The 72,089-nt window shown below is 34.5% G+C and overlaps 2 protein-coding genes across 5 annotated transcripts; one reads left to right on the top strand and one right to left on the bottom strand.

Annotated features, from left to right (window-relative positions):
* Positions 1 to 17,310: 17,310 nt before the first annotated feature.
* Positions 17,311 to 27,835, top strand: LOC141720112 (uncharacterized). Of its 2 annotated transcripts, none has more exons than XM_074522469.1 (11): positions 17,311 to 17,677; positions 17,760 to 17,798; positions 18,118 to 18,209; positions 20,386 to 20,635; positions 20,772 to 20,891; positions 20,964 to 21,039; positions 22,776 to 22,984; positions 23,287 to 23,395; positions 23,989 to 24,081; positions 24,719 to 24,879; positions 27,053 to 27,386. In XM_074522469.1, the coding sequence occupies exons 1-11, from the start codon at positions 17,510 to 17,512 to the stop codon at positions 27,239 to 27,241; spliced, it is 1,506 nt and encodes a 501-aa protein (XP_074378570.1). In that variant the 5' UTR covers positions 17,311 to 17,509; the 3' UTR covers positions 27,242 to 27,386. The 2 variants fall into 2 exon arrangements, with proteins under 2 accessions (XP_074378570.1, XP_074378569.1); XM_074522468.1 differs by having other exon boundaries at positions 17,314 to 17,677; positions 27,072 to 27,835.
* Positions 27,836 to 28,184: 349 nt separating this feature from the next.
* On the bottom strand, positions 28,185 to 39,412 carry LOC141720111 (uncharacterized). Of its 3 annotated transcripts, none has more exons than XM_074522466.1 (13): positions 39,154 to 39,411; positions 38,712 to 39,001; positions 37,983 to 38,185; positions 37,705 to 37,902; positions 37,137 to 37,208; positions 36,420 to 36,515; positions 35,947 to 36,026; positions 35,677 to 35,752; positions 35,249 to 35,462; positions 30,467 to 30,663; positions 29,579 to 29,681; positions 29,277 to 29,366; positions 28,185 to 29,112 (listed from the first exon to the last, which is right to left on the bottom strand). In XM_074522466.1, exons 2-13 carry the CDS (start codon positions 38,974 to 38,976, stop codon positions 28,355 to 28,357), a joined length of 2,352 nt encoding a protein of 783 aa, XP_074378567.1. In that variant the 5' UTR covers positions 38,977 to 39,001; positions 39,154 to 39,411; the 3' UTR covers positions 28,185 to 28,354. The 3 variants fall into 3 exon arrangements, with proteins under 3 accessions (XP_074378567.1, XP_074378568.1, XP_074378566.1); XM_074522467.1 differs by having other exon boundaries at positions 39,215 to 39,411; XM_074522465.1 differs by having other exon boundaries at positions 38,712 to 39,412.
* Between the last annotated feature and the right edge of the window lie 32,677 nt (positions 39,413 to 72,089).

The following is a 72,089-nucleotide window of genomic DNA, read 5'->3' as shown; positions in this document are numbered from 1 at the left end:
AGAGTTCCAGTTTATAACTGTATAAAAATAAATATCGCTGCAAGGTGATCTCATATATCTAACCTTGTCTCAACGTTTTTTTTTTTGAAAGTCTTTGATATGCATAAGATAATCATTTACTAGATATAAGTTTAAAAGATAAAGTTACAAGATACTCCAATATACTTATATCTTTTCCGAATACTACTTGAACTACCACCGTTCAAGTTATAATTAGTTTCAAAAGTTCATCACACTGATGAGACTACAAGATAAGACTTGAATAGATTCAATCTTTGAAATATTTTGAAGGAAATGAAGTTATGATACACTTCATTAAGTTCTGATATATATATATATATATCCACATATACATCTTCTTCATACATTTCCTGAAAACCTCTATCATGTAAGGTATGAACAGAGTTTGTAACATCCAATGAATTTTTTTTGAAAGGAAAAAGAATTGTGGCATAAACCCGATATCTTGCTGATCAGGCAAAGATACCAATAAGTAACCTTTTCTACTAGTAGATGGACGAATTCCCCACTGGTCATCACCCTGGCCGCATAGGACCTTATGTTGGACTGCCACTCAGCCACTTATGCATTTGATGGACTCCCACTGAGCCACTTACACTATCATGGACGCCCACTGAGCCCATGTTGCTTATGCCGACTCGATAGATGGACTTACTTCCCGAACGTTGGGTAAGTAATCAATTCATTTACCAAAACTACAACCTTGTTGCGAATATAAAATACACCATAGAGCCGGATCCCTCAGGTTTTGAGCGAGTATTTAAATCCCCTTTAAAAGGAAGATCTTAAATATAAAAAAATGAGTTTTGGGATCCGCTCTAACTTTTAAAAATCATTTTGAAGACTCGAAAACACTTTAAAGAGTGTTTGGAGTAATGCTGATTTAATAAAATAAATCAGTCCCAATATATTTAGAAAAAATCTGAATATTATTATTTAAATAATATTCCCATAAAGAATAATTGAGGTAGAAGTTGGAAAACTTATACTTGAAATGAATAGTAAATAATCAAAGATATCCTTATACGAAAGTAATATCTTTGTTTGAATAATCAAAAGTAAGTTTGATTATCGAACATTATTCTTTAATAAAATAAAGAATATTATTAAATAATAAGCGGAGTCATAATACCACGAATGAATATTATAAATAATATTCAATTAATACAATAAAAGGAGTCATAAGTCCTCGGATGAATATTCAAAATAATATTCAATTAATACAATAAAAGGAGTCATAAGTCCTCGGATGAATATTCAAAATAATATTCAATAAATAAAAGAAAGTTAAAGTTATCGAATAAACATTATTCGATTAATAGTTTTGAAAACTATAACCATATATATATAAAATATATATATTATACTCGGGAACATCGACTCCCGATTTAGAAATATGTTCACCTTTTGATCCCCTATACTAAGGGTAAACTCAAATACCGCTTATCTCTAGCATAGGTATTATGCAACTATAAGCATTTGAACCAACAGATATATAAATCAAGAATATGAAACAGGCATGCATATATACCATATCACATGCTACAATATATCGCAAGAATTTGCTAATAACCAATATGCATTTATCGCAAGATCATGCATATACACATATACATCACAACAACAGTTATACGGGTAGAAAACTTGCCTGAGCGACCGAGGGTTATTAATGGCTTGGGACGAGTATGGTAACCTATAAACAACATGTGAGTTGGAATTAAACCAAAGTCACTTGTAAATCTATACTTTAACCAAATTAGACTCTAACGCTCGCTTTGCACTTACTGATTCTCTTAAGTCACTCGAGTACCCTCAGCTCCACCATTTTTAATAATTTAACCATTACGAGTTTTAAGGCGATTCCTTCGCGAGTGTCTTACCAACTGCCTAACACACTTAACATAATTGTTTCATACACTAATTAACCCTTTTTAGGTCTTTAACCTATGTTTCAAAGTAAGGCGAGGGGTAATGTTTCGTTCGCGAAACGTCGTTACTTAAAACGGCCATTTCTCCTAAACCGTACATCGGAATCAAATGAACCACATATCAAAACGAAGCTCATAACATGAAATATCTAAACATGGCAATGGTCAAAACCTAGCAGGGAGTTCTCGGGTCCTAATGTTATGAACAAAATCAGTCTAAAGTAAATCGGACATTACGACGGCTATGTTTACGCGATTTCCCAAATTTAAACCATTCCAAATCCACCACAATTCAATCCCAATTCACAACCCAATCAAAACTCCATCCAAACTACATTACAACAGCCCCAAATCAACTCATTATAATCAATTCACTTAATCCTAAAACTTGAATTTAAACTATACTACAATCTTTAACCAAATTATAAGATTTCAACATTCCAATCTCCACCATTCCAACCCAACTCTAAACCAACCATCATTAAGCTACTCTAATATCATATCAACCAAAATCATCCTAATATACAAAGTAAAGCTAGGGTTTGGAGATGATATACCTTCCTTGAAGTGGTGTGAGTAGCTAGGAAGCCTTAGGAAGCCTTGAGGAGTCTTAGGAATGCTTGGATCTTAAGGGAAAAGCAAGAAAAATCAAGTTAAAAACCTTGAAATTACTATTCATTGTCTTCTTCATTGATTTATTGGAGAAGATAGAGAATGAATGGGATGCTTAAACTCATAATATAGCCATAACTATGCATAAGGAATACTAGGGAATTATCTTACCAATTTAGGAAGCTTGAATCTTGGATTTTGAAAATTCTTTCCTTTGAAAATGCAAAAAGCCGAGAGCTATGTTCTTGGTGATGAGAAATAGAATTTTGTTTTGGTGGAAAATGATTTGTTTTGGCTTGGTGGAAGTAGTTTTGTTTTTGTTTTGGTTAATTACCTTTTTTAGCCTTAAACTTTGTGTGGTTCTAATTCAACCACATTTCCTTCCTCCCTTTGTCATGCTTATGTCATCATGTGGTGTCATCATTCCCTCTTTGTCCTCTTCTCATTGGTTGGATGACATCATCCCCTCTAATCTCCTTGATTAACTTCTTAATTGCTTGCCTAATGACCGCTGATCTGTTATACGGTTCGCTTAACTTTCATTTTCGTTTATCGTTTGGGGGATCATACCCGGGATCTTATTACCTAGGTTCCCTTAACCTTTCTCAATACATTATATTCCTTTTTTTTTGATCCTCCATTAAAATCCTTGAAATTTTAAATCCTTTTTATCCTGTTACCTTATACTCAATTCTTTCCGTATCTAGTGGATTTCCGGGAAAAATCAAAGTGTTCGGAATTGGATTCTGACGATCTTTACATACACTTATATACCATATAGAGTACTAATAAAATCTCAGAATATCAATAACAGAACCCCTACATAGTGTGGCATGAAAAGTTTTCTTATTCAGCATAATCTGCTAAATCACTATTCATAAGGGTTTCAAAAATTTCCAAAAATTGGGGTTATTACATTGTAATTGTGTAGTATATAAACACATGCATAGGGTTTACACTATAAGTGTTATCATTATCGAAGTTATTATTCTTTGTAACCCTAACAGCTCTCATGATAATTTGTTCATCACTGATAGAGGACAGTTCCATATTGTAACAGAGTTTATTGTGTTAAATAAAATTTGTTTTCTGTTACTTGAGTTCTTATATTCGATTTGATTATAGTAAACACTGTATTCAACCCCCTTCTACAGTGTGTGCGACCTAACATTAATGATTTGTTAAATGCTGACAATAAGAAACAAGTGCTGAGACCCTTACAGATTCCTCAGTCAGTAAAACAGATCTTGGTAAATGTTGATCCACAAGCATATACATCTGTCTATCCTGATGTCCAACCCACCAACTCATCAAAACCAACCCAATCTTCATCCGCACCTACCACAACTACACAACCACCTCAAACTTCTCAACCTCAACCAACTCAACCCTCCATCAGGACATATTACAAACCAACACAATCATCTCAACCTCAACCTTCAGCACATCCAGTGAAGCCTTCATCTTCAAAACCAAAGTGGACTAAGATAGTACCTCAATCTCAACAGAAGAGAAGGAGAATTGTTCTGAGAGATGAGTCAGATAATGAGGAACATGTTCTAATATCAGATACTGTTGTTGAAAAAGCTGAGAAGATCTCTTCTCAGAAAGATACTGAAACTGGGAGTTCTAGGCCTCTCAAAAGGCTTAGAAAGCTAAATTCTGATGATGAAGCTCCCAAAGTCTCACCTTCAGCCAAGAGACTTAAAAAGCAAAGAGCCGGGAGGGCTATAAGTGAATCATCACACTCTGAAGAAGTTCTGGAAGAAGCAGCTAAGGAAGGGGTCAGGAATCTCTGATCCCAGCGGAACCTATAGTAATTGAATTACCTCCCACAGCTGAATCAGACTTTACTCAAGCTCAAAAGTCTCTTATTCAAGAGCAAGAAGATATTCCAGAGCAAGTTTTGACACCTCCTGTGTCTCCTATAATTGATCCTGTACATGCTAAAGACCCAGGTACAAGTGTTGAAGTAGACATACATAACTTGGTTGTGCCTGAGGTTCTGTACTTGGAAGCTCCACCAACTCAACTCACTCCACCAACAACACCAATTTTGGATGCTGATTTAAATATAGACATTCCAACAACACTAGTTCTGAATCTAGATGATGAAGATCAGATTGAAGGTAGGCATCAAAATTTGGATGTTGATCAGAACTTAGTTACAGATCAGAATTTAGAGGATGATGTTGAAGCCTCTATAGCCTCACATACTGTTATTTTATCAGAGGATAATGATACTGCAGGCTCTGTAAGTTGTGATGCTGACAATGCTGAATCTACTGGTGAAGCTGCTACTAATCTAGATGCTGATGCAGTTGGTCCTTCAGGACATGCACCTCAAAAAACAGTTAATAAAGATGATTTGATCAAGAAGTTTGTTAGAGAGGATGCACCAGTACCTTGGAGTGAAACTCCTAGAGGAAAGGAGTGGACTAAGGAATGGAACACAGTTAGTTTTGTTCCTACTGAAAAAATTCTTGCTGAGCACCTGGCTAAGGCTGATGAAATGCTGATAAATGATGATTTCAAGGCACAGCTGAGAGTTACTGCAATGAGTACTAGGCACCTTCAAGGTCAACACTCAATAACTCATGACAAGGTGAACAAAATTCAAGAATCACTGATCCAGCAAGATATGAATATCAAATTGGAAAAGAACAGATTTTTTAAGCCAGCCTTTGACCGAATTGGGTATATTGAAAAGACTCGGGAGAAGCAACAAGATCAGATTTCTGAAATTCTAAAGAATCAAGCTTCTCAGCAAACTCAACTCAATGAGATCCAATCCTCAGTGGAATTGCTTGTCTCTCTTCTTCTACCTGCTGATGCCAAAAAGGGGGAGAAAGTGATTAAGTCCAAATGCAAATCTAGTCAAGTACTGAAGGGTAAGGATGATGGAAATGATGACCAGGAAAACTCTGAAACGGGTATAGGTCATGGTCAAGGCAAATGTTTTTCATCAAGCAAAGCTGGAACTAGAAGTCAAAGAACAAGTTCTGATACTGGGAGAAGAATAAATTCTGATACTGGTAAAAGGATAAGTTCTAGTGAACATCTGGAACTTAATGAAGCGATTTCCAAAAGGCTATTCCTAAAAGACAATCCAGGCATGGATATTGAAAGTCTGAAGGAAGAAGAAGCCAGACTTAAAGCAGAAAATGTCAAGTCAAAGTTTAAAGCTCAAGTCATGGAAAAGAAGCCACCTAAGCCTAAGGGCATTGTTATAAAAGAAAAGACAAATTCTGAGGCAACCAAAGCCAAATCACAAGTGGAGGTAGATCCTAAATCCAAGGGCAAAGCAAAAATTGATGAACTTGTAATGGTATATATGCCAATCATGGATCTGGAGACAAAATCTGATGGAGATGCTAGTCTGATTTTGAAGAAAAAGGATATTCAAACAACCTCTGACAGAGCTCATGTTGTTCAAGATCAGGACTTAGTAAATTATGATATTTCAGTGAAGTAAGCTACCTCTGACATAGCTCAAGTTAGCTTGATATCAGAAGATAAAGAAAAGGAAACCTCTGACATTGCTCATGTTAAACCTTCAAAGATACTACTACCAGGATTCACCAAAGCTCAACAGACTCAACCTTTGAAGACTACATCAAGTGGTTTTGAAGCAAGAGTTGTTCAAGGAAAGGAAGCAAGAGACAAATCAGGATTGGGTAGTTCTAAAGAGAAGAGAATAAATAATACTACCAATGATCCAACTTCCTTAAGTGAACCGGGAATAGGAGCAACTCCTGAGAGATTGAATCAACTTGAATCTGTACAAATGGTCTACCACTCTATTTTGAAAAAAGATATCATGTTATACTTTATGACAGATGGGAGGGTATTCCAGATCAAGGAGAATACTACTCCATTGAAGTATTTTGAAGAACTGGAACATGTTCTATTTCTACTTCAAGTGAAAAACAGATCAATAGATGGTGCTGCAGGTTATTTCAAATCAAATATTCAAAGACAGAAGAGGCTTTACTCTGTAAAGTCTAACAGTCCATACTGTCCTAAGTACAGATCTCACAGTGGAGATATTGTTGAAATGAAGCCTAATACTGCTAAAATCATCACTACATTTTTTGGTATTAAGGGACTTGAATTCAACCTAGAGTCTGATAAAGCCTATATCATCAGACTGGATCAGGATATAAGAAAAGCTAAAATAAATGATCTCAGGGCTGCTATATTTCAAACTAGTGAAGATACAGTTGAACTGAAAAATGCTAAAAGGAGGATGGTCAATGAACTTGAATATGCTGAGAGATGTCTGTTGAAGAACTATCTCAGAATAACTCCTAATATCAAAGAGATCAGAAATTGAAGTCGAGTCAAAGATCTACAACTGCTTAGATTCTGAAGGATATACAGACTGAAGCTGATATCAAACTTTAAGGATGGTAAAGCTACAAGGACTATAAGTTGTAGTTATCTAGTCAAATTCTCATGCATTTGTACTTAATGTTTTTGACATCATCAAATATTTGTTAAACTTGTATATTATGCAAATTTACAAGTTGAGGGAGATTGTTAGATATATTTGTGATGTCATGACTAATACGATTTGTGTTTAGTTTTCAGATCTTACTTAACATGACAAATCAGTATTTAACTGGAAATCAGCACTTATATTGAAGTCAGGACTTAAGATATCAGAACTTAAGTTGTCAGAACTTAAGTTATCAGGAGATATTTATCAGGAGATAATATCAGGACTTAAGGAGACGTTCGGATAAGGAAGGCTGCTGATTAAAAGGAAAGAAGATCAAAACAAACATAAGAAGAGATATGCATGGAGAAGAATTCTATGAAGAATAGAATACTTGGAAGAAAAGATAACTAGTTGATATATATTAGGAAACAGAATTATATTCGATATCAATTAGAAGATTATCTTGTAACTGTGTAGTATATAAACACAGACATAGGGTTTACACTATATGTGTTATCTTAATCGAGATTATTATTCATTGTAACCCTAGTAGCTCTCGTGATTATTTGTTCATCACTGGGAGAGAACAGTTCTTTATAACAGAGTTTATTGTGTTGAATAAAATATGTGTTCTATTACTTGAGTTCTTATATTCGATTTAATTGTAGTAAACACTGTATTCAACCCCCTTCTACAGTGTGTGTGACCTAACATAGAACTTGCCATGCTAGCATAGGTTCATGTATTGTATGCATGATTAGTAGGTAACTCTAAATGTTTTACTTGCCCTGTGTAATCATAATGAATAACTTGCACTTACATCGTTACGTTGTCAAATTCTGTAGACATATAGGGTCTCAACATAATTGATGCCTATACAACTTTTATCTTAATTATGGATGCTTGGTAGAATGGTACTTGTGCAACGAAAGTTGGCTTTTATCAGTTTCGTGTTGTTCGATTAATGTCATCACCGTTACATGCTAAGGGTAATAATAATAACTATTGAATGAAGTAGTAATGAAGTTAAGATCTCATATGTGTTTAATATTGTTAATTCAAGTGTTAATTCAAGTGTTTAATTCTCGTAGTTAATAGTAGTTAATAATTAGTTAATCAACCTTAAGTGTTATTGTCTTGACATTGAGAAGTAATCATACATTGGTGAGTAAGTGTTAATTAAATATAATTAGTCAGAGTCTCTGTGGGAACGAATTAGAAATCATTCTATATTACTTGCGAACGCGTATACTTGCGTGAATTATTAGCGCATGCTTTGTGCCTAACAAAAAGTCATGACTGCGAGATAAATCATCAGAATGTGCTGCTTTATAGGATCGTAGTTGATTTAGATATATAAAGTATTAGAGTTATATTGTAACATATCTTGTAATTGATAGAGGACTGATTTATAGCTATGTAGTATATAAACACATGATAGGTTATCACAATATAAGTGATAGAACATAACTCGTGTATCCGTGTAACCTAACAGCTTTTAAGAATATTGTTCTTATGAGAGTTTTGTAACAGTTTATCAAAGATCAATATAAACTATTATTTAATTCATCTGTTCTTACTTTACTTTCATAATATATCGATTTATTAAGTAACTGTATCCAACACCCTTAAATAATTACTTTATTGGGCAACATTCACAAACAAATAGCAGCCAAAACAGACATGACAATCAACACACTATCATATCAGTTCAGTTTAAAAAGAAAACTCAACAATTTCATTAACTCATATGGTTATCAAAAGTAAATAACTTGGCCTTAAGAGGGTAATATTAATGCATCCCACAAGTTATCAATCACCTTCTGATCCTTTGTGAACCCTAAGTAATCAAATTACAAAGATGCACTAACGAGAAAACAGAACCTATGAGTTAAGTGAAATAATAAGCCTCGCCAAGCCAAGTTTACTGGACTTTGATTCTTGAGTGCTACCACTATGTCTCTTAAAAGACACCAGTGACACAATTAAAATCTGTAATTGCCTCATGGAATCACTTCACAAACCAATGGAATTAATGGTGAAGTTCGTACATGCAAAAATGAGAGCACGTCACTTGAGACATCTTCTATTTTTTAGAAGAAGTTAGCAATACTCTGTTATGATCAATTTCTCCTCTGAATGTCTAAATTTCTTTGTAATCAAGAAGCTCAACTTGACTGAGTTGCTTGCATCAAAATTAGCAATAAATATCTTTCATTGGTAAGCCAAGCATTTATGAAACACAGTGCTTGCATTGTCCTTTCTAACTCAGAACCCACATTCAGTTTTGGTTAGAGGCTACATGCTGAGGTAGACCTTGATGATGCCAATTCAAAACCAAGAGTTTCTGTGATGGCCTCAACCCCTGGGTCAGGAGTTGACGTCACCAATATCAATAATAATAAATAGAATATAATCCCAATTACTAATTATACATAACCACGACTCCTTTTTACCAAGACCTTTTCCAGGTTTAAGTATGATTTAGATTACACATCTAACACAACCCAAATTGCCTTACACAATCCTGCCTACTAATTAAATACAGCAACTCAACAGACCTCATCTGGTCTGAACACAACTACCTCAGAGGAGCCTGACACGAACGGAACTGGAACTCTGCCCCGACTATCACGGAATAATCTCCTAGGCATCTGCAATAAATATAAAATATTTTGCAAGGGTGAGCAATCAATTGCTCAGCAGTACCACTATATGAATAACAAGTAAAAAAAATGCTTTAAAGTAAAGCAGTTATAGGAACAGAGATTATAGCTCGTTTGCAAAACATGTAAAACATTCATAAACTGGATATCAAAACTAGCATGCTTTCAACAAAATAAATCAATAGTCATGTGCTGTGTACAAATACCACAGTTTAATTCTAGCATGCCATTTTCATTTCCAAATCCACTGTATAACTCACTTGTTCCGTTATGAGAATCACAAAGTCAAATCAGATATGTACGGATATGTGAAGACAGCTGATCAGGCTATCAACACCAGACGGCTCTAACTGCCATCACATTTACCTGTTACGGAACTCAGAGACTAGCTAGGTCTCTGACCTACTGGACTAATCGGTTATATAGTGTGCGCAACCGAATTAGCCTCTTATGCCACCTCAATAGGCCTACTCTGGCCCCTATATATCCCATATCTGATCGTTTTATCCAGTTTTCAAAACACTTGTACCTATCTTGGTTTCAAAATCATTTATTTTACCAGCACTCATATAAAATCCAGTTCGCAAATCATTTCATTCGAGATAGGTACCTTTTGAAGTTACTTTTCCCCAAAACAATTTGAAAACAGTGATTTATAACTACAGGGGATACATAACTTAAAACGTTTCTGTTCCATTATGGGAATAAAACATTTAGCTATTCATACATATTGAACCATAAAAGAATGGTCAGGGGTACTTGCCTTGCAGAGCTTTACAACTATTACTGATCGACTCTGAGCCGACTTGGACACTCAGGCTTTATCGTATGACCACTAGATCACCTTGGATTTGACTTCAACATCCAGGTTCTTCGGTTAAAACCCCACTGAGCTCGTCGACTGTCCACTAGGTTATCTCTAGTTCAATATTAATTCTAGAGTCCTTCAATTAGAACCTACAGAGTCGAAATATCCTACGTTAGACGTCTAGGTATGCTTGACATATCCTCAATATCAATCCTACCCAAATGATAACAATCCCGACTCGTACTTATATGTACCATTATAATACAATAACACACACAACAGCCAGGGTTCACGTTCTCGAGAAATCAGTTTAGTGTTCGTTTTCAGAAAATACGTATACTCATCATTTTACGAAATTAGGGTTACTGGGTTTTGACAAAACATTCACCACAACATACAATCAAGTTCGTATAAAGTATAAGTATATATATATTCACTCAATATCCTAATAATTACCGGATACACTCCCGTATCTCCGTGGTTTGATTTTCCGAAAATCGGGCAGCGTCTCCTTTGTTTATCGGACTACCCGTCGAAACAATTCGACGTCAAACCAATCAATCACAATCGCAATCCACCAAACAAACAATCAATCCAAATAATTCCCGAACTGAATTATTTAACTACTATTATTTTTATTTCGACTACAATAATATATGAACTAAATTATTTATTTTAAAATATTAGGACTCAGATAACGATCATCACGGTCCACCGTCCGCTCGTCGAAATTCATCGCGGACGGCGGTAAAATCCGTGGGTACCCATTTATTTCGGGTTTCCAACGCGAATCCTACCTATAAATAAATTATTTCCCGCATAAAAAATAATTTTATTTCATGAATAATAATCAAATACTCCTGCAAAATAATAATAAAAATTCGATCAGCAATACCCGAATCAAAGTAATTCAACCAACACAACAAAGAACACTGCACACTCGCGCCTTACACACATACAACAAGAAAAGAACATAATCACCGCCGGGAAGCCAGAAAATTCGGCCACAATAGCAGGCGAAATGGCACTGAGCAACAGGGAGTATAACACACACCCGAATCCACACACACAAGTACACACACACACAAACACACGGTTGCACACACGGAAACAGATCACACGTGCCACCACAGCCACCTCGCGCAAAGCGAGGGACGGTGGAGATCGGAAAAGCAAGAAACAGGCGGTCCAGACTTACCAGAATAAACGGGAAGAACGGGAAATAAAAGGGACAGAGGAATAGAGACATAATAGGAGAGATTTCTGAGAGTTTGAGACAAGAAACAATCGAATTAGAAAGAAACAGAGAGGGCCGAGATGCACACACAGAGGTTGTGTGTTTACATGTGTATTTGTTTTTCAACTCTGTCTGTTAAACAGGCAAACAAATAACATGTGGCAGTAATATTGATTTATACTCGGCCACGTATCAAACTGGATAAACATAAGCCCCTGCATTACGATTCTGTCCCGGATTTTTAATTTAACGTATAAGCGCGCGGTTGAAAATAAATCAAAAAGTTACCAAATTAATTTTAAAATAGTATAAATATCCCGAAGTTAATAAAAACATAAATTTCGAAATTTTAAAACAATTTTTAAAACGCACTTTATACCCGCTTTTAACAATTAAACGAATCGACGCGCGGGTGAAATTAATCCCAAAAATTTTCAAAATAATTTTAAAATTCCCGGAATATTTCCAACTTCAATAAATATGAGTTTCGTAATTTTTGAAACATTTCTGAATTCAAGATTGATTTTACTAATAAATACAATCATAAAATCGTTCAGAGATAAATAATCAATAAAATATTGATTTCTAAATTTCAAAAATTCCCAAAAATAATTATTGAAATTATAAAACCATAAAAATAATTTTAGAGACAATCCAAATATTTATGGAAATAAAACTGCAATAAAATCACTTTTATCAGTGAAACGAAATCATACAACCCATTAATTAACCACGCAATTCAATCTCATACACTAGTAATCACATATACATAATAACAAAGCAATAACCTGCTGACAAAATCCATATATATAATTTATTTATTTAATTACTCAATAATTATACCTTTAGATAATAAAAATATACTAGTCGTTATAGTTTCATCACTTTTAAATAAAGACCTTACAATTTTAGCATATTTTAAGTGCGAGTAGACCTGCAATGGCTAGATGGTTTGAGAATGGTATTTCTGAGGGAAAATCATTTAAATCCACTCCAATCAAAATGGAGGTTCAACTTGACTGAACAACATCCTTCACAATTATTGTCTAAGATGCATTTTCTAGAAATAGTGAGACAATAAGTCAAATTATTTTCACCTTATCAATGATAAGAAATCCACAAATGTGGTGGTCCCTTCTAATGGGAACCAGGGTTTGAGAATGCTATATGAGTGTAAAATGCATTCAAATCCCCTCTAGTTTACTAGAACTTCATGAAAGTGAATAACATATCCACATAACCAGAAGAATGTTCTGATTCCAAATCATTCATCTTGCGAGTTCAACTATTCATTTCAGAAAAAAAGGCATCTCATCTGTTGAGTCTATGCCCTTTTCAAATTCAGATTGACGTGACTCTTATAAATGAAGAGTCACAACCCCACTTTGTACAAATCAATCTTGAGATAGCCACACACATAAATAGCTCACCTACTTATCTAATGAATGTTGATTTAATACCAGCTTTTCTAAAATGATTCTTCATATCTCGAATTCATGGAGAATTTACACTCTAAAACCGATACTCATCATCTTCTAAATGATTTGTTGAGTATCGACTCTCATTTTATTCACTAATAGTTAAACTGCGTCCTTAAACTTTTAATTAATCTTTATAGAGCTCAATTACATTAACATATTCAATTGCTATATCATTCTCTTCATCGATGGCTATCTATCGTCCATTGATAAGTGTTAGTCCATCAATGGCTAGCTTAACAGCGTAGTCATTGATAGCTCAAATTATTTTATTAATAGCTATCTTATAGTAGTTGATAGAAGTACATTCTACACCAAATATTTTTTAGGAGTCTTAAGACTCTCATTCAGTATTTTCCATCGTGAGTGTAGATGGCCAAACAATTACTCACTTCTAGGATTGAGGGAAAGAAGTGAACACACAGAGTGTGAGAGCCTGCTTTTATAACAGACAAAAAGAGAGAAGTATGAGTGAGAGGCGAGTTATTTCTTCTAGCCTTACAATTAATCTATATATTTCCACCTTAGAAGGTGAAGGTGATGGTGTGAGGTGTGTGAGCCAGGGGGAGCCCCTGATGCAAGAAAATAAAGAACATAAGAGAAATGTACGCACAACTGAAATAAAAAAATGAATAGTCTTGATGCTGATGATAATGAGGATGCTGCCAATCCCATGCCAGTCTATCACACTCTAGCTGCAAAAAATCTGGACTCTATTTGAGAAATATACCTTCTCCGATGCTCAAGTGAACACAAAACCATTGATATTAATTCAAACCCATGATGTTAATAGAAAGGGGAGAAGTCTACAACTCTATCCAACTGAGGGGGATCAAGATCTATCCAACTGAGGGGGAGAAAAGCATCAATATAGGGGGAGAAAAGATTAAAAGGAGGGGAAATCACTAGAAGGAAACAAAACATCAGTACAAGGGGAGTAAAGACTCAAATATTTCCAAAACTTGGAGGCCATGAACTAGCTAAAGCTGAAGACTTGTAAACAAATTGAGTTGTTGATAAATCTGTCTCTAACAACTCAAATAAAGTTGGCCACAGAGCTAGAGCTACAACTGAAAGCCAAGATGCAATCAAGAAACCCAAGGAAAATAGGACAAAAACAACTACAAGGAAGAAAGAAAATTCAGTTATTACTAGATTTAGTAAGGATCCAATTATGTCTAAAGAAGAGCCTTTCAATCTTAAGAAAATTGTGCTACAATTCTCTTTTCTAAAAAGGACTTGAAGCCTATCAAGAATAAGAAAGGTTCAAACAAACCAGTCTTCGGGGATAAATTTCCAAATCAGTGAAGAAGGATGAAGGCAATGACTTAGTCATGTATCCAGCTGACATAAATGAGCACTCTCATAATAATCTTCATCCTGACAAGATCCATGAAGTTAGAAGATTGCATTCCACCTTAAAATTATCTCAAAGGCTAATATTTGATCACAAGAAAGGAATCAATAACATATGACTTTTACATCACATTTTGAAAGAAGGATACGAACTCTTGACATTAAGGTATTTATAGGCTAGGGATTTCACTTCCACTGCCAAAAGCCTAATACTTTTAAAAATCAATGAAGATCTAGTATTTCTCTTGAAAAGCTGAATGTCAAGGTGAAGGATGAAGGGATCTTTCTTGTTATTATTAAAAAGACAGATTGGGGTATCAAAAAGCAAGAAAATCTGGAAAAAAAACTAATTTCCCATCTACTTAGCTTGAAGGAGCTACTTTCAGAGTAACATCTTTTGCTCAAAATTATTTCCCTGAACACTCGATTTATTTATCGGCAACTTAACATAATATAAATATACACTTTTAATGTTCATAAGTCAGAATGTGTTTTGTTATCATCAAGACTTTAATTTATGGCGGTTATTCAATCAGTCATAAATTGGGAGATATTGTTAGAAATCAAATATGAATCCTGATGATAAGCAAATCATATTGCATAATTATGTTAAGTCAAATTGAAGCCTGCAATGGCTAGCCATCCAAAGGGATAGCCTTTGAAGGTGTAGCCCATCAACTTTTAAGGTTCTTGTAACACTTTCAGTGAGATTCTCATTATGGATAGCAATGATGTTATTCATTCAGAAGTCATTTTGACTCAATGGATAATCTAGAATATAGTGACTAATTGTATATACTCGATGCCATGTAATTCTGATTAAGTGAAAGTGAGATACCAAGTGCCAAGTGAAACTACAGTATCAACGACTAACTACATCAACCCATCAACGACTCATCTAGTGATTGTCAACGACTAAAGGAACTCCATAGCTGGTAATAATGACTTTATATTGGTCAAGTCCTAAGTCTCACACAATACATGGGCTGATGGGAATCTCAGTAAATAAAATGGAAGCCAAGATAAACTTTGCATGTAATCTTGGATTCTGAAAAAGAAGAAACATTATATTTCCATGCATGAAAATTGGAGGGATATTCAAAGCATGATAAATTCTAGCCTCATTTGTCAAGCCTCACAGGAAAGAATGAAGAACCAATCTTGCTGGAACTCGAAAAATGTGTTATGTATTGTCTAGTAAGTATTGTAACTTGGTGGTATATAAACCAAGGTGTAGCAGATGTTTCACTTAAGAAATAAGTTTACATTTCTAGTGCCAAAGAGAAAGAGATCCTCCTCTAAATGAAACACTGTAAACTGCAGCTGTGAGATTACTTTGTAATTGTGACAATTATTTCTTAAATAAAAATCTCATGTGGCAAGTCGAAAAATAAACCACCTGAAAATTTAGAATATCCACGTTCAATTTTTATTTCCCAAAAATGAATTAATGTGAAAATTTTAATTTATATTCAACCCTCTTCTTCAAATTAACCAAAATTGATTGTTGGTGAATGACAATTGGTATCAAAGCAAGCCTTTAACAAACAGAATGTCTAAAGATTTTGAAGTTAATTTAATTAACCATGGTGAAGAATGAGGTAAAAGCCCATGTTCTAGAGTTGAACAAAGAATTTCTAAATATGTCTCTCATGGCAAAAAGATGATGATTCAAAGATAACATCAGGAAGCAGTCAGGCAATCACAACTGAATTTCAAAAACTAAGGGCATACGGTTCGGTTTCAGTTTCGGTTTTATCCAAAACCCTTACCTAACCGAACCGTGCTCTCCCATAACCAATACGTAGACCAATAAAAAACCATGCATGCTCGTATTTACGAATGAGGAAGCCGGTGTGGTCCTAATTTAAAAATTCGCGTAGGTTTTGTTTCCAAAAAAACTATGTATATTAGAACCTCTATACAATGATATCGTTAGGACCTAAAAAATATTATTAAAGAGAAGTTATTCTTTAGCAGAGGTTGACATATAAATTTTAAATTTTAAAAATTAATTAAATTTAAAAGTTATATCACAATTTTTTAAAGCAAATTATGTAACATAATATGAGATGCATGAATTTGAAAGAAATTAATAAGAAAGTGATGGTGTTGATTAGTAATGATGGACGTGCAAGTTAAATGATACAAGAAAAGTATATATTATTGAATATGGATATATATATATATATATATATATATATATAGTAGTACTCCATGAAATACTCTCTTATATAGAGAATCGTGGAGAACCATTATTTAAAAATTATAAAATATATAATTTATTTTATTTTCATCATATATAGTTATAAATTTTAATTATCAAGTTAAAAATCGAAGTTACACAATTTTTTATTTAAAAAATTATTGAAATTATTAAAAAATTTAAATTGGTTCTATAGCAGAATCACAGTAGAATCACACTTATTAAAAATTATTCCACTGTAGAATCAAATTTAAAATCAAGTAATTTTATCAAATTTTAATTGTTAATATTTTTATTATATTTATTATTCTACATTAGCATCGATTTTTATATTTTTAAAATAAAATTTTACAATTTATGATGAGATTCAATAATAAAAATAATGGTTCTACACGGTTCTCATATAAGATGATTTTTTACGGAGTAAAGACATATATATATATATATATATATATATATATATATATATATATATATATATATATATATATATATATATCTCAAAGAGGTTATTAGTGTGTAGAGTATTAGTATACGGAGGAGGTTGTAATGTATTTGAAAGTGTGGGATGAAGTACGGCCCAGCGGAGTTTTGGTAGAGCAGAAAGAGGGGAGAAGGCCCATCTAGTTGGAAAAGGGCACATCATTCACTGGGCTTATTCTTGTTTCCCATGAATTAGTATCCCAAAGCCGCCTAATCCTATTTAGTATTTACAATTACAACAAGTCAACAACACTCCTCAGCACCAAATTGATGGAAGATATAGAGGATATGTTGGCCGGAGCTCCGGCTGGTTTCCGTCTACCGATTTCAGCTTCCATTGGCGTTAATCCCAAGAAAAAGAATAAACATGCTCCTTCTTCTTCTTCTATTCACCACTTTCTCTCTCCTCTTCCCTCCCCTAACATCCCTGGCACTCAGGTTCCCCCCCCCCCCGCCCCGTTATTTTTTATTTATTTTTATTTATTTAACTCTATTTTCATTACATTTGTTTTTCATTCAGGTCATTTTTATCAAGACTTTCGGTTGTTCTCATAATCAGGTATCTTGCTATCATATATGGATTCTCCGCATTGCTTCATCCTTATTTGCCTTTCAAATCGATGCAATGTATCAATTACTCTACTTGTTTTTTCTTCATCAACTTTGTTTACTTGTATTTTCCATTACATCTACGGCCTTTGACTATTTTTTTAAGCAATTTTGCAATTTTTTCAAGTTACTCACAAGCTTGATACTTTCTTCTGTGCATAATCACGTGCTCGAATTTTACAAATTATATAACTGAATACTTGATCGTGTGAAGATTTGATTTCCAACATATTATGTTTTTACAATTTTTTTTTCTTTTTCTGTTTCAGAGTGATAGTGAGTACATGGCAGGTCAGCTTTCGTCATTTGGATATGCTTTAAGTGAGAATGCCGAGGAGGCAGACCTGTGGTTGATTAATACGTGAGTCAGATAAGTTTCTTTCTATTCATTGCGTTATTCATAACATGTCCTCATTGTAGTCCTTTGGCATATCAAGTGCCTTCACATTCATGAGATGTCCTCATTGTATACCTTTGGCATGATGTGTGTCGGTAGTGTATAGGGCATATATGAGGCCCAAACATACAAGAGTTAAACCCCCATTTTACTGGGTGCATTTATATTAAAGGAAAAAAAGAATAATAGTAGTAAAAGTAAGCTAATGTTTAGCTTTGATCATGTGTATTTTAATGCAAAAACAAAAATAATATTCTGAATGTACCGAGTAAAGCCACTTATGATACAGTCAAAGCTCGACTGCTCCAGATATGAATTCCGATAGAAAAACCTAGATAAGTTAATATTTTTCCTCACTCCAAACATGATACAGACTGTGTATTTTACTATTTTTTAATCTTGACATAATATGAACTGTGTATTTTTAATTTCGATTAGTGAATAAAATTACCCGGTCCCAAGGGTATTCGTTTATCGAGGTTTAAATGTACTTGACTCAGGTTACTGTCTAACAAAAGCATCAATGTTAAATTGTTATTTTTTTTTTTCAATTCAGTCGTAGCTCTTGATTCTTGAAGAAAATCATATTCAATTAACAACTAAGTAACGAACAAGAAGGCTAAACAAACAATTTAAGAGACATCAGATCCTGTATAATTGTGTGTAAATCAGATGCCATCTCAGGTTAGCCACAATGGGATTAAAAACTTCACATGTCATATGTAGCAAGACCAATTTTTGAAATGCAAAAGAAGGAAAAGATAAATATATAAAATCTGTATGGTTGGGAAGAATGGATTGATGAAGGAAAAATTGTGAACAAAATTAATGTTGAAAGAATTGAGTTAAGAGTTAAGAAAGCTATATAATTGCAAATTTTCTATGAGAATTGTGAAGAACATAAGTAGGTATGTAAGGCATTTATCCCCAAATTTGTTGGATACAGCTCTAGTTTATATTTGTATTTGAATTAATTGGTGGGAGGAATCAAACCTATAATAGTAAAAATTTCATTACTTCGCTACAGGGACTGGTATTCATTTATGCAAGTCATGGGTCTTTGAATTTGTGCAATTAAGGAGGCCATGCATAAAAAGAACTTTTATCATGGTGTTCTATGTATCTGATTGTGCATAGCAGCCTTAAATGTGTGTCTTTATATGTGGTTTTAGGCCCCCCATCCCTCCCTCCCTGCAGGCTCAGCTCGGAAAAGCACGAAGATTAATCTTTATGAATATTTTCTATTGCCATGATGATTTCATTTTTTTAGAACAATATTCGTGCCTATTGACTAATGACTCCTAATTATTATAACCACTAACAATTGTGGCACTGTAACATCAATCAATCAAGTGCTCCATACGCGTGTCTTCCAGCTTACTAGGAACAGTCCCAAAGTTACCAATAGACCTCCCCAGTTAAAGGAATTCTTACGCAAATGGTCTGGAGCAAAAAATTAAAATTTTAGTTTGTATTTATTTAATAATGTTAGTTAAAAATAGATTTAATTATATTTTGTTATAAAATATTTATTATGTAGTCCAATATTCTAGATTATGGTAGAGAATAATACAAAGATTTGTTTCTTTACTAAGAAGATATTACTTGATAGTTAAGTTTTAGAATTTTTATATAAACAATTGTAATCTTCATTACTGAATAGAGTTGAATATTTATGAATTAAATCTGCGGATTTATTATGTGTTTCTTGCCGATTCTCTACGGAGATAGGCCCTAATCCCCTTCTGTTAACCCTTTCCTTTACCCCTGTCCTACGTCACCAAATATCTGTTCCTAGATCCTTTCATATTATGTCACTATTTGCACACCTGACTCACTTTTCAAAATGTCCATGTCAAATTCTCGTGTGTGGGTGTGTTACTCGCACTCATAAGCCTGAAGGAATTTCACCATGTTGTATCCTACAAGGCTAAGTACTAAATTGGAACCCAGCCTCCAAGGGCTGTATATATCTGAACCCTGGTAACCGAATAAAGTAATAATAATACAAATCTGCTTAGTTTCTGCCAGGATGTCTTAACCCTTATGTCTGCATTCATGTATCGGTGTAGGTTTAGGGATACCATGTTTGGCCTTCTAGTTGAATAGCGTTACCTATGTTTTATGTTACATCTTGCAGGTGCACAGTTAAGTCACCGAGCCAGTCTGCCATGGACACTCTGATATCAAAATGTAAAACCGCTAAAAAGCCCCTCGTGGTGGCAGGATGTGTGCCTCAAGGAAGTCGAGATATAAAAGAGTTAGAAGGAGTGAGTATAGTTGGAGTGCAACAAATTGATCGTGTGGTAGAGGTGGTAGAGGAGACATTGAAAGGTCATGAAGTCAGGCTTCTGAACCGTAAGACGCTACCAGCACTTGATCTGCCGAAGGTAATATTGCGACTCATTTTATACTCTTATCAGGAAGCTAACAAATAGTTTGCACATGTCAGAGACATATCATTGTTTTGAATGTCTTCCATGACGATATTGACCAATATGGCCATTTCCTGGATTATGTGAGCAGGTTAGAAGAAACAAGTTCATTGAAATCCTTCCAATCAATGTTGGCTGTTTAGGTGCTTGCACTTATTGCAAGACGAAGCATGCTCGTGGTCATCTAGGAAGCTATACAGTAGATAGTCTTGTAGGTGTCATTTCAATTATGTATTTATGTTTAATTCATATTTCTAGTTGTTTTAAAGTTTCAGATATTCAGGTTGGACGTGTCAGAAGTGTTGTAGCTGATGGAGTAAAAGAAATTTGGTTAAGTAGTGAAGACACCGGAGCATATGGTATTTAAAATGCTCTTTCTATTAGTTAGCATATACAAAAGTAGTACTACTTCATAAATTATCAAAATCGAATATGTTGGAAACTACGAATAAGATGTACATTATTAGTATTTGTGATAGAATTCAGTTGCTATATTGATAAGAAAAATGAAAAACAAAACAAAATAACCCATATTTGAAGGGTTTTTCAATCCGTCCAAATCCGCCCAAGTCCGTCTTATTTTAACATGGGCTAGCCCAGTCTATTTTTGACCAAGTCCAACCCAGTATCCTTTTGTACGGGCCAGCCCATATTCAAGTTATAAACACTACTAACTACCTATGGCCGTCACACCTAACCCTAGTTAACGAGTAAGACACAGACAAGCATCTCCCGGCAGCGATCTATTAAGTAATATTCTTATTTTTCTTCTTATCTGTTAGATACATACATATATATATATACGCATATGCATATGTATTATATGTATGCACAAACTACAAACATATAACATATATTATTGGGTATAACATTTATGTATGTACTTTGATATGTAATTATAGTATTTACTCTTTGGTAGTGTATGTAATGGCTAAATCTATATTATTATAACATATTAATGTATGTATATATTAAATATACCCAAATTTATATCGTGAAACGTATAATCCGCCTAATGACCGTATAGGCGGTTAGGCGGTACAGGGTCGTCTTGACTCATCTTTACTATCTTTACGTCTTTACAAGTATGGTGAAACCATGGGCACACAAACTCCCATGAGTTTGGCTTGTTTTTATTGGTGGAATTGGTGTGAATGCAAGGGGTCCATTAACACTAAAACCAATTCCACCGATGAAAACAATACAAATTCATTCGAGTTCGTGCTTATTGTGTGTGCCCACGGTCACACCATAAAAAACTACTCCCTATTGGAGCTGTCTATAGATATAGCTTATGGCTTGCAAATACTACTCCCTACTACGTTCTTGCTTATTAATAGTGATACAACAATGATGCATTGCCTTTTATTTAGTAAAAGTAAACATGGTGGCTACTTATTCTACAATAGTAGTTCATAGATGATATCACCTATGTTGTATGGTAGTAGTTCATAGATGATATCACCTATGTTGTCATGGGTAATGTAGGGTACTTGAGGCTACACTTGTATATTCTAACAAAATACCGACCTTAGTTTCAGTTTCTGTAAACTAAGTTTTGACAATTTGATCTAGTGAAGAGAATTATGAGCTAATATGTAAATAAGACATCCTTCACTACTGTTAAGGAACCAGTCACTCTAAAATCTCAAGGTTTTAAAGGAAAACCCTTTTCCGGATCTTATATTAGTATTCTAACACTCCCTCTCACTCGAAAGCCCATTTATGGGTCGAAAAGTGGATCATGGGCACCCTGGGGCTTTAATTTGTCTTTCGCGTCCCTGATAAATCGTGAGAAATATTGGAGGTGGCAGGAAGTCGAGGGAGTTGAACCTGAGTCCTCTTGTCAGCGCCTAAGCTCTGATTCCATGTTATGAAACCAGTCACTAAAACCTCGAGGTGGTAGAGGAAGGCCCTTTCCGGGATCTTATATTAGTATTCTAAAAACTACTAAAACTGAAATCAAGTAGTAACACAAACACACCAAAAAAGAATAACAATAATGTTAATTATTAAATGACTTGTGAAAAAAAATTACAGAACTGAATTATCGGGCACTTGTAGATTATATACCTTTTCTGTTAAAATTTTGCAGGTCGTGACATAGGAGTTAATCTTCCAGTTCTACTAAATGCTATAGTAGCAGCTCTTCCATCTGATGGAAGCACAATGCTTCGCATTGGGATGACTAATCCTCCTTATATACTTGAACACTTGAAGGAAATAGCAGAGGTTTTGCATCATCCATGTGTGTACTCTTTCCTTCATGTACCAGTACAAGCGGGGAGTGATGCCATCTTGAGTGTAAGTACTAGACTCCTGTTTTTCTGTATGTACCCTCAGCTGAGCCAACTATTTATTGTCCTGTGACTTTTCATCATTATTGCTCTCTTTCTCAATTATGGGGCAACTTATCACTTTAACACTGATGAAGTGCACATTAAGGGCTTATCTCTTGTCGTCCCAGGTTCTGGGTTCGATTCTTACTCACCCCCGAGATTTGTTAGGACAGATACTCAATTGTAATTTGTAAGGCATATAAGCCAAATTAGTCAAAAAAAAAAAGCTACAGAATGATTTTATTCTTTTTAACAAATTATTTTCAGGCGATGAACCGGGAGTACACGGTAAGTGATTTTAGGACTGTAGTAGATACATTGATGGAACTTGTCCCCGGGATGCAGATTGCAACTGATATTATTTGTGGCTTTCCAGGTTAGCTTCCGCTAGATGCCACTTTTGATCAAATGTTTTTACTCACCTTATCTTTTTAATTTTGATTTGTTTATGCACACAGTTTTTACATACAAACAGAAAATTTATGTTGGTGACCTTTCTCTGTTTGGTGTAGCTTTTGTGCAAACAAACTTTATCTGTATAAACCAACATTTTTTGGATATTGTATACTGACTATGATCATTTATGTAATTTATTTTAAATTGAACTTATATTTCATTACAGTTGTTTTAAACTATGCTATTAATATTTGTTTGGTTATAGTATAGATTAAATCTAGTAAATGCATGTTTATGAATGACCTGTTGACTAGTCTTCTTGACGGTACTTAAGCAACTTTGCTTGATTTGGTGCTTGATAAGCATGGATCTTAACACAATTTTTTTTATTTATATGTTATTATATATTAGTTTCCAATGCTGAACAAGTAGTTTCAGTTAAAAGCATTAATATGTTGAGATCGGTTTTATAAAAATATCTCAGAGAACTATGATTGTGTCACATTGTGAACGATATTATTCTGTGCTGCAGTTATTTTGAAATTATGAGCTAAATAATACAGTTATCTTCAGGTGAAACTGATGATGACTTTGCTCAAACTGTCAACCTTGTAAAGGATTATAAGTTTCCTCAAGTGCACATTTCGCAGTTCTATCCTCGGCCTGGTATGCTTAAGTTCTCTAATTTGATTCTTATTCTGACTTGATGTAATATCTATTTGTCTATGATTAAAAATAATGTTAGGTATGAGTAGATGGTCCATCTAGTGTTCAAGAATATATGTAAAAGGTGTTGCGTTCAACTATTATTTTATTATTGACACGAGCAGGCCAATTCAAAAATTAGAGAATATATATATAAAAAGAACTTGCTTTTTATTGTCATAATGTAGGCGCTCCACATATATACTTCACAGGAAACCCATTTACACATTGCTGTAGCATGCTTTTTAGGATGTGTATTGAAGACATCAAAACACGTTGTATTTTAAAGTTAGTTCACATGAACATTAGTTTCTCTTTCTGATCTCCTTGTATGTGAGTATGTACTGTTATTCGTTAAACTTTTGTTTCTAATCGAGGTCAAATGTGTTACTTTCTATCTCGTTGCCAGTTGGTGCACATAAAAAGCAACAGAATAAGCTCGCTACCGAATATCTACATCAATTTGGCTGTCTTATATTTCTTATAGTTATAGCTGATTCTGATTTGCATCACTTGAAATAAGACTAGTTTGTTCTACCTAACAAAGAAGTGTATGATACATTTAGTGTTGTTTTCTCATGAACAATTTCATTTGTAGGAACCCCTGCTGCAAGGATGAAGAAAGTCCCAAGTACTATGGTGAAGAAGCGGAGTCGGGAACTGACTTCCGTTTTTGAATCTTTTACACCCTATAATGGAATGGAAGGCAGAATAGAGAGAATATGGATTACTGAAATTGCAACTGATGGAAAACATTTGGTAATTCCTTGATCGAACTGATATTCAATAACTGGTTTGTGTTTCTAGATTGGCTAAGGGTAGTTAGGCCGAGCAAAAAAACTGAAAAATCTGAAACTGAATCCGAATTTGGTAAAACCTCCAAAACCCGAACCGTAAAAAGCAGAGCGCAAACTGAAACCGAAAAATTAAAAATCGAACCCGAATCCGATTATTCGTTTTCGTTTTATTAGTTGGAACCGAACCGAAAAAACCGACTCGATCCGATTATTAAAATAAATGAATAAATAAATATTTATATACTTAGGTCGCGCTCAAATGAGAACCAATACTATCTTTGTGAGATGTGAGATCCAATCCTAGACACTCATATTCATTACTTATATTTATCTCTCACAGTAGATTAATTTTAAATATTAAAATACTGTATCATCATCTTCTTTCTAACTCTACCACCTGCCGCCTCCAACCTTCGTCGACCACCATTTCCGACAAACATAAAATCACCACCGTAAAACCAAAAATCACCACCGGAAAACCAATAATCACCACCGGAAAACCAATAATCACCACCGGAAAACCAAAAATCGCCATCCGAAAATGAAAAAGCACCACCCGAAAATGAAAAATTACCATCGGCAAATGAAAATCACTACACTCGGCCACTATTTCTCCCCACCAGATCCAGCCACCAGCGTCATTCATTAACTCTAACAACCGACATCATAACGAAATTACCAGATAAAATCTAAATCATCACAAATAAATTATAAACACCACAATAATCACACTTCCTCCTATAAAATCACCAAAATCGGCACAACTATCATAAAATTCAACAAAACTTAATGGATTACTAGTGTCAGTGAATTCAATTAGTCGGAGTTTTTCCGAGAAAAATCAGATTGAGATCGGAGTTTCAGATTTTAAAGCATGGTCGAAGGGAGTTGACACTGGAAATGGGCAGAGTGAGTGGTGAAAAAGAGGTAGGGGTGGTGTTTGGCGAGGTGAGTGATGAGAGAGAGGGAGTTAGGGGGAGAGAGAGAGATGATGATGATGATGATGACCAGATCTGTGTTAACCGGCATGGAGGGTGGCAGTAGGCGGCGTTTTGCGGTGCGAGGTTGCGGCGATGGCGGTAGTGGGTGGTAGCAGGCGGTGGTGATGGTGGGTGGAGAGAAAATGAGGTAGTTGTGAGAGATGAAGTAAAAAAGTAAATTAAAAAAAATTAATTGGATGGCTATGATTTAATTTGGATAAAAGAATATATGGCTGAGATTAGATCTCAGTTCTCACATTAGTGGGGGTTCTCATTTGAGGAACTCCCTATATATTTATATATAAGTTTCTAAAATCAATAAACATATGTATTATAAATGTAAAGAATTAAAATTTTGGACCTGGAGAGACAATAACTGAATAACTGGGCTAAATATATAAGTTTTGTTTTTGCCATTGCTGAGGTTTAGCGATTGTAAGCTGTTTTACAGAGCTAAACAGCAGTCATTATGAGACTTGTGCAATGTAGGTCCTTTCCTACTAAATACATGGTTACAGAGGTGTTTGTGTTGTTGCGCAAACCAACACTCATGTTACATTAGATATTTAGATCCCCAATAATCAATACTTGAAGAATAACAAAAACAGTTAAATATTTGAGGAGTCAATATTTTGTAGTGTATTCTGATTCTATAGCTTAATTATCAACTTCATGTTACATGCATTTTTTGAATACAATTCAATATATATTTTTTGAAGATTATGTTAAATTTTCTTTGTATGGATTAATGTTAGATTTTAATAATTTATTATGAAAACTTTGAATTCTTATTTCGGAGCAAATGTACTTTGTATAGTGGTGGTGAAATGCAGCCAACTGGATATGTAAACGCCTAATATCTTACATGTAGGGTGCTCCGAATGATGGGTATGCAACTTCATGATTTGTAAATATGCCCTCTTTGTCGCCGTTCTGTTTAAAGAGATGTTAATGTCCTATGTTAATTATTGTTTAGGTTACATTGAATGATAATAAACTTAACTACTTAAGATCTCAACTCTGAACCTTATTACTATGAATGCAGTGCACTATAGGTTTCTTTCGTTATTTATGCATGTCATGTTGGAATTTTAAATTTGTTACATATAATGTTTTATAAAGAAATTTCTTGAATATTGTTCCTTACCTGGTCAGGTTATTATTTTTCATCCAGGTGGGCCACACCAAGGGATACATGCAGGTGCTGGTAGTTGGTCCGGGAAGCATGTTGGGGACATCAGCAATAATAAGGATTACATCTGTGGGAAGGTGGTCAGTATTTGGAGAAGTGATCGAAACACTAAATTTACTGAAAGACAATGCAGAGTCAGAAGAAAAATGTGACAGAAGTGAGAAGTGTTGTTCTCTCTCCAATATAGAGGACTCATGTGCATGTGTTGGGAAATTGGATGCTTGTGCATGTGAACATGAGAGTTGTGGAGGACAAAATTTAACAGAGGAAAATGGAGGATCACTTTCACAGAATGACTCGTGGGCAGATAATCCAAGTAATATTAACGTCTTTGGTTGGTTACTAAGGAAGAGGAAGAATTATCGAACAAAGAAGATAGAGCTACATATAATGAGGAAAGAGAGTGCATCAGGCAATGCGCACATGTGGACTGCTGTTGACAGGCTTCTTTTGGGTGGAATGTGTGCCAGCTTTTTGATAATTCTAGCTCTAGTTTTGTACTTGGCATCGAGTGCCCTTTCTTTTTCCTAGATTGTCCAAAATGTATCATTTAGGCACATTAGAAGGATAGCTTTCCCTTTGCTTTTGACGATTTTGGTGTGGTCAATTATTCATCTTGAAGTTATTGTTGCAGATTAGGTTTATATACTTAAATATATGAACTTAATAGTCCGGTCTGTAAAATAAACAGGGTACCAAGGCAGCAAAACATCTTCCAACTAGAATCTAATTGTTGAATTCTCATATTTCATTTGATTGGAACAATTCATTGGATGAAAATGCTTGATAGAATACACATTAATGTGCTGCTAATTAGGTAGTTGTGGGAATGAGAGGAGCAGAAGAAAGTTGTGACAAGGTAGCTAGTTCAAATTATGCAGCAGCTCAAGATCCACATGACAGGTTAAAACTTTAAATAAACCGTTGTCATCTGTATTTTCATGCATTGGTCTCAAATTCTTTGATTCTGTTACAAGTGGTGCAAACCACTCAGGACACAGATGTTGATCCAGAAAATAAAAATTGAAGCGCACAGACTTTGAAACTTGATGTAAACTCTATTCCATTTCATAATAATAGAGTAATGCTGGAATATCCATAAAATTATGGTATTGCAATATTAATGTAGAGATGTTTGTATTTTTGGCATTCTTTCCAAACAAGTGCAGACAACAAGTAGTCTGATTTGAGAATTATGCATGCTGACAAAGGAAAACAGATACTAATATTACTGTACCGACTCTTAAGCTGATACACTAATTGGTCTAAAGTTCTGCATTTAATTTTTTGGAATCAAGTTTGAAATAAACTACATAATTCTCATCCCTTAAACTTAATATAGGTTGCAGAAGAAAGTTCCTTTTTAGTCCTTTGGCCACGAAGCTAATTGGATCATACTTGCTGATTCCATCTCTTAATCTGAAGCTAGCTGCTTGAATAAATTTGACATCAGATGATCCAGCACTGCATTTAAGCTTCACCCTCGAGTGAAGATCAAGATTACTGTACAAAAAACAACCTCTGTGTCTTACAGACTCTAATGAAACTGTTTCGCTCTTTCCATCTAGTCCTTGAACCAAAATGAAGGTCGAATCGACACCAATGGCATCTGCTATGCCAAGGGTTTGATTTATTCCTCGCTCCACGACAACCATACCTGGAAGATCAAATGGTTCCAGCCCAACCTTTTTTCCAATACAATCTTCCGGTCTTAAAAGTTTTGAGGAAGTTGAGTTTTTTAAGATGAGCCTAAAAGTGGCATAGACGGAATGATTTGATCCAGTTTCAGGTAACATTCCAATTGTAATGGATCTATTTGAGTTTGTAAGGACAAGTAATTTGTTTTTGAATTCTTGGGAAAGTGTAATCAGATGAGAATTATATGCAGCTGGAATTGGAGTAATCCAGTCTAATATAGAACCTGCTGTGTCCGTATTAATGTTCCTATCAGCACTGCTGAGACCAACAAGAAGGTAGGGGCCATATAGAATTGCATGATCGGAAGCATATTCAGGTCGATCATCTGTGATTATGATTAAGAGAATATTGCAACAGTATTCAGATCAGAGTTGATATGAAAATGCAAATATCTACACTTGTTACTTGTTCTTGAGGATATCTTCCCCGATATTTGTATCACATTATTATATTAAATAACATACTGAAAAGAAAAGAGAGCTTAAGTACCTTGAATCGCCTCCAATCTAATACTCATGGGTAGCTCAAGAGTGATTTTATCATAAGAGCTCCATTCCCGGGTTATTGATAAGAAACTACCTGAAACAAAGTTGTGGAAATCTTGTGAATCTGCGGATTTGGCTACAGACAAAATATGCTAAGAAAGGTTGGTAATTCTAAAGAGAACTTTGATTATACATCCATTTTTAAATGGAAAGGCATAAAAACATATAACTGGCATCAAAAGTTACAACTTACAAGTACCAAAGAACAAAGCAAAAAACATTTAGGTAAAATTGTACAATTGATACCTGGATTTGGTAGAAACAGTTTCTGGTCATTTAAGAATGCATTTGAAGCCTCTATTTTAGCCCAAGAAGGTATTCTAAAATTTAAAGTAGATGCTTCCTTTTGCTGCATCAAAGACGAGTTTGAATTTACATATGTACTAGTCTGAAACACGTGTGATGCACAGTTATTTTAACTAATTGCTATTTTATTATATATTAAACTTGTGTCTCATGCCATGGCCACAAAAAAAATTCCACGTCTGAAAAAGTCCGATTTGCTCTAAAGGGGAGGGTTCGCTTTGATTTGACGAAGCTTGCTCTAATATTGGTGACAGCTGTGCCTGGTTTGGATCGATACGAATGACGTAGACCATGGATATGGATATTGTATATGTGATGTTACAGTTACAAAGGGTTCTACTGGGAGAAGGAAAAGGGAGTTCTAATATAAAATATTAAAAAAATTAATTTAAATAAAATTGAGCAAGGGTAATTAAGTAAATACAGAAGGTACAAGACCGACTACCAACCAAAATTTTATTGTTTCGTCTTCAATATAATAGTATAGATTGCACTGAAATGGGAAAGAACCAAGTACTTAAACAGTCTTTGGTTGCTATCATTACCCTTCAAATTTTAAAAATGCTTGTATCTGAGAAACTTATTCTACTTCAGAGATGTAAATTTTTAGTATCAAACAGGTTCTGAAAGTAAAATCCCCAGATATCTTAATTCGCTATATTCTTGGTAAAGAGGAGATCTTACAAATATATAATACACATGCTTATGAATCCAATATTACACTATATTCACCATATAAACTTGGCTGTGAACACATGTATCATTATTTTGGGCTGATGAAACAGGCAGTATCTCTAATGTTACACACCGATTAGATAGGGGACATACCTTGTTTGACGAAATTATAACTGCTACATGAAGGTGGTCATCCCATGAAACAACAGGCTCAGCTTTCAGATTTATGAAGATATTTTGTGATTTCCAATTAAATGAGCTTGATATGTACTGGGTGATGTAAATCCCTGGAACTTCTCCCTCCTCTTCAAAGTATATTGAATCTCCTAACTTTGAGAATGACTCAATTCCTAAAAAAGCGACGGAAAAAATTAACATAAATTACTTGAAAGGAATCATATGCTCCTCATTTTGTACATTCAGATTGACTTGTTCATGTTAATGTTCTATACTAAGCAGTTGGATCATAACCAAGATTTACAAATTAGGACTGCAGCTTGATTTCTTTATTCAAAGAATAAGAGGTAAATAAAAAACTAATATTCATCAAGTGTAATAATACGAGGCTACATGTTTTAATGAGTAATGACTAAATAGAAGGAAGAAATCATGAATTTCATTCCTCTTATACTTAAAATTATAGAGAATTCCCTTAATTTTTACCATGAACACCAACCACACTTTTACTTGCATTTCGTGCTCTCTCATTTGCATTTTGCATAAACACACACATGCATGGGTCCCAGTTCAATTAAAATTCTTTTACAGTACGACCTACAAGTTTATCTTAATTATTCATTTTTTACAGATGCATTGATGAAACAACTACTTTTTCATAGATAAATTGGTAGTCATTGCTTAATTGATTCGTCAAGTTACCAGAAGTGGGGATACAAACATTGGCGGTATTATCCCCCTGGAGGCGGGGACACGAAATCAACCACTATTATCCTACAATAAAGAGACACGATATGAGCCTATGGGCTATCCGTTTAGGCCCGACAAGAATGTCGGGAGTTAAACGGGGGAGTTTGTTACACCTCAGTCCTCTGTCGAAGAGATTTGGGGTTTTATTTCAGTATATAAGGCAACATAATATTGCTAAGTGCACCAACAAATCATGATCCTTTGAAGGTCTGTGGTGGGCTTGTAAACTACCCAACTACCCAAGTTGTTGCATTTGGGCTAGTACACTTCGGCTTATTTCAGACTCAGAATCAAGACTTGACCTAATTTTTAAAAAAGACCAGGGGATTTGACCCGGGTTGTTACTACCAAAATATAATGTCCATAAACATTGGTTTACCACATGAAAATATTGTAAATAATGAGAGTCCAGTTTCTTAGGACTTATGATTGACTAGTGTGCGTTTGTTGGTCTAGTGGTTTGAGCTCTTGGCTTCCCTAGGAGAGGTCTTGAGTCCGAACCTCGGGGTGTGCACGTGTTGTAACTATAAAAAAAGAGTTATGATTGACTACCGTGTTATTTAAGGTGAGCAAATACAAAACATATGATTAACTATCTTGTTATTTAAGGTGAGCAAATATAGAATATAACATACGAAATGCACTAAAAGTGTAAGTTGTATTTACCAAATAGTTTAAAGAATAGGAGAACTCAAAACATTTTATAATTAAAAGTTATCATTAAATAAAATCTTACTTGTTAAAGTTATAAAACATTTAAAATTTTAACATAGAACATGCTTTGCAAATCAATATATTTGACAATACTTGCATATCATAAATGGTCTTCAACGTCTTCGATAAAACTTTGGTCTCTATAGAACATTTCTGAATATATATACTTTCTTAACCTACAAACCCCACAAACATGACGATTTTACTATTAACAACACAAAATGCACTAAAAGTGTAAGTTGTATTTACCAAATAGTTTAAAAAATAGGAGAACTCAAAACATTTTAATATCAGTGAATTCTATATTCATTTGTTACATAAACATTGTATCTTCCTAAATATAACTATTTGTATTGTAAATACTGTATTATTTAAATATTTTATTTTTAGAATATTTGGTGTATTTTGCAAGTGTCTACGTGTCAATATTGGTGAATTTGGAGGTTTGTAGGGTTTAGAGGCTTACAGGTTTCTAGTGGAATGAGCTTAATGTATATATATTATAGTTAAAAAGTTTGTTATAATTCGAGAAAATGCCCAAAACATTGGCAAAAAGAAAAAAAAAAGAATATGCCCAAAATAACAATATTTTATATGTGAGTTGCCCAAATTAATGGTTGTCAGACGGAGTGTCCCTTTTACCCACAAGGCTTTGCATCCGCTAAATGCGAGTATAAACCCGACACATTGACCAAACAACGACCGATACATCCATCCACACCGTCAATTATTTTATTCTAACTTCTTCTTTTGAAATTTTCGACACACAATGAATACATATATATTATTAAATTGCCGGTCATGGCAGCACCTCCCCCTTTCCTTTATTCTTTCTTAATCCATGTTCCTAACAAACACAAACTTGCACGCCAAATTCAAACACATACTGCCCAACATTGATGATAGCATCATCCTCGATCATAACCTTTGATTTTTCTTCAACCACCCCAAATCGGCGATAGGCTCAAAACCGATTTTTTTTCATGTTTGAACCAAAGTCTGGTAACACTATACTTGTTTTGCAGGAGAAATAATGGGTAATCCAACCGTGTATTTGAATATGCGTTTGGAGTATTAGAAGTATTATTCTTTAAGCTTGATACCTGAATAGGAGGAAGAAATATATATAGACATGTATGTGTCGATCTTGAAATTGAGCAAGAAAAGGGAGAATATATGTGGAAGCCGAGTATATCCTTTAAATTTAAAACAAGAAATACACATTCACCTGATGTGTTTACAGGGACATTCACATATATAGAATGTGTGTATAGTACAGACCAGCGCAAGCAGTGAATGTGTGTAGTTGAGGAAGTAGAACCTCGCATCCCCTGATTGCTTATGCAGACATGACTCAAAACCCTCGCATTTGGTGTATGCGTGTGTGCTACACGCATTAGGCATATGTGTGTGTCTCTAGCTATTTTGGACACAATCCCGCCTGTACTCATTTTGGGCAACGTTCCTATAGAAATAAGTTATATTGGCTTTATCCCTTAAAAGTTTAGTAAATAGGTAATATAAACATAATCATTAGTATATATAATCCTGAAACCTATATATGACATCAAAACTTCTCAAACACACACACGCCTACACTTAACCTAATGCACAAACGTCATAACTACTGTATATATAATCCTGAAACCTATATATGACATCAAAACTTCTCAAACACACACACACCTACACTTAACCTAATGCACAAACGTCATAACTACTCAAACAAACACACCTACACTTAACCTAAGGTTACTCAAACAGACATACCAATACTTAAAGTCGTAAATTTTAACAGGTATAACCTAAATAATATAACATGCCCAAAATAAACCCTAGCTTAATATCAATTTCATAATTACCAGAAAAAATACTATAAAAAGTAAGTATTTATTTATTTAACATTTTAACTTCTAAATTAGACGGTGTTAATAAATTATCAAGTTGATAAAATAAATGTTGATGTTGTAAATGAAGCATATAAAGAGACGGATTTAGAGAGAAACATAACACTAATAAACACAATTTTAAAATTTCCAATATTGTATTATTGTGGTGAACAATTTTAGTCTAAATCATTCTAAATGTGCTCTAACTATATAATAATTGGCATGATATGTTTAGATTATTTTGAATATAGTAACAAATAAGGAATTATCATTGGAAAAAAAATCTAAAAAAGGTTGAAAACCTAAAAATTAGGTGAAAATATAAATACAGACACACTAGCAAAAAATAATGGATATATATAGGTGTAAATTACTTCTTAAGAAATTATTTATATTTTAATACCTAATTTATAATCTCGTAGCGTAGCAAGGGAACACAAGTACTAATATTATTTTATAGTTAATAAATATTATAATTCCAATAAATTTAAATTGAATATTAAAAAGCTTACATACTTTTAATTTTACTTATACCAGTTTATAACCGGTGCGATGCACTGATTTTTTTGAATATTTATTCATTTGAAATTGAAATTAAATCATATCAACTGAATTAAAATGAAGATATCTCAACATACAAATATCGTGAGACTAATTGAACATCTAACGTACATTTATCTATGTTATAGATATTATTTCGTCCGGAATTCAATGTTGATATTGAGTGGCTTAACCGAGATGTGTCTATATGTGTTTTAGCTGAAAAAGATAATTGATCAGTTATTACGAATTATAATATTCCTAATTTATTTAATAATTTTATTTATTAAAATAGAATAATCGACCGAAAATCATACTGAAAAACTTTTAATATTTCAGCTTTAATAATGTAGTAAAGATAGGACATAACTCTAATAGCTCTAAGGAAATTGTTGAAGGAATATATTTCTGACTATATTAAAATAGACCTCTAATAACTAAATTAAAGTAGGACCCTAATTTTCATAATAATTTTATTACTATATATATTAAATATAATGTTAACCGGCGATACTATAATGACACCTTAACAAATATTGTTTGGTTTTCAGAGTAGAGATATATGGAAAATCTATAAAATAGAAAGTAAGAAAAAGAGATAATAAAACAGAAAGAAAAGAGAAAAAATTGATTTACGTTTTATAATTAAATTAATGCAAAAAAGAAACTGTAATTTAATAATTTGGAGAACTGGATGATAAGGATCTAAAGCTTCTATAATGTTTGTTGTTTGTGCTTCAGATGATTGGCATTTAAACCATTTCTTATATCTATGTATATATAGTGCAGTTTTACATCTAGTTTAACATGGAGCACTTTAAATTCTCATGAAAGAATAAAGCCCAAAATACAGATAACTGCTAACCTGTCCCATAGCAGCACCAGAAACTATCATACTTTGTTCCCCACCCTTCATTATCACTTCTAGCCTTGGATTCTCCATGACCTAGTGGTAGCATGTAGATCATAATTCCAGGTTCTCGGCCTCTCTGGATGCTCAGTACCCCATTTGTGAGTGCCCGTTCATAATAATCCGCATAACCTACTTCCTTCGTCCATCTGAAGAGGTTGCGCGAGACCTGAAAACTTGTCACATTAATGCATAATGTTTTTCACCTAAGCTTTTTAACAATCTTATATAATATCGAAAAGAAATTTTTTTAAGAGTTTACCAAAAGTATTTACAAATAATAGGAGCAAAATAATGATAATAATACAGCTTTGGCATCTATGGAAGAACAGAAGTGCTGGCAATGACATTTTACTCTATGAAGTGAAAACTTGAAGTCATACCTTCAGCATATTATAAGTTGTGCAAGATTCTTCATTCTCAGCATCTAGAAAGCTTGCCAATCGCTTCGGGTCTCTCCTGTATGAATGTTGTGGAGAGAAGAAGATAATAGTGGAGGAGAATGATAATAAACACATATAAGAAACATGCATTCAATAATTCGTTCTTTCTTTCTACAACCAACAAATTACCACAAGCTAAGGGATGCTTGCATGTAAGAAGCACTTTTTTTTATCACATAGAATATAAATATATATAGTTTCATGTTCTACCAGAACTCGCCATGAGATGTTCCTCCTGTCGCATAGCTGTAAGAAGAGTTCACAATGTCCATGAAGAACTTTCCAATTTCCTGGAAATCATATGAAACAACGAAAATATTTATTAAATCTTATGATTTGGTGAATCTAAGTATTAGGGATGAGAGTTCCAGAAATGGGTTAAATCTAGGGAGTTGAAGGTTCATAATTGAGAGCCTATTAGTTCATATGAGCTATTCAATGCAAGTAGATTTAAGCATTTAGTGAAAAGCAAAATTTCATCTTCACAATATGCCTATGTAATATCTTCTACAGATAGATGTTTTATGGTCTTTACTGTTAGTTATTCCATATTCAGTAACTATAGAATTATTTATTTTCACCTATTCTTGTGATAAAATGAATCAGCACAAATGCTACTAGCCAAAAATGTGTAATTGACTGTATGGAATATATACATACCAACACAACTTGCAACAGTTTACCTTATAGAGTAGATCACCCGTAAGTTCATATCGCATTTGAGATCCAATAACAATTGGAATATGAGTATTGGCATGAAAACCAGATATATCATCAGCCTACAGGTAAATGGAAAGAGGTTTGAACAAATTGAGAAATAAGACTAATACCGGTAAAAAAAGGAAAAGTGCAATGAGAAAAGAAGTGAATTAGAATGACCACGTAAAATTTATAAAATGTTAAACTGGAAACTCAGAACTATGAGATTAATTGAATATAAGATACACCATGTGCTCTGCGAATTAACAATAAGTAATTATTTTATACACTAGAAGTATCCAATATTAGTACTAACTGTAATTGCAATTAAATCCCTTGAATAGCTCATATTTTACCTGTATCTAACATGACGTGAAAGGTCTACAACTGATGCAGAAACCTGAACCAAGCTGAAGAAAATTCCTAGATTGTTGCATCAGTATACTACTGTTCCCATATTGTATGAGATTATTATTAGACAACAATCCTACATACTGATGACGGAAACTAGTACATATAATCCAATAATGACAATAAGGATTGGATTTTTCCGTCAAGAGTCAAGACCCAGACATAAAATGCTTTCTAGCCCTAGAGTCCTAAATTCCTAATATATCATTCCTAAATGTTACGGGGAAGGCTGAATTACAACTAGGTATGAGCAGGACACAAATTACACATCAAACAGTAGTGAACAATACCTTCACAGCCAGCAATCCTAAAAAACAGGGTTTGTCAAAAAGTTGAGCTAAGATAAAATGTTTCTGATTTCCCTGCCAAAAAAAGATGAAAAGATAAGTAGTACATGTTCAGAAATATCAGGAAGTCTTGAAAATGTAGAGATACCACGACCTACGACTAAACAATTGAACTAGATGTAAAAGCAGAATTAAAAGCGATATTTTCAAGAAAACACAAACTGTTTTAATTAGAGAATAGAGACAATGCTCTTTGTAGGCTGTACTTCCTTAAAGATCAGCCTAACATTAGAAATAAATAACCCTGTATAGAATTGCATGGGGAATCATAACAATACTGGAAAAAATAGACTCTGGACTAAAAATAGATGCTGGTAGTAGTGAATATCTAGCAAGACCATTATGCAATGTGCTTTAATACTTAAGTATTAATCATTCAGGAGTACAAGCCTGAATATGTGGCATAAAGTTCCCACTTAATTTATGAATCTAGGAAAAACAGGCAATTGTGCATATAGTAGACATTATCGAAGCAAGCTTAAATAAAATAGATGGAAAAGAAAAAGACTACCGTTATGCTGTACAATTTGTATAGAACATCATTCATGCCACCCGTTTCTTCATTCAATGCCTGATAGTGTCTTGCAATGCTGTACTTCCATATTACATTTTTCACACGCTTGTAGATGTAATTAACCATCCACTTGATCATTTCCAGAGATTGAGTATTGTTAGCTAATGTGTACTGATCCAGAAGACCTGCCAATATCTGTTCACAACCGACATAATGAGACTGAAGATCTGAGAGATTAATCACCAAAAGGTTCAGAATCATCAACAGTTATTTACCTTGTGAATGGTGTAATAAGGTGCCCATACAGGTTTTAGAGTTTCAAAGCGATCAAATTGCTCAGACGGGAAAGCAGAAAGATATCCTGTACCCATATTATTTTGACAGTCATGTAGAGCAGAAACCACTGCAAACATTTTCTTTTTAAGAGTATCATTGTGTGTGCTAGCCCACATTAAAGCTGAAGCACTGAGATAATGTCCTGCGGATGAACAAAAATTCCATTGTCAACAATCATAGTAAGAGTACATTCAAATATAATGGTCCAGTAACAATCAATGTAAAGCCAATCCACTATAATCTTATTCTAAAGTTGATTATTGTTCAACTCAAGTTTCAGTGCGTACAAACGATACTCTGTCAGACGTTCAAATTTGGTTAATGATGTCAAATATTACCTAACAGATAGGAACACCAAAAAGTACAATAACAAGTAAGCTCAAGCAGATGTTCAACTTACGCGGGACTGAACCGAAATCTTATCTAACCAAAATAGCATCGCATGAAGATGTTAAATACAAGAGAAGCATAGTATTCACACGTATCATGCAATCAAATCTGCGAAGATTACATGTCACAAGAAGAAGAAAAACCTATAACTTGTGTGCATTTTCATAAACTGCAGACACAGATATCCAAATTATAAAAAGAACCACATAACATTAAAGAAAAACATAAAATTACCATAAAACCAGTAGAAAATCAAATGCTGCAAAAGCTAAACTAACCTACAAAATGTCCGCGAAGCTCACAGTCAGGCGCCTCCCAACCTCCATAGGCAACACCTGGAGTGGACAACCCAGCAGTGTTCCTAAAACTCCAAACCAATCTATCAACATCCAGCAACAACAAATACTCTAAATTCGTCTGCTGAGCATGTCCATGTATAGAATTAGGCTCCAATCTCACATCTTTCAACTCCACTTGCTTTAAAAAACCTCGAGAAAACTCACCTAAATTCTTCGTATTTACGTGCATCATAATCGAATCCATTTCGCCTTTTTGACTCAAAATCTTCCTAGAAATCGAAAAAATCTGATCGGTGATAGTGTGATTGTTTGATTTTAGCAGGTGATATCTAAAACTATGTGACGATAATTGAGGATGAATATGATTACTACACTCTTTAGCAAAAGCATGATCAATTGATAATATAAACAAGAACAATACCATACTAAATAAAATACTCAATTGATTGAAAAGCCCCAATAAACCCATTGATTAAATATACCAAATACTTCAACTTGAAGAATCAATATGCACAGCTATATATACAGATAATTATCTGTATTGGGATATGCAGATACTTGAAAATCACTTCACTTCCGAGCTGATTTTCTGCTGTGTTTGACAAACTAATGATTGTAACTAAATTTCCTCAGTTGGGTGATTTGTGCATTCATGTTTCATTTAAATCGTATAATCACCTGTTTTTCATTTTTGAAATAAAAACGTGTGTTTTTTAAAATATTATACGATATTAGTTTGATATATTTGACAAAACATATTTTCTTTTTATAAACCGATACAAACTTGAATTTTTTTATCTGAATTCTATATATGATCACGAGAATATATTATAATTTAAGAAGTTATAAGAACTTTTTATATAATTAAAAAAAGGTGCAACTTAAAAAGATAAAATGAAACTATTTTTAAAAACATATTTAAGTAGAATAATGTGTGTAGGTGTGCATAAGTGCTCAAATTAGAAATAACCCTATAGACCGTCCTGCTCTACATTGTTCGAATTGATTTTTTTAGCTCCATTTACTCACTGTATATTCGTGTTATTGCTCGTTAAATGGATAATATATTTATTTATGTATATGGGAAGTAGTTTTTGGGGTGTGATGGCATTAGTACATGATATACTTTTTGATATTTGATATTAAGATCAAACAACATATATTCTCGTCACTATTGTGGGCGATCTATGAAGGTTATTGTTAAAATATTTGTGTTGTTTAAACTAATGCAAAGTAGTTTTTGCATGTAATTTAGTTTTATAATTGTTACTTCAATTTAAGTTTTCTTGTAATTTTTATTTTTTGACGTTAATAACTTTCGTGTTCTCGTTCAATATTAACAAATATATATCTTAGAACATGTTAGGTGCCTCCTACTATATTCGATACAGAAACTTTAACAAAATTATTCGTTTTAGTTAATATCATTCTTCGACGCAGTCAAACACCAATATAAACCAATATAATTATATGTTGCATATTACTATAACTTACGACTTATATATAATAGCTTAAAATCCGTGCAATGCACGGTTGTTTTAAATAATTGTTATTTAATTATTTTTATTTTAATATTTTATTAATTATATCTATTAAATGAATAAGTATGTCTGAATAAATATAATTGAATGTATCTTTCATTATATTATAATAGCTAATAATAATAATAATTAGTTTTTAAAATAAATAAGTTCATAAATCAAATTCAGAAAAATCTATACTTGGCCCAGTTAAATAGTCATGTGTTACAATCAGAATATTTTAATTTAGGATTACTTAGGACGTTGATAATATTCAAATCTTGGACTAATTTATATAATAACTATTATTATTCTATCAAATCTTGGTTTACTTAAAAATAGAAGTTCATATTTAACTATATTCTCTAAGCGCATACTTTATTAGAACCGCTGCGATGTACATATTAGTATTAATGTTATACTTATTATAATTTTTTTAAGATTTATTTTGAATTGAAAATTTTATGATATGAAATTTATCATATAAAATATTTAAATAATATGATTTGATAATAATTATATACACACGCATATATAACAATAATTATACACACACGTATATGTTAGCGATAATTTTAAAATAAGTGATATTCAAAATATGATATTATAGACTAAAATATATAATTTTATTGATATATATCGATGTATATACAAATGATAATTATGTTAAATTATTTTTTTTTGACCTGATTATCATTAAATTTTTTAATATTTCGTATTTAATATAATTGTATAAATATATATATGAAGATATACTAACAGACTGAATAGCGTATGTAGTCTCAATTTTTTAAAATAATTTCGGCCTTTAACATGTATTCATATTCTATTTTACCCTAAATAATTAAGATTAAGTAAATAAGTCTAAATATCATATGAACGTATCACTCACCAAATTTTAGTGTTTGACCCTCCTAATAACAAAAGAAAAAAAGCAGCATGAACTAATCACGTATCACGTAAATATATTAATCATGATATTATAGTGATTTGGTCGCCTAGTTATTGTTATGTGAGCATAGAACATGTTAATTTAATATTAAATTAAAATATATCCTAATATGAATTTAGTAAGGGTAAATAAGTAATTTCAGTAAGTACCGACCTACCGACTACCAAACTTTTAATGTTTTGTCTATTATAATATAGTATAGATAGATAGCTTAAATCCTGTGCGATGCACAGATTCCCGTTTATATTTAAAAATTTTATTTAACCTGTTATATTCTAGTTTTTAAAATATTTTTATAAATATATAATAATTATAAATTTATAATAAAATAATAGGATAACTTTATTAGAATAAGTAGACTCAGTCTAATGGTTTAACAATTTAGTAGTTTAGCGAATATATAACATTATTAATTTATTTTTTAATAATAAGATATGTTGTGGTCGTAGTTTAGTAGGATAAGTAGACTATATCTATTAGTTTAACAAATTAGTAGTTTATCGGATATATGACACTATTTATTTATTTTCTTTAATAACCAAAATTAGGGGATAACCGTTGAACCAAATTATACCTCATTCCGATTATTATAGTATATAATATAGATACACACACACCATACCATACATTTCAAAAAAGTAATAAATACGGATGAAAATTTGTACCGAATCGATGGATAATCGATATGTACCAATCCGATCGGGTTTTACTGAACCCGAATATTTTGGGTTCGGGTTCGGGTTTGTGTTTGATTTTTAAATCCGGACTCTTTTCGGGTCGGACTTGGATTTAAGGCATACCATTTCGAACCCACCCAAAAATCATTTCGTTCTGATCCGAACCTGAACCCGACCCAAAACCCATGTTAATATATAAACAAAAATTTACATTTTAAAAGTGTTAATATAAATTATAATATCATATATTACTAATATTAACACTAAAAAAGATTATACTTTGTACAAAATATTGCATTAAAGTCTAACATTAATGGATTATGTTATGAATAAAAAACATGTATTTATGTACTGTGTGCATTTAATGTTAGGGTTTGATAAGTTTCGAGCTTTAATGGTTGCGCTTGTGTTTCGTGGCTTGAATCTGCCCTCACAAGATGCCTACACACCTTGGCGTATGCCAAGGATTAGGCCAAAACGTAGTTCTTAGTGATGCTTGCCCTCGGGGCTATGTCATCGAAAGCTCACCAAGGATGTAGTGACTTTCATTTCTGTTAGGAATATGTGTATTAGTTTGATGTTAAGTTAAACAAAACACTTAAATAGAAATCTAGTGTTTGTAGCCTCAACGGATAAGACCATTCTGGCTATCCGTTGATGGAGTAGCTTTACTTAGAAATAAGTTTAGTATTGTAGCACATTTCAGTTTCTGTATTTAAGTTATAATTCTTAGATGTTGTGGGAAATTATGAGTCATGTTGACTACTAGTGGATATGCAAATAGGAGGGCTAATTGTAAATATTTCATGCCTTGTAATTTTGTATAAATGAAGTAGTATCAACTGATAGATTAAAGGGCTTTAACGGATGAGAAACAAAGCTTCAACGGATGTCTCTAAAGCTTCAATGGATAACATCCATCAACGGATGAGTGCATCAACGGATAAAGCTTCAACTGATAAAACATCAACGGATAAAGCCATCAACGGATGAAAGCTTCAACGGATGTTCAGTTCAATAGCAGTTGACAGTGACAATTCATAAGCTGACAGAGGCACATGGGTTGACAGAGACAATTGGAATGTGGTAGCCTCTTGGAGGAATCAAGATAATGCAGTATTTCCATTTTGGTGCAAATAAGGAAGTATTCAAAGATTCACAGATTATCCTAGATTGCATTGAATAGAGAAATGAAGAAGAAACATGTGAAGAACCTTTTTAATTGTATTTGTACTTTTGTCTTTACTTGTAAACTTGGTGATATATAAACCAAGTTGCAGCTAGAAATTAGAATGTGAATTTTTCCAGAGCTATTTAGAAAAATCCAGAGAGAAAATCATCTAGTTTGTACTAGGACGCAGCTGTGATCAATTCTTTAAATCACAGATTTTCTGAAATACCCATCTCTGGTGGAACAACAAATCCACCAGAAAAGTTTTTGAAGTCTTTGTGTTCTTTACATTTGTGTCTTAAATATATATCTGTCTGCACCTACTCAAAGCAATTCACACACAACTGTTCATCAAAACACTTAGCCTTTGAAACTGCTCAAAACTTGAAAAAGTTTTGAGATTTACATTCGACCCCCCTTCTGTAAATCTCATTGTTAGTTCCTTGGGAATAACAATTGGTATCAGAGCAAACTCTTAACTTACAAGGAGTTTAAAGATCTATTCCACTAACATCATGAGTAAGAAGGATATTGGTGTAAAGATTCCAATCCTGAAAAGAGATAATTATCATCACTGGAAAGTGAAGATGCATCTACATCTTCTCTCTCAAGATGAAAGCTACATCAACTGCATTGAAAATGGTCCTCACATCCCTCACAAAGTGGCCACAGCTGCAACTGCCACAGTTGCTGTTGGACAGTCTATTCCCAAGCCAAAAGCAGAATGGATTGATGAAGATATTGAAGAGGTTAACAAGGACAAGAAAGTCATGAACATTCTGTTTAATGGCCTAGATCAAGATATGTTTGATAATGTCATTAACAGCCAAACTGCTAAGGAAATTTGGGATACTGTGCAACTTATCTGTGAAGGTACTGAACAAGTTAGAGAAAACAAAATGCAGCTTCTCATTCAACAATATGAATATTTTCATTTTGAAGAAGGAGAATCACTGAATGATACCTTCAATAGATTTCAGAAACTGTTGAATGGATTGAAGCTGTATGGCAGAGTGTACCAAGTCAAGGATTCCAACTTAAAATTTCTGAGGTCTCTAACAAAGGAATGGAAACCTATGACTGTTTCACTGAGGAATTCTCAAGATTATAAGGACTTCACACTTGAAAGATTATATGGAATTTTGAAGACCTATGAACTTGAGATGGAGCAAGATGAGCTGTTGGAAAAGGGAAAGAGAAAAGGTGGATCAGTTGCACTTGTAGCTGACAATGAGAAGACTGAAGCCAGGAATGAAGAAAAGACAATGCCAAGTCTCAAAATTGGCACAAGCAAATCAGAATCAAGCAAGGGAAAGGAGCAAGTAGTTGAGGTTGAAGACAACTCCGGTCAAGATGACTCTGATGATGTTGATGAACATCTGGCTTTTCTGTCCAGGAGGTTTGCAAAGATGAAATTCAAGAAAAATGCTAGATTCACTAAGCCAAACAAGAACATGGTGGACAAATCTAAGTTCAAATGTTATAACTGTGGCATAAGTGGGCACTTTGGAAATGAGTGCAGAAAGCCAACTTCTGATAAGAAGAAATTTGAGCAAGTGGATTACAAAAAGAAATATTTTGATTTGCTCAAACAAAAGGAAAGGGCTTTTCTGACTCAGGAAAATGACTGGGCAGCTGATGGAGCCAATGAAGATGATGATATGGAATATGTCAACCTAGCCCTGATGGCTAATTCTGATGAAAATGAAACTAGTTCATCAAGCAACCAGGTAATTACTACTGACCTCTCTCAGATTTCTAAAATTGAATGCAATGAAGCTATAAATGATATGTCCAATGAATTATATTATTTGCGTGTTTCCCTTAAATCACTAGCTAAAGAAAATACTAGAATTAAAGAGAATAATTTGTTTTTAAGTGATAGGAATGCTGTGTTAGAGGGTAAGGTAATTGAGCTTGAAAAGATTAAAATCAAATGCTTATCTGTTGAGAGTGAACTAGAAGAATCTGTTAAGAAAGTAGAAATTCTTTCTAAACAATTAGAACGTGAGCAAGATGTAATCAAGGGCTGGAAAATATCTAGGGATGTTAGTGCTCAGATTGTCAAGGTTCAGGGAATTGAATCACTCTATGAGAATGCCTGGAAGAAAAACAAAAAGGAAGTAGAATTAATTGATGGATTGTCAACGGATGTGGAATCAACGGATGATGGGAGTTATCCGTTGAAGGAAAAAAAGGAGCATCCGTTGAAGGCTCATCAATTAAAACAGGCAAGTGATTCTAAAAGAACAATTTGAAAAATCTCAATAAGAAGTTTGGTTCAACTTCCAAGAACTTTGTCAAAGAAGAAGCTAGCACATCCAAAGATGCCAGTAAGGTGAATATAGGACACATGACTTTAGATCAGTTGAAAAATAGGCTTAAGTTGGTTGAGGATAAAAAGGAAACTAAAAGGAAATCTAATAGAAATGGGAAGGTAGGGATTAACAAACACAACAATTACACACCTGATAAGTATGCTCCTGGAAAAAGTTGTGTGCATTGTAAAAGTGTTAATCATCTATCTGCTAACTGCAAGTCTGTTAAGAATGCTCCCATGCCTTTAACTTCTTCCATGCCTAACATGTCTATGTCACCTCTGCATGCTATGCCTGTTATGTCTCAACAGAATCCTCATGCACATTTTGCAAACATGCCATATGTTAATAATCCATACTTTGCTGCATTCAGTATGCCTCAAATGCCATACAACATGTCTATGTGGAATAATATGTTTGCACAATCTATGCCTTATCAAATTCAACCAAATATGCTAAATAATTATGTAACTAACCCTACACTTCAACCAACTACATCTGAGACCAAGGTTGACCCAAAGTTACCTAAGTCAAAAGATGCAGGAAGTATGAAGTCTAGGAAAAAGACTAACAAGGCTGGACCCAAGGAAACTTGGGTACCAAAATCAACTTGATCTGATTTTGGTGTGTGCAGGGAAAAAGAAGGAATCTATGGTACTTGGACAGTGGTTGTTCAAGGCACATGACAGGAGATTTCACCCTGCTCACAGAGTTCAAGGAGAGAGCTTGCCCTAGCATAACCTTTGGAGATGACAACAAAGGGTTCACTATGTAATATGGCTTGATTTCAAAGGAAAATGTCATCATTGATGAAGTTGCATTAGTTGATGGCCTCAAACACAATCTATTGAGCATCAGTCAACTATGTGACAGAGGGAATACTGTTTCCTTCAATTCTGAAGCTTGTGTTATCACAAGTAAGAAGGACAACAAAGTGGTTCTAACTGGAGTTAGAAAAGGGAATGTGTACTTGGATGACTTCAACTCTACAGATGCAGAATCAATTACTTGTCTTTTCAGCAAAGCAAGTCCAGATGAAAGTTGGCTATGGCACAAGAAGCTGTCCCATTTGAATTTCAAGACAATGAATGATCTAGTCAAAAAGGACTTAGTTAGAGGAATGCCTCTAGTGGAATTCTCAAGGGATGGACTGTGTGATGCTTGTCAGAAAGGAAAGCAAAAGAGAGCATCATTCAGTAAGAAGCTTGAATCAGCAATTGATGAATCATTACAACTGTTACACATGGATCTTTTTGGACCAGTCAATGTATTGTCAATTTCAAGGAAAAGATATTGCCTAGTGATTGTAGATGATTTCTCAAGGTTTTTATGGACCTACTTTCTTGGATCAAAGGATGAAGCTAGTGAAATCATTATCAACCATATCAAGCAAGTCAACAATCATCCAGATTTTAAAGTAAGGAATATCAGGAGTGACAATGGAACTGAGTTCAGGAATTCTACCATGAGGTTGTTCTGTAAAGAAAATGGGATCATGCATGAGTTCTCACCTCCAAGGACTCCACAAAAGAATGGTGTGGTGGAGAGGAAGAACAGATCACTAATTGAAGCTGCAAGAACAATGCTTGAAGAGTCAAAACTCCCAACATATTTTTGGGTTGAGGCTGTTAACTGTGCATGTTACACTCAGAATATTTCTCTAATCAATCAGGCAAAAGGCATGACTCCCTATCAATTGTTAAAGAGAAGAAAATCAACCTTAAACTTTCTTCATGTCTTTGGTTGCAAATGCTACATTATAAGGAATCAACCTGATCACAAAGGGAAGTTTGATGCAAAGGCTGATGAAGGGATATTTGTTGGTTATTCTGCTGGAAAATCATATAGGGTCTACAATCTAAGAACCAACATTGTTATGGAATCTGTGCATGTTGTGTTTGATGATAAAAAGATTGATGGACTAACAGATGAGGGACATCATGAAGGACTCAAATTTTATAACATTGAGATATATTGTAATGATAGTGAAGATGAGAATGATGGAGAAGGCACCTCGAAAAGGATTCAGAATCTGCCTTTGGATAATGCACAAAATGCTGCATCAGTTGAAAGTCATGCAGCATCCGTTGATAGAAGTAATGCAGCATCCGTTGAAAGACAAAGTGCATTATCCGTTGAAGTACATAATAAAGCATCCATTGATCATAGTCTATCAACGGATAATCAATTTACTTCATCAGTTGATAGAACTCGCAGTTCTTTTCAAAGGATCAGTAACTCAGGGGGAGTTTCAACTAATCAACACTCTATCTCACATCATGACAATACTGAGGCAACCTCATCTAGAGCCAATCTACCACCTCAAAGGAAATGGACCAAGAATCATCCTTTTGAATTGATCATTGGTAATGCAACATCTAAGGTTCAGACTAGAAGGGCTACTCAAGATGAATGTCTATACAGTAGTTTTCTATCACAGGAGGAACCTAAGAGAGTGGAAGAAGCTCTATTGGATCCAGATTGGATTTTAGCAATGCAAGAGGAGCTAAACCAATTTGAGAGGAAGAAGGTATGGAAGCTGGTACCCAAGCCAAAGAACAAGAGCTCTATTGACACAAAATGGGTATTCAGAAATAAGATGGATAAAAATGGCATTGTCATAAGGAATAAAGCTAGATTGATTGCCAAGGGCTATTCTCAACAAGAGGGAATAGATTTTGATGAGACATTTGTTCCAGTTACAAGACTTGAAGCCATCGGAATCTTTCTAGCCTATGCAGCCCATGCCAATTTCAAATTCTATCAAATGGATGTCAATAGTGCATTTCTGAATGGAGAATTGGAGGAAGAAGTTTATGTAAGCCAACCTCCAGGACTTGAAGATCCAAACTTTCTAGACTATGTGTATTATGTGTTGAAAGCACTCTATGGACTAAAGCAAGCACCTAGAGCCTGGTATGAGACTTTGTCAAAATTTCTCCTAGATAATTACTTCACAAGAGGTACTGTTGACAAAACTCTTTTATTTAGAAATGTTAATGGCTCTACAATACTTGTTCAAATCTATGTAGATGATATTATATTTGGTTCTACAGATGATAAGCTTTGTAAAAAGTTTGCTAAGTTAATGCAAAGTAAATATGAAATGAGCATGATGGGAGAGCTAACTTATTTTCTTGGTTTACAAGTTAAACAAGTTAGTGGTGGAATTTTCATTAGTCAAACTAAATATATTTATGATCTTTTAAAGAAGTTTGACTTAATGGATTGTTCATCTGCAAAAACACACATGGCCACTGCCACCAAGCTTGAATTAAACAAGGCTGAAAAGTCTGTGGACATTACAAGTTATAGAGGCATGGTTGACTCACTTCTATAATTAACTGCTAGTAGACCTGATATAATGTTTTCTACATGTTTCTGTGCTAGATTTCAAGCTGACCCTAAAGAATCTCACTTAGTGGCTATTAAAAGAATTTTCAGATATCTCAAAGGGACTCCAAATCTAGGAATTTGGTACTCCAGAGAGTCTGGCTTTGATCTAATTGGCTACTCAGATGCAAATTATGCAGGTTGCAAAATAGACAGGAAAGGTACAACTGGCACCTGTCAATTTCTAGGGAATAAGCTTGTGTCATGGTTCAGCAAGAAGCAAAATTCTGTTTCTACATCAACAGCTGAAGCTGAGTACATTGCTGCTGGTAGTTGCTGTGCACAAATACTGTGGATGAGAAATCAACTATTTGACTATGCGCTAAATGTTGACAAAATTCCAATATTCTGTGACAACATAAGTGCCATTGCCATTACTGAAAATCCAATACAGCACTCAAGAACCAAGCACAATGACATCAAGTACCACTTCATAAGGGAATATGTGATGAATGGTACAGTGGAACTTCATTTTATTCCAAGTGAAAAGCAGATTGCAGACATATTTACCAAGCCACTTGATGAATCAACATTCACAAGATTAGTAAGTGAGCCTGGTATGCTTAATTATTCATAAATTCATGTCCTTATTATAATTTATTTTGTAGCCTGAAATGAATTTGTTGCAAGAACAAAGTTGGCTTTAAGTAAAGTTTATTCTATCAATGGATATTCCCTATCCGTTGAAAGCCAAAATTGTTCTATCAACGGATGTTCATTATCCGTTGAAAGACAAATACATTTTTGGTAATTTTATCCTTCAACGGATAAAATTGTGATAATCTTCAACGAATAACTGTTTACCTCATTCGTTGAAGTGTCACATCAGTTGTTTTAAGTAAGTCACAGCCGTTGATTCTTTTACTTAACCGTTGATACATATATATATACAGTTGTATGTATTTGTATTAAAGGCAGTTTTTAGAATTCATATGGTTTTCTTTATTCTCAAACGGCTGTAATTTACTTAAAAATATTGTTTAATCATTCTCCTTATGTTTTAATTTGAGAAAGTATAAAAGCCCTTTGAATTCTTATCTTCACTTTACGCTTTCTTGCAATTTTTCAAAAGCTTTTACTCTCTTTCTCTCCCAAAACTCTCAACTTTCCTCTGTAACCTCTACCCACTACAATGGCACCAGTAGTAAAGATACTGTCCCAGTCTGGATTTGTCTATGAGAAAAACAATTTCGTAGCTTTGGTGGAAAAGAATGAAGCCCACTCAGATTATCACAAGATGATGGACTTTATCAGGAACTGTAAACTAAGCTATGCAATGCTGGAAGCCCCAACTATTTACTGTGAGGTAATTGAGGAGATTTGGACAACTGCAGAGTTCAACCCCACTGATATGACCATCACTTTCTCTCTCAAAGGTAAAGATTATTGTATTAACTGTGATGATATACAGTCCTGTTTCAAACTACCTGAGAACAATGCCATGACACCACACACTGATAATGATGTATCTAGCATGTTAGATTCTATAGGCTATTCTTTTGATTCTGCTAGTTTAGGGAGTATTAGAAGAAAAGGCCTTAGGAAAGAATGGAGTTTTCTTGGTGATGCCTTTATCAACGTTTTCTCTGGGAAAATTAGTAATTTTGATGCAATAACTTCATCTCTTGTTAATATGCTCTATATGCTAGTTTCTGATAGGTATTTTAATTTTAGCAACTATGTTATGCTAGAATTGGGTACGAGGTTAGGTAACAAAGATAATAGACCTCATAACACCTACTATGTTAGATTCTTTATATTATTGGCTAACCATGTTGATGAAGGTTTGGTCATAACCAATGAGAGTAATAAACTCAAGTGCTGGGCACAAGAAAAAAGGGTCCTTGCAGACCTTTTGAGAATTAACCTCAACAATCAGGTGCCATTGGTATATTTACCAATAATGAATGCACCTCAGGTAAGTGAGGTAAATACTTATTCAACTCCTACTACTTCCAACCCCATTATTTCTTTGCCTTCAAGTGTGGCCATGGAATCTGTGTCTTTGTCCCAACAGATTCCTACCAAGGTCACCAAACCTAAAGTTTCAAAATCAAATTCAAAGAAAGCCACCTCTGTTGTTTCTCAAAAGACAACAGTTGTAACAACTACCATAAACCCTGAGGGGAGTGAACAGGGTGTGAGTGGTGAGGGGAGGGATAAACATCAAGAAGCCCCCCAGGATAAGGTAGGAGAGGTGAGTGGTACCCCAGCTAGCCAAGCCATAGTTTCTCAAAAGACTGTGGTGGTTGAAAAGGATTCAAACTCATCCCTAGTTGCATCCTCCCAAAAGGGTACAACTATTAAAAATAGTCCCCAACCAGGGATACAAAACAAAAGAGGGAGGGACACTGAAGCCACACACTCACCTGTAAAAGCCTTTACAAGAAGAAAGAAGGTCAAAACCTAAGTTTCAACACAGGGTGCACACACTGCACAGATACACCCACCTGTATCTATGCCTTCTCAAATTCAGCTTGATGTGACTCCAACAAAAGTGGAGTCACAACCCCATTCTCTCAAAATTGACACACATCAATCACCAAATTCTACATCACCATCTCTGGAGTTGACATGATATTCACATCAATTCCCGATTCTCCCTCTTTACAACTCAGGGAGGAGCCCCACTCAAATACTAGTGATCATCATCTTTTAGATGATTTGTTGGATCATCAGCCAATTCTTTCAGACAGTTGAAGAATCTGTGTCTCCTAAATTAAAATCAATTTACACAGATTCAACAATTATGTCACTTTCAATTTCTACTTCTTTTCCTTCTTCAACGGATATTCCTCATCTGTTGACAAGTGGTTGTTCTTCGACTGATAAGCTTAACAGTAGTTATCCGTTGATACCATCAGTTCCTACTTCAACGGATACTCCCTATCCGTTGATAGTCTCTACACAAATAACTGACTCAATTCCAAGTGTAGAAGACATGGTTACTGTACAATCACTTCTAGGATTGAGGGAAGGGAGTGAAAATTTGAGTGAGAGGCTGGGTTGCTCAAAGGCAAAAGGAGAGCTTGAGAGTCTAAATATGCATGCTATTTCTTCCAGCATGGCAAAAGAAAGTGAGAGGAGTGCCACCTTAGTAGGTGAAGGTGAGGGTGTGAGGAGTGTGAGCCAGGGGGAGCCCCCGATACAAGAAAAGAGAGAAATTGAGAGAAAAGCAGGTATAGAAGGTATAATGGTGAATCCAACCATTGCTAATGAGTCAATGATTGTGGATGATGCTGAAAAGGAAAGACAATTTCAGCAACATTACAAAGCTGTAATTGATAACATTTCCTTGGATGTTGACACTTTTACTCATCCTGTATCAGCCTATCAATTGTTGGCTACTCAGGGCAATGAGGAGGCAGAAAAGGCTTTAAATCTAGTACATACTTCAGAATCTCTACAAAGGGATAAAGCTGTTGTCAACTTGATGCCTTCTACAGCTGGTGAGCCATATGAAGAATTTGGAGTACATTCTAATGATGATGACTCTGTTTCATTTAATGGAAGCATGAACTTAGGGGAAGATGAAGGCCCAAGTTCTATTCCAGATCTACCTGAATGGGCTTGACAAAGGAGTCTACACCAGGACAATTCAATGTATCCTTAGTCAAATAAATCATGTCTATCCAAAAAGCCATTCAGAACACCTCCAATGCTGGTACCAATGCTATTCTTCAAGCCCACCTAGATTCTTTACATGTCATGTGTAATAACCCCAATTTTTGGAATTTTTGAAACCCTTATGAATAGTGTTTTGCTGAATAAGAAAACTTTTCATGCCACACTAGGTAGGGGTTCTTTTATTGATCTTCTGGGATATTATTAGTACTTTATATGGTATATAAATGTATGTAAAGATCGTCAGAATCCAAATCCGAACACTTTGATTTTTCCCAGAAATCTACCAGATACAGAAAGAATTGAGTATAAGGTAACAAAATAAAAAGGATTTAAATTCAAGGATTATAAGAGAGGATCATAAAAAGGAAAATAATGTATTGAGAAAGGTTAAGGAAACCTAAGTAATAAGATCCCGGGTATGATCCCTCAAACGATAACGAGAACGAAAGTTAAGCGAACCGTATAACAGATCAGCGGTCATTAGGCAAACAATTAGGAGTTAATCAAGGAGGTTAGGGATGATGAGGTCATCAAACCAATAAGAATAGGGCAAGTAAGGGGTGATGACATAGCAAAGGTGACATAAGCATGACATAGGGGGGGAGGAGGTGTGGTTGGTTTTTAACCACACAATTTTCAAGGTTAATAAGGTAATTAACCAAAATCAAATCAAAAGCAACCAAGCTAAGCTAAACAAATCACAAACACAAAAATCATTTCCTTTCTTCTTCAACATTTGCTCTCGGCTTTTCTTCATTTCAAGAAGAAGAAATTTCAAAGTTCAAGTTCCAAGCTTCCTTAATTAGTAAGGTAATTATCTAGTACTCCTTATGCATAGATATGGCTATCCTATAAGTTTAAGCCTCCAATTCATTCTCAATCTCTTCCAAGAAATCAATGAAGAAGATAATGAATAGTGATTTCAAGATTTTTAACTTGATTTTTCTTGTTTTTCCTTTAAGATCCAAGCATCCCTAAGACATCTCAAGGCTTCTTAAGGCTTCCTAGCTACTCACATCACTTCAAGGAAGGTATAACATCTCTAAACCCTAGCTTTACTTTGTATATTAGGATGATTTTGATTGTTATGGTAAAAGAGTAGCTTGATGCTTGCATGTTTAGAGTTTGGGTTGGAGTTGTAGTAAATTGGATGTTGAAATCTTATTGATTAGTTAAAGGACTTAAGTATAGTTTTAAATTCATGTTTGAGAATAACATAAATTGGAGAACTTGAGGTGTTGGGGCTGTTGTAGTATGGTATGGATGGATTTTGGTTGTATGAATGAATTGGGGTTGCTTGGTGGTTGATTTGGAATGGTATAAATTTGGGAAATCGCGTAAACATAGCCGTCGTAATGTCCGATTTACTTTAGGCTGTTTTGTTCTTAACATTAGGACCCGAGAACTCCCTGCTAGGTTTTTACTATTTCCAGATAGTTCATGTTACGAGCTTCATTTTGATATGTGGTTCGTTTGATTCCGATGTACGGTTTAGGAGAAACGGCCGTTTTAAGTAACGACATTTCGTGAACGAACCATTACCCCTCGCCTTACTTTGAAACATAGGTTAAAGACCTTAAAGGACTAATTGGAGTATGAAACATTTATGTAAAGTGTAATAGGCAGTTGGTAAGACACTCGCGAAAGAATCGCCTTAAAACTCGTAATGGTTAATTTATTAAAAATGGTGCAGCCGAGGGTACTCGAGCGACTTAAGTGAATCGTTAAGCGCAAAGCGGGCGTTAGAGTCTAAATTGGTTAAAGTATAGATTTATAAGTGACTTTGGTTTAATTCCAACTTATATGTTGTTTATAGGTTACCAGACTCGTCCCAAGCCATTTGTAACCCCCAGTCGCTCAGGCAAGTTTTCTACCCGTATAACTGTTGTTGTGATGTATATGTGTATATGCATGATCTTGTGATAAATGCATATTTGTTATTAGCAAATTCTTGCGATATATTGTAGCATGTGATATGGTATATATGCATGCCTGTTTCATATTCTTGATTTATATATCTGTTGGTTCAAATGCTTATTAGTTGCATAATACCTATGCTAGAGATAAGTGGTATTTGCGTATACCCTTAGTATAGGGGAGCAAAAAGTGAACTTTTTCTAAAACCGGGAGGCGAGGCTCCCGAGTATAATATATATATATATATATATATGAATAGTTTTTAAAACTATTAATCGAATAAGGTTTATTCGATAAGTTTATATTATTTAATGAATATTACTTGAATATTCATTCGAGGACTTATGATTCCTTTTATTTTATTTAATGAATATTACTTGAATATTCATTCGAGGACTTATGACTCCTTTTATTTTATTTAATGAATATTATTTCGAATATTCATTCGAGGGCTTATGACTCAGTTTATTTTATTAATTGAATATTAATTCGAGGGCTTATGACTCAGTTTATATTATTTAATGAATATTATTTGAATATTCATTTGAGGACCTATGACTCCGATTATTTGTTGAGATATATACTTTATTTTATTAAAGAATAAGGTGTCGATAATCAAACTTATCTTTGATTATTCAAATAAAGATAGTACTTTCATATAAGTATATCTTTGGTTATTTAATACTCATTTCAAGTATAAGTTTTACAACTTCTACCTCAATTATTTGTATAAAGATTATTCTTTATGGGAATATTATTTAAATAATAATATTCAGATATTTTCTAATATATTGGGACTGATTTACTTTATTAAATCAGCATTACTCCAAACACTCTTTAAAGTGTTTTCGAGTCTTTAAAATGATTTTTAAAAGTTAGAGCGGATCCCAAAACTCATTTTTATATATTTAAGATCTTCCTTTTTAAAGGGGATTTAAATACTCGCTCAAAACCAGAGGGATCCGGCTCTGTGGTGTATTTTATATTCGCAACAAGGTTGCGGTTTTGGTAAATGAATTGATTACTTACCCAACGTTCGGGAAGTAAGTCCATCTATCGAGTCGGCATAAGCAACATGGGCTCAGTGGGAGACCATGATAGTGTAAGTGGCTCAGTGGGAGTCCATCAAATGCATAAGTGGCTGAGTGGCAGTCCAGGGTGATGACCAGTGGGGAATTCGTCCATCTACTAGTAGAAAAGGTTACTTATTGGTATCTTTGCCTGATTAGCAAGATATCGAGTTTATGCCACAATTCTTTTCCCTTCCAAAAATTTATTGGATGTTACAAACTCTGTTCTTACTTTACATGACAGAGGTTTTCAGGAAATGTATAAAGAGATATATATGTGGATATATATATCGGGACTTAATGAAGTATATCATAACTTCATTTCATTCAATAATACTTCAAAGATTTAATCTATTCAAATCTTGTCTTGTAGTCTCATCTATGTGATGAACTGTTGAAAGCTCATTATACCTTGAACGGTGGTAGTTCAAGTAGTATTCGGATATAAGTATATTGGAGTATCTTGTAACTTCATCTTTTAAACTTATATCTAGTAAATGATTATCTTGTGCATGTCAAAGATTTTCGGAAAAACGTTGAGACAAGGTTAGATATATGAGATCACCTTGCAACGATATTTTATACAGTTATAAACGGGAACTCTGTGTATATTATACATGTTAGAGGATTTCAAAGATTGTGAAAAGTATATATGTATATATATACTGAATATTTTGCGACTTGGTCGCGTTAAGATATCAGCTTGGTTCATTTCTTCTTGACCAAGACTTTCATGAGTACTATGAGAATGCTCATATATTGTAAATCATTATACATATTATTTTGGTGGGCTTGTTACTCACCCTTGCTTTCTTCTTTCATCACACAACATCAGATAGACAAGATGAACAGGACCAAACTCCCAATTCGTGAGCGGATAGGAAAACGTTCCGCAGTTTCCTATAGGCGTTGATGTCGCTGTAGCTGAGGTAGGAACTACCAATAGGCTAGGCTTTCAACTTTTGATGTACCAGATTATGTATATTTATGGATTGTAATAATGGCAAAGAAATGTAAATTTATTCAGAAACCCTTTTAAGGTGTAATGGCATATAATTGTGGAATAAAACGACTTGTGATTATTTTTTTTTGGATATTCATCTCTGAGACTATAACTTGTGGTGTGTGTGTTTATGGTGGGGTCATAGTACAGAATAGTTGATTAATTATTAAGATTGGGTGTTATTAAGGGAAATGGAACTCGTGACAACCCGGATCCCCGACCCCGGATTTGGGGGTGTTACATCATGAAGCTACAACAATTAAGACAGAATTTGAGTGTGGATGAACTCAAGAAGGATATAGCAGACTTGAAGTCCTACAATTCTGAGAAGCTGGATTCAGTCATGCCCTATGGTACCATACAGGACTTGTTACTGAGACTGAGAAGAGAATCAGATGCTAAAAAGAGGCTGGCCAAATTGGAGGACAAAGTTCAAGTTATTGAAAACTCTGTGGTCACTATTCTTCAAAATCAACAGTCTCAAACAAGTCTTCTAATGCAACTGGCTAAAGCACAAGGCTTGACTCATCTCCTTGATGATAACAAAAAGGGGGAGAATAAAGTGGAAGGGGGAGGGGAGCCATCTACAAACATTCAAATATCCAAAGTGCTAGTTCCTGCCATCACTACTTCTCCAACACTTCAAATCAAAGGAAAGCTTGATGGAATTGATCTAATCCAGCTAGCAGCAGCTGAGATGAAGGTGAAAGAGCAAAGGAGAAAAATTGATGAAAGGATGCAATAGGTGTTTGGCTCTACATCTAAAAAATCCTTATATGTGAAATATAGCACAAAAGTTGAACAAATCACAATGGAGCACAAGCCAGTAAGGAGGAATAAGGTTGGAGAAACTTCTTTCAGGAATTTGAAACCCATGGTACTCAAGCCATCCACTAGATTCAACAGGGACTCTACAAAGAACCCTCTAAACTTTGGTCAACTAAAAGAAGTGGATTTTCCTTTTCCAAAACCTGATGAAGACAAAGTTTTGGGTGGTAGCATCATAAAGCACAAAGAGACCAATGATGTAGTGAAAAGAATAAATATGGCTATCATTTATAGAGAGGGAAAGAGTATCTGTGTGATGCAAGGACATCCCAAATTCTCAAAAGCCAAGAGGGAAGAAACCATGAGGTTAAAGGAAGAAGCTAAAAAGCTGAAGGCTGACAAAAGAGCACAAGCAAAGCTTGAAAAAAAGCTAAAGTCAAGTCAGACTGAAGAAAAGAAGAAGATTAAAGACAAGAGTGAAGAAGACAAGATTGAAAGTAGAAATGTGGATATGGGGAATGTAGTTGGTGAGAGTGTGGAGGAAAGAAGGGAGGAAAGAAAGGAATGGAATAAAAGGAACAGAAAGAAGGCCAATGCAAAAAGGAAGAGTGGAGATGACACTGTGGAAACCCAATCAAAATCTAATCCACTACCTTCCATTCCTGAACCTTTTGTTGCTGATCCTAGTATAAATAACCATGGTGAACCAATCATCCCTAAAGAGGAATCTATTGATTGGGACACCATCAACTTGCCTAACTACCTCTCCACCACCAAAGAAACTGAAAAGAAAATCCAAATCAACACCTCCCCCAACCTCAAGTAAATTCACTCAGAAATATAAACCTAAGCCTAAGCCACAAGCCTCAAAGATGATTATGTTCACATTTGTGACATAAAGGAGTTTACAGATATTGAACTCTATATGGATGAGCTGGAGGAAGTAAGGGGAATAAGTGCATATAAACAGCTCCCAGAAAGGCTAGTGTTCAAGTATAAAGGAAGTGAGGAAAGGACTTGGCCTCTTCAAAAAATTCTGAATGAAGGCTATTCTACCTTGGTTAGAGTCTACTCAGCTACCAAAAGGGATTCTGGCTTTACCAGGACTGCCAAAACTGAGATTCTCAACAAGATTGCCATCATAAGGAAAACTTGGTGGGAGTCTAATTCCTTGCCTAGAACATTACTCATCCTTGAGCATAGAATTACAATTTATAAATCACCTCATTGGTTGATGGAGTTCAGAGACAATAAAGGAGTCAGAAGATTTTTCAGACTTGAAGACCAGCTTAAAATTGCCAGTAATGAAACTCTCAAGGACATGCAATCTAAGTTGGATACCAGTGAAGAAGATGAAGCTGAATTTTACAGACAACTCCAACTCCAAGTAGAAGAAAATGACAAGAGGCTAGGGAAGAAAACAAGGGAACAAAGGAAAAGAAAATAATTTGCACAGCCTAAAGGAGCATCCTTGAAAACAATGTAATTCTTCAATTCTATCTCAGTACATACACTTTTGCAGCACTTTTGAATTTCTACTTGATTTCAGTTCATATATTTGTTAAGTGTTTTGTTATCATCAAGTTAAACCCAAATTTATGCCTACAATTCTAGTAGACATAAATAGGGGGAGATTGTTAGGAATATGTGTATTAGTTTGATGATAAGTTAAACAAAACACTTAAGTAGAAATCTAGTGTTTGTAGCCTCAACGGATAAGACCATTCTGGCTATCCGTTGATGGAGTAGCTTTACTTAGAAATAAGTTTAGTATTGTAGCACATTTCAGTTTCTGTATTTAAGTTATAATTCTTAGATGTTGTGGGAAATTATAAGTCATGTTGACTACTAGTGGATATGCAAATAGGAGGGTTAATTGTAAATATTTCATGCCTTGTAATTTTGTATAAATGAAGTAGTATCAACTGATAGATTAAAGGGCTTTAACGGATGAGAAACAAAGCTTCAACGGATGTCTCTAAAGCTTCAATGGATAACATCCATCAACGGATGAGTGCATCAACGGATAAAGCTTCAACTGATAAAGCATCAACGGATAAAGCCATCAACGGATGAAAGCTTCAACGGATGCTCAGTTCAATAGCAGTTGACAGTGACAATTCATAAGCTGACAGAGGCACATGGGTTGATAGAGATAATTGGAATGTGGTAGCCTCTTGGAGGAATCAAGAAAATGTAGCATTTCCATTCTGGTGCAAACAAGGAAGTATTCAAAGATTCACAGATTATCCTAGATTGCATTAGATAGAGAAATGAAGAAGAAACATGTGAAGAACCTTTTTAATTGTATTTGTACTTTTGTCTTCACTTGTAAACTTGGTGATATATAAACCAAGTTGCAGCTAGTAATTAGAGTGTGAATTTTTCCAGAGCTGTTTAGAAAAATCCAGAGAGAAAATCATCTAGTTTGTACTAGGACGCAACTGTGATCAATTCTTTGAATCACAGATTTTCTGAAATACACATCTCTGGTGGAACAACAAATCCACCAAAAAAGTTTTTGAAGCCTTTGTGTTTATGTCTTGAATATATATCTGTCTACACCTGCTCAAAGCAATTCACACATAACTGTTCATCAAAATACTTAGCCTTTGAAACTGCTCAAAACTTGAAAAAGTTTTGAGATTTACATTCAACCCCCTTCTGTAAATCTCATTGTTAGTTCCTTGGGAATAACAATTTCCTTCAATGACTAAGTCTAAAACTTTGTTCCGGGTAATGGCCTCGTGGCTTGTAGGATGCCTTCACGGTTTCACGATGCTTAGAGCTGTGTTCCAAAACGTGGTTTCATAGTGGTGACATATGGAGCTCTTGTCCAAAATGTTCTACTGAAGTTAGAGGGGGTAAGACCCTTTATATAGACGTTGAGAGTCTAGGAATTAGGGTAGAATTTGGTGACTTGATGGGCAAGTCTCCACCTTTGATTGAACTTTGGAGTCCTAGAAAGCAGGAATTAGTTTACTTCTGAATTTAGGTTGCTTGGATGCTACTTCTTGTAGAAGTAGCTACTTATTTGAACACATTTATTCGGCTGTTTAATTAGCCCCCTTATTATTTACAAAATTAATAAATAATTAGGATTTCGGGCCTCATTAACTGGGCTTTTCCCTTTGATCAAATCAGGTCTAATTAATGCGACATTAACTCCGCAATTAGGGTTACTTTTCTTCCCTATCATTCCCCCACCACTAAATTCTGGGAAACACACTTGATGTTTCGTAGAAGTTAAGTTATCACTTACCATATAAGGGGTATCATTTTCAGCATAAAGTGTGGAGTAACCTACACATTTACAACGATTTGCCTTATCCGAGGCTTCGGGATATTTTCTTGAATTTTCATAATTTTTCATACTCATTTTCTTACCTTATTCCTATTTTTAGGAATTTTATGGTATCTTCCCCTTAATTTTCGGGGATTATCTCGTACTCACAAGTATTTTTTTCTAAATTTTTAGGATTTTTTTCCTACCTCTAAGTATTCTTCCTAATTTTTCCTAATATTTTAGGAAGTTTTAGATTCTGTAGTAGCATAAAGGTCATGTTGACTTTAATTAGATATGCAGAATAGGTTGATTAATTATAAATATAAGATGTCTTGTAATTCTGCATAAATGAAATGAAGTCAAGCGTCAAATAGCTACCCGACGGATGATCAACAAAGCTACCCGACGGATGATCAACAAGGCTACCCGACGGATGATAATCATGTACCCGACGGATGATCAATTCAAACATCTGTTGATAGTGACAACACAGTCACATGTGTCGAGTGTTTGCAAAAGGAATGTGGCAGCCTATCTAGCTGGGTTTTTGAGAACAAAGAAGCATTACCATTTCCATGCTATTATGAAGATATTCAAAGATGCTGGAATAGAGTAGTGAAGCAGCATGGTATTAGACTTGATAGGTTTTGTTTTATTATCTTGTCTTATTACTATATAATCTTGGTGATATATAAACCAAGAGTAGCAAATAGAACAAGTAGAAGACTAAGCAAATATATTCTCAGAGAAACAATTGTAAGCTATATCCTGTAGTATTTCTCTGTAAGTTAGTTGTTCATATTTGTAAGCCGCTGTGAGCTATTCAAGCTTCACAGGGTTCTCTTGATATATATATATATCTGGTGGATACATGCAAATCCACCAGAAAGTTTTTAAAGACTTGTATTCTTAATTACTTGTGTTTTGATTTATTCAACTCTTCATTCCGCACTTTGCAAATCAAACACTTATATATTATTAAGTTAGAACCATTTTTCTTTAATCTCAAAAAGTAGCCAGAATTACATTCAACCCCCCCCCCTTTTGTAATTCTTTTTGTATTGTTAGGGACTAACAATTGGTATCAGAGCAAGCTCTTGAAGCACAAAGAGTCTAAAGATCACAACAAACATCAAGATGAACAAGAAGGATGTTGGAGTCAAGATTCTTTTTCTGGATAAAGATAATTACCATCACTGGAAGGTAAAGATGCATCTTCATTTAGTTTCTCAAGATGAGGCCTATGTGGATTGCATAAAGAGAGGTCCTCACGTATAAATGAGAGCTGTAACTAGAAATGAACCATCAGTTCCCAAGCCAAGGCATGAATGGTCAGATCCTGATATTGAACAAGTCAGAAAAGACAAGAAGGCCATGAATATTTTATTCAATGGAGTTGAATGTGACATATTTGACAACATCATCAATTGCAAGAAAACCAAGGAGGTTTGGGACACCATTCAAATAATCTGTGATGACACTGAACAAGTTAGAGAAAACAAGATGCAGTTACTGATTCAGCAATATGAGCATTTCCACTATGAAGAAGGTGAAACTCTCACTGATATCTTTAGTAGATTTTAAAAGCTACTGAATGCTCTGAAGCTGCATGGAAGAGCCTACCAAACCAAAGACTCTAACCTCAAATTCCCGAGATCCCTTCCAAAAGAATGGAAACCAATGACAGTCTCCTTGAGAAATTCACAAGAATACAAGGAGTTTACACTAGAGAGACAGTATGGCATTCTAAAGGCTTGTGAGCTTGAAATAGAGTAAGATGAAAGAATGGAGAAAGGGAGAAAGAAAGGATGGTCCATTGCACTGGTTGCTGAGTTAGAGAAAAAGAAGGAGATGAAGATATAAGCTGTTGAGTCTACTTCAAAGGTCTGTAAAAATAAGGGCAAGGGGCTGGTAGCAGAAAATAAAGATTCTTTGAGCCAAGATGATATGGATGGTATTGATGAACATCTTGCATTTCTTTCCAGAAGATTTTCCAAGCTCAAGTTCAAGAAGAACTTTGGAGCAGCTAAGCCAAATAGAAACATGGTGGATAAATCGAAATTTAAATGTTTCAAATGTGGCTTGGCAGGGCACTTTGCCAGTGAGTGTAGAAAGTCAGATTCCAGCAAGAAAAAGTTTGAGCCTGTGGATTATAAACAGAAGTATTTTGAGTTGCTCAAACAAAAGGAAAGGGCTTTTGTTACACAAGAAAGTGACTGGGCAGCAGATGGTCTGGATGAAGATGAATATGTTAGTTATGTCAATCTATCCCTAACGGCCAAGTCTGATGAAACAGAGACAAGTTCTTCAAGTAATCAGGTATTCACCACTAACCTTGCACATTTATCTAAAGTTGAGTGTAATGATGCAATAAATGACATGTCTACAGAATTATATCATTTGCGTGTTACACTTAAGTCCCTCACTAAGGAAAATGCTAAAATCAAAGAATACAATTTGTTTTTAAGTGAGAGGAATAATGTGCTAGAGTCTCAGATTATTGAATTTGAAAAATTGAGAATAGAATGTAAGATTGCTAAGGAGGAATTAACTGAGTCGTTGAAGAAAGAAGAAATTTTGAAGAAGCAGCTTGATCGTGAACAGGAGCTGATTAAGGCATGAAAATCATCTAGAGATGTCCATGCTCAAATCACCAAAGTTCAAGGTATTGAGTCTTTCTGTGATGCATCCTGGAGAAAGAGTAAAGAGAAGCTAGAATCCAATTTGGTTGAAGGATTGCTAATAGATGTAGACTCGACGGATGATGAGAATCATCCGTCGAATAATCAAAAAGGTTATCCATCGAGTTACATAAATCCTCATCCGTCGGCTGTGAACAAACCTGTGAGTAAAGCCAAACTTGCCAAGTTAAATGAAAATTATGGATTAGTTTCCAAAAACTTCATTTCAGGAGAATCTAGTCAAGTGAAGAAGGAGAAGAAAGTAAATGTTGGTCATCTGTCCATCAAGCAATTGAATGACAGACTAGAAAAGATTGAGGTTAAAATAGAGGCTAAAAAGAAAAACAATAGAAATGGGAAAGTAGGGATTAAAAAACATAACAACTACACACCTGATAAGTATGCTCCTAGAAAAATCTGTGTTAAGTGTGGTAGTGTTAATCATCTGTCTGTTAATTGCAAACTTGCCATGCCTACTTCCATGACTGTACCACCTTCTTTTCCCAACATGAGTGCTATGCCTTCTATGCCTTTGAATACTATGTCTACACAGAATATGAATACACAATTTGCTAATATGCCATTTGCACCTAATCCTTATTATGCTGAATTTAATATGCCTCAAATACCATTTAGCATGCCCTATTGGAATAACATGTTTGTAAATAGCATGCCATTTCCTGTTAATCAAAATATGCATGATAATTCTGTTTTAATGAATGGTTTCAAAGGTTCAACTCAGATGACTAAGGATGAATCTGATATCCCCAAGTCAAATAAGATCAAACCTAAGAAACAAAAGAAGAAAGCTAACAAGACAGGACCCAAGGAAACTTAGGTACCAAAATCAACTTGATTTGATTTTAATGTGTGCAGGGAAATAAAAAGAATATGTGGTACTTGGATAGTGGTTGTTCAAGACACATGACTGGAGATTCTACCCTGCTCACAGAGTTCAAGGAAAGAGCTGGCCCAAGTATTACTTTTGGAGATGATAGCAAGGGTTATACTGTGGGATATGGCTTGATTTCAAAAGACAATGTCATCATTGAGGAGGTTGCCTTAGTGGATAGTCTAAAGCACAATTTGTTGAGTATCATCCAGCTTTGTGATAAAGGCAATTCAGTAACCTTCACTACAGAAGCCTGTGTTGTGACAAACAAGAGGAGCAACAAAGTGGTTCTCACTGGAGTGAGAAAAGGAAATGTTTACCTAGCTGACTTTAACTCATCAAATGCGGAATCTGTTACTTGTCTTCTCAGTAAAGCAAGTCAAGATGAAAGTTGGTTATGGCACAAGAAGCTATCCCATCTAAACTTCAAGACCATGAATGAGCTTGTAAAGAAAGAATTGGTTAGAGGTATTCCTCAAGTGGAGTTTTCTAAGGATGGACTGTGTGATGCTTGCCAAAAGGGAAAACAAATTAAAGCATCATTCAGAAAGAAGCTTGATTCAACAATTGAAGAACCTTTGTAACTGCTACACATGGATTTGTTTGGACCAGTCAATGTGTTGTCCATCTCAAGGAAAAGATTTTTCCTAGTAATTGTAGATGATTTCTCAAAGTTCTCTTGGACATATTTCCTAAAGTCTAAAGATGAGGCTAGTAAAATCATCATCAATCACATAAGGCAAGTCAACAATCATCCTGATTTCAAAGTTAGAAGAATCAGGAGTGACAATGGAACTGAGTTCAAGAATTATGTTATGAGAGTATTTTGTTAAGAGAATGGGATTATACATGAGTTTTAAACAACAAGAACTCCACAACAAAATGGAGTAGTAGAAAGAAAAACAGATCACTTATTGAAGCTGCAAGGATAATGCTTGAAGAATCAAAGTTACCAACATATTTCTGGGCTGAAGCTGTAAATACTGCATGCTACACTCAGAATATTTCTTTGGTTAATCAGGCAAAATGCATGACTCCCTACCAATTGTTCAAAAACAAGAAGCCAACTCTAAATTTTCTTCATGTCTTTGGTTGCAAATGTTATATCTTGAGATCAAACTGATCAAAATGGGAAGTTTGATGCTAAAGCAGATGAAAGAATCTTTGTTGGATATGCTGTTGGTAAAACATACAGAGTCTACAATCTGAGAACCGACATTGTTATGGAATCAATACATGTTGTGTTTGATGATAAAAAGATTGAAGGACTACAAGATGGAGATTACCATGAGAGCTTCAAGTTTGAAAATGTGGAGATGGTTAGTGATGACAGTGATGATGAAAGTGATCAAGAAACTACAACTAAGGAAAGTGCAGAAAAATCTACTACCAATGAAGCTAATAACTTAACATCCATCGAGTTATAAAATACTTCATCCGTCGGTAGACAATCTGCATCATCCATCGGGAGACAATCAGCTTCATCCGTCGGAACTTAAAATTCACTATCCGTCGGGTCATCAAAAGAAGCTGAAAGTCAAAATAGATCACTTGCAGAAAGTTCTCCTTTCTCAAATCATAGATTCACAAACTCAGGGGGAGTTGCTAATAATCAAAACTCAATCACACATCAAGAAAATAATGAGGCCTCTTCATATAGAGCTAATCTACCTCAACAAAGAAAATGGATAAAGGATCACCCATTTGAGCTCATCATTGGTGATGTATCTTCTAGAGTTCAAACAAGGAGAGCAACTCAAGAAGAATATCTATATAGCAGTTTCCTATTTAAGGAAGAACCAAAAAAGGTAGAAGAAGCTTTGTTGGATCCTGATTGGATTTTAGCTATGCAGGAGGAGCTAAACCAATTTGAAAGGAACAATGTATGGAAGCTGGTACCCAAACCTAAAGGAAAGAATCAAATAGACACCAAATGGGTATTCAGAAATAAGGGAACAAAGCTAGATTGGTTGCTAAGGGCTATTGTCAACAAGATGGAATAGATTTTGATGAAAATTTTGCTCCTGTTGCAAGAATTGAAGCCATCAGAATCTTCTTAGCCTATGCAGCCCATGCCAATTTTAAGGTCTATCAAATGGATCTCAAGAGTGCCTTTTTAAATGGAGATTTAGAGGAGGAAGTCTATGTCAGTCAGCCTACTGGTTTTGAAGATCCAAATCTACCTGATCATGTATACTATCTTCTGAAAGCACTCTATGGATTGAAGCAAGCATCTAGAGCCTGGTATGACACTTTGTCAAAGTTTCTTTTAGAGAATCACTTCACTAGAGGTACTGTAGACAAAACTTTATTCTTTAGAAATGTTAATGGCTCTAGCATACTTGTTCAAATTTATGTAAATGACATTATTTTTGGCTCTACAGATGAAAAACTTTGCAAAACGTTTGCCAAATTGATGCAAAGTAAGTATGAAATGAGCATGCCGGGGGAACTAACTTATTTTCTTGGTTTGCAACTTAAGCAAGTTAGTGATGGAATATTCATTAGTCAAACTAAATATATTTATGATCTTTTAAAGAAGTTTGAACTAATGGATTGCACATCTGCAAAAACTCCCATGACCACTGCAACTAAACTTGAATTAAACACTACTGAAAAGTCTGTGGATATTTCAAGTTATAGAGGCATGGTTGGCTCACTTCTATACTTAATAGCTAGTAGGCTAGATATAATGTTTGCTACATGTCTTTGTGCTAGATTTCAGGCTGATCCTAGAGAATCTCACTTAATCGCTATTAAGAGAATTTTCACATATCTCAAAGGTACACCAAAACTTGGCATTTGGTACCCTAGAGATTCTGGTTTTGATCTAACTGGTTATTCAGATGCGGATTATGCAGGTTGTAGAATTGATAGAAAAAGTACAACATGAACCTGTCAATTTCTAGGAAACAAGCTTGTGTCCTGGTTCAGTAAAAAGCAAAATTCAGTTTCTACCTCTACAGCAGAAGCTGAATATATTGCTGCTGACAGTTGCTGTGCACATATTTTGTGGATGAAACACTAATTGCTAGACTATGGTCTGCAAGTGGAAAGAATTCCCATTTTCTGTGATAACACAAGTGCAATTTCCATCACTGAGAATCCAGTACAGCATTCAAGAACAAAGCACATAGACATCAAGTACCACTTCATAAGGGAACATGTAATGAATGGTACTGTGGAACTACATTTTGTTCCAAGTGAAAAATAGCTTGCAGATATATTTACCAAGCCACTGGATGAATCCACCTTTTCAAGGTTGGTAAGTGAGTTAGGTATGCTTAATTACTCTTGAATCTTTTCATATATTTTGCAAGTTGTGATGCAGCCAGAAATTTAATTGATTTTTCAGTCTTGGATGAAATTTTGGCTAAGTCAAAATTTACATCCCGACGGATGATCATTATCCATCGAGTTCGATTATCCGTCGAAATACAATTTGTTAATGAAATCAATAATTTTCTGGAATATTTTATATCTCGACGGATAACTGATTTATCCTCATCCGTTGAATTGTCACATTTCTAGCCGTTGATTTTCTGAACATTATCCATCGAGTATACTTACAGTTTGTAAGCATAACACGACGGATAAGTGATGGAATTATTATAGTTTATTTTCTTTTAAACGGCTATTTTGGGCAATTTTTATTGGTCACTTTATTTTACTTTATTACATTTGACAGTTATTTTTGAGATAGTATAAAAGCAAAATTCATTTTCATTCTTTTCTTTTATCATTCTCAATTCATCTGCTCTAACTTCTTTCTATCTCAAAAGCAATTACCCTCTTTCTCTCTACAATTTTTACTCTCTAACAATGGCACCAGTCGTCAAAATCATGTCTCAAACTGGCTTTATCTATGAGAAGAACAACTTTACGACTCTAGTGAACAAGGGAATTCAACAGTCTGGCGACTACCACAAAATGATGGATTTTGTGCAAGGCTGTAAGCTCAAATATGCCATGTTGGAGTCTCCCACTATCTACTGTGAGGTTGTGGAGTAAATATGGACGACTGCAGTGTACAACTCAACTGACAAGACCATCACTTACACTATTAAAGGTAAGGAATTCTGTGTTAATAGTGACATTGTTAAAGCATGCTTTAAAATTCCTGATAATACTGTCACTACTCCACACACAGACACTGATATTGTTAACATGTTAAACTTCATGGGTTATGCACTTACCATCTCTAAATTAAGTGAAATTAGGAGATTGGGTCTTAGAAAAGAATGGAGTTATCTGTGTGATGTAGTTACTAAAGTATTTTCTGGTAAAATTAACAATTTTGATTCCGTCAATATCTCCATGCTCAACATGCTTTACATGCTAGTAACTGATAAATACTTCAATTTTAGTGATCTTGTCTTGTTTGAGTTGGGGTTTAAGTTAGGGGAGCTTAATAAGAGGGGCAAAAATGTTTATTATGCTAGATTTCTAATGATGCTTGCTAACCACCTCTCTGAGGATATTGTGCTTGAGAACCCAATCAACAAATTAGATTGTTGGGTTCAAGAAAGGAGAATTATTGCAGATCTCAATAGAGCAGATCACCACAAAGAGGTGCCACTCTTCTACTTTCTTATAATGGAGGCACCTCAGGTAAGTGAGGTAATTTCAACTGTCTCTACTCTTCCAACCTCAACCATTTCTTTGCCTTCTAGTGTAGCAGTGGCATCTGTGTCAATGACCAGACAGATGCCTACCCAAGCTACCAAAACCAAAGTTTCAAAACCAAAGACAAAGAAAGCCCCCTTTGGTGTCTCTCAAAAGATGTCAGTTGTAAAATTCACTAAACACAAAGAGGGGAGTGTGAAGGTGGGAAATACAGGTGAGGGACAGGGTGAAAATCAAAGAAGCCCTAAGGATAAGGATGGTGAGCATAGTGTACCCAAACCAAGCCACACCACAGTTTCCCAACAAACTGTGGTTGTTAATAAGGATAAAAGCTCAATTCTAGTTTCATCCTCCCAAAAGGATATAACTATTAAAACAAGCTCTCAACCAGGATCACAGAACAAAAGGGGTAGGGACACAAGTTCACCAAAAACCTACAGAAGAAAGAAGAAATCTAAAACCCTTGGGGATGCACAGGGTACACACACAGTGCAAACTGGAGCTAAAGACCCAGTCACTGCACCATCTCAAAGTCAAATTGATGTGGCTCCAATAAATATGGAGTCACAGCCAAAATCTGTATAAATGGAAACACCTCAAACACCAAAATTCTCCCACACAATCTTTGGATGTTGACATGATTCAAACATCACAACAATGTTCTCCATCTTTAACTCTGTTGGAGAAGCCAAAAATCCATGTAAATGAGCATCATCTTCTAGATGATTTGTTGGCTCACTTGCCATTTCTTTCTAAGACTGTTGAGATATCTGTGCCAAAATTTTCATCAATCTGCACAGAGTCCACAATAGTTTCCACTCCAAACTCATTCATTTCTACTCACTCGATGGATATTGTTCATCCGTCGAGTAGTGATTGTATCCCGACGGATGTGCCTAACAGCAGTCATCCGTCGAATAGTCAAATTAATATCCCGATGGATATTTCTCATCCGTCGGGTGTCTCTGCACAACTCCAAAGTTCAACTATAGTCACAAGTGTAGATGACTTAGTAATTGTGCAATCACTATTAGGATTGAGGGAAGGTAGTGACATGAGTGAGAGTCTGGGTTGCTCCCAGAAAAAAAGAGAGAAAAAGAATGATCAAATGCAGTCCATTTCTGTTAGGTCCCAATTTGTTTGTAGAAGGGGGGGTTGAATGCAAACAATACCGTTTCGTCGAATAAAATGCGGAATAAAATTGTGAAACAAAATTCAAGTTAAATAAAACTTTTATTAAACTTGAAAGGTGTTACAACTACGGTATCGATTACAAGGGTTTAATCTCAAATCAATTATTACAAATTTAGAATAAATTCGACATGAACTTTTTCTATTTTTGTAATTAAAAGATCAAATGCTAAAAGCGATTTGAGATTAAGTTCTAGGGATTTTAATCCGCTAGATTGATATACAAGAACAAGATAAGTAATTCTAGTGGTTTGGATTTAACATTAACAAACTAGAATATTTGATCTTGAATAAGCAGATGGATGATGAAATATTTTTCTTTTGTTCTCTGCTTTTTTTCTTGTTCTATATGTTGCTGCTCTATTTTTGGATGATGAAATATTTTTCTTTTGTTCTCTGCTTTTTTTCTTGTTCTATATGTTGCTGCTCTATTTTTGGATGATATGATCTTCTGCTTCTTTTTCTCTTTTGAAGTAAACAGCCGAATGCAAATGAACTGCAATGACAATCCTTTGAACCAGCATGACTTTCGGTATGACAATTGATTGTCATACCGATTGTCACATAAGTACAATTCAGATTGTCTTGCAAAGATTAATAACAGATTTTTAAACTAATAAAAATTCTAACAAGACAATCAAATGAATTAGCATGACTTTCGGTATGACTATTGATTGTCATACCGATTGTCATACTAATACAATCAGTTTGCCTTGTTCCAATTTAAATAGATTTAAAACCAATTAAAATTCTGTAATTCCTTAATATTAATTCTAAATTAATTAATCAATTTAATTCAATTAATTAATAAATTAATCCTTGCAGATATAATTTATTTTCTTAATTAAATTATATGACTTAATTAATTAATGGAGAATTAATACTAACCCTGAGCAGCAACCATTCTTCTGACAATCTTCTGAAAGTCACTGAGACTTATGAATCAATTCCGTCACTTCAATGCTGACACTCGATGTACTGTCTGGTTCATGAGTGACTAACTTTTGTGACGTTTCTTCATGTCTTGACTTTGTTGTTCTGATTGAATCCTTGTAATAAATGATACCTTGACGAGATCTCTGTCACTTGATTAAATCCACGATCTTGATTTATATCACTGAGGCATGATCAAATTCTTGAACTTCTTCCAGTGAATCTTCAAGTCTGCAGATGAACAATGTTTCTTTATTCTTTGACAGATGTTACTTTGTGAGATCTCTCTGATGCTTGATCCACTATTTACTTATTACATTCTTATTTGAGTTGAGTTAAATACTCGAATAAACGAGTAGGCTATGACATATGCCTTTCAATCTCCCCCTATTTGCTTGTTAGACAATAACAACAAATACCTAGAGGATAACTCAACTAACAAATAAGAAAAAGATATGAACAGTAATGTAAAGTAAATAGCAGAAAAGTTCTGGATTATATTTAACATTTTCCAGATTCCAAATGAAATTTACAAGTGAATACAAGATAGATGTTCCTCTAGCCTGAACATATAACTACATTAGACTATCTTGATTCATAACGCTCTAATCATATTACATTGAGTTTTGAGCTAATTGAGTTTAGTTGTCTTCTCTTCTGACTTCACCTTCTTCCAAATCTTGAAGCAATTCCTTGTCAAAAACACGATCCTTTTCTGAAGTGAAGCTTGCAGGTCTGACTGGTTGAACTCCAACTGTCTTCAACTTATTCTTGAGTTGATTGTACCTTTTAACATTCTTCTCACAATAAGCTTGAATCAAGTCAGCAGCTTGAGTCTTCAACATGGATGAATATCCAGCTGTTCTCAAATGATGTTCCATCCAGACCAGATGCTTAGCTGAGTAGTCTTTAAGAGATTGTACATCTAGCTGACAGATTTGAAGACAATCAGACTTAAAGAATCTCACTTGATGAGGATTGTTGACCACTTGAGGACTAGCCCTGCTGGCAAACTCTTTAAGTCTTTCCCGAAGAACTTCATTCAACTCTGAGCTTCTTTTCACTTTGTTTAAAAGAACCCAAATCTCTGACAACGAACGATTCTCGAATAGATGAAGTGACACCTTGAATGATCCTTCACTCTGACTATATACAAAAATGCTCATCTCATTTAGGGATCTATCAAAAGCAGCTGTGATCCTTGAGACTTCAGTCTTGATAGCATTCATGTACATGTCATTGTTAGGATTTGATATTTCCAGCTTGTCAAGAAGATGTAAGAACTGCCTATCATTGTTAGTGCATAGCTGAGGCATATCGAGTACTCTCCTA

This window comes from Apium graveolens, chromosome 4, assembly GCF_009905375.1.
Source record: "Apium graveolens cultivar Ventura chromosome 4, ASM990537v1, whole genome shotgun sequence".
Lineage (NCBI taxonomy): Eukaryota > Viridiplantae > Streptophyta > Magnoliopsida > Apiales > Apiaceae > Apium > Apium graveolens.
This window is presented reverse-complemented; position numbering and strand designations above follow the sequence as displayed.

Excerpts from the sequence above, each read along its gene's own strand:
- LOC141720111 (XM_074522465.1), bottom strand. The coding sequence starts at position 39,201 with ATGGGTTTATTGGGGCTTTTCAATCAATTGAGTATTTTATTTAGTATG. Across the intron at positions 37,903-37,982 it reads CTTATTACACCATTCACAAG|ATATTGGCAGGTCTTCTGGA; the intron begins GTAAATAACTGT and ends GGTTGTGAACAG. Across the intron at positions 35,463-35,676 it reads CAACTTATAATATGCTGAAG|GTCTCGCGCAACCTCTTCAG; the intron begins GTATGACTTCAA and ends ACAAGTTTTCAG.
- LOC141720112 (XM_074522468.1), top strand. The coding sequence starts at position 17,510 with ATGGAAGATATAGAGGATATGTTGGCCGGAGCTCCGGCTGGTTTCCGT. Across the intron at positions 18,210-20,385 it reads GACCTGTGGTTGATTAATAC|GTGCACAGTTAAGTCACCGA; the intron begins GTGAGTCAGATA and ends TACATCTTGCAG. Across the intron at positions 20,636-20,771 it reads CAGCACTTGATCTGCCGAAG|GTTAGAAGAAACAAGTTCAT; the intron begins GTAATATTGCGA and ends TTATGTGAGCAG.